The 72,089-nt window shown below is 36.8% G+C and overlaps 2 protein-coding genes and 1 long non-coding RNA gene across 3 annotated transcripts; 1 reads left to right on the top strand and 2 right to left on the bottom strand.

Moving 5' to 3' along the window:
• Positions 1 to 825: 825 nt before the first annotated feature.
• LOC113277668 lies at positions 826 to 4,225 on the bottom strand. The gene is made up of 7 exons (XR_003325036.1): positions 4,106 to 4,225; positions 3,685 to 3,902; positions 2,439 to 2,658; positions 2,172 to 2,305; positions 2,027 to 2,070; positions 1,438 to 1,535; positions 826 to 1,350 (listed from the first exon to the last, which is right to left on the bottom strand). It is a non-coding gene; the product is annotated as an uncharacterized LOC113277668 (long non-coding RNA).
• A 33,073-nt stretch (positions 4,226 to 37,298) lies between these two features.
• On the top strand, positions 37,299 to 42,945 carry LOC113279348. The gene is made up of 4 exons (XM_026528042.1): positions 37,299 to 37,553; positions 37,800 to 38,110; positions 39,282 to 39,653; positions 42,799 to 42,945. The coding sequence occupies exons 2-4, from the start codon at positions 37,802 to 37,804 to the stop codon at positions 42,943 to 42,945; spliced, it is 828 nt and encodes a 275-aa protein (XP_026383827.1). The 5' UTR covers positions 37,299 to 37,553; positions 37,800 to 37,801.
• Positions 42,946 to 66,780: 23,835 nt separating this feature from the next.
• Positions 66,781 to 68,225, bottom strand: LOC113279347 (glycine-rich cell wall structural protein 1-like). The gene is made up of 2 exons (XM_026528041.1): positions 68,171 to 68,225; positions 66,781 to 67,091 (listed from the first exon to the last, which is right to left on the bottom strand). Exons 1-2 carry the CDS (start codon positions 68,223 to 68,225, stop codon positions 66,781 to 66,783), a joined length of 366 nt encoding a protein of 121 aa, XP_026383826.1.
• Between the last annotated feature and the right edge of the window lie 3,864 nt (positions 68,226 to 72,089).

Raw genomic sequence — 72,089 nt, 5'->3', positions numbered from 1 at the left:
GACTTTGACCTTGTAATATTTATTACTCCCACGCTAATTTATATATGTTTGACTTTGATCTAGATATATAAATTATTATAATAAATATAATTTATATATCTAGATTAATGTTATATTTCCATTGAGATTTTCTAGATATTAAATCAACCAAGAGTTGATCGTTAGCACCCAATTGTGCATGATCGTTATTAAGAGCCGTTATTCCCACGCTAATTTTTTCATCAAGAGAATCCAATCTCCCCATAATTTTTTCTTCAAGTAAATTCAATCTCCAAGTAGTTTTTTCTTCTTGTTTTGCTCGTAATGTCCCCCATATACCTGCACAGACAATAACACCCAAAGGAACAAGAAAATTAACAACACCATTACCATTCTCCTTAGCCATAACGCACCCTCCTTTTTTTTTCTCCAAGTATACACTAAACCCTATTTGGATGCTTAATTCGGGCTTCCACCATGCTCTATATTTAAATAGGTAAATATAAAGAGAAACATTCTCTGAAAAGGAAACTGTATTTTCTAATTGGAGTCTAACTAGTATTATGCCCGTGCTTTGCACGGATTTTGCGGTATTTCCTACTAAATTTTACTGTTACTAGTAAAATCGCATGCGCGATGCGAGTGCCGCTCGAACCAAATTCTTCCACGATCAAAAACTTCCCATATAACACCTCATGGTACCCGCTCATACTAAAACCTCACAACTTTGATGAATTTTTCTTTCTATGTTTTGTTTCGTTTCCACAAGAAAACGTTAGGAGAAAACCCCTTACTCCTGAGTTACACTGGTTTGTTATGGACTCTTTTGATGGACCACTTACTGAATATAACTCAAAGTGGAGCGTACAACCTAACTCATAGGATACCGCATCACCATTCTCTCTACAACACGTCCCTCAACCTTGCGAAAAAATAAATAGCACTTCCCCTTTGTTTTCTTTAAGAATTCAACCAAACCAAAGTCAGCAGACTTATCTCAACAATGCCTGCATCAGTAGAAGCCAACATAGACGAACGATACTGTTGCATTATAAATGTCAACAAAATAATCAGGAAAAGGAGATTAAGGTTGAAGATGTACGATAAAGGACATGATTTAGTCAAGTTGTGAGCCATAACTGTTGTCTCATTGAATATTTTAATTTAAACGTGAAATGCATGTTCATGCAATTCTCCAAAGTGATCCTTATAACGCGAAGAACGCTGAGAACATCTCCTCTCTGGAAGGGAAAATCCATGGCAAGAGAATCATTTCCAACATGCCAATCCTTTCTCAACTTTATGTGCGTCTCAAAGAATAAGTCAAAATGATTAAAGAGATCAACCCAATGGCGAGAATCTCTGTGGTGCCTTCATGGAAAACAAAGTGTAATGAGTTTATTTGCTGAAAAAATAAAATCATAATAAAATAAGGAAATACAATACTCAAAATCCCACCTTATCATATTCCTAGGCAAACCCTTCTAGGAATTCCTCTAATTTCTCTTGTGGAACAACAGAGACGCTGTGAACAAATGACTTGATTTTAGGAGAGGCTGCAAACAGACACAAACAAAACTTAGCAATCCTTAATGTAAATCAAAATGCGCGAGTAAAGAAATTAGGTAATCTCTCTGCTCTTTGTAGCTCTAGTAAAACTTCAACCTAAGCTACGTGCGGTTAACTCAATGCTTAGACCTATGTTGCTCTATTTGCACAACTAATATGCATTAGCTTCCTTGTCCTACATGACCTTCGGATGAACTGGAAAATTTATATTTCACTAAGTAATTTCTAAAACTATCGCACTCAGTGAACACGCTGAAGTCAGTAAATTTACAATTGATTCGTTTGGTATATCAAAATTACTAAAGGCCTATCTAAAAACTCCAAAATCCACCCAATGAATGGGCGTTGTTATAATCAAAAATCATATTAATCATCACTGAAGTGATCCATAAAAAGTTCAGTCCCTATAATCTATGACTATACTAATAAGCCAGTCCAACATCTAAAAACCCAAAAGGAATGAGGCAAAACGGAATACCCTTAAAAGTCGTTCCATGAATCCATTGCAAGAATCATATAAAACTGGGAAGACAAAATCCAAATTTAGGTCAAAAAAATATGAGTTAAAAAATTCCCAAAATTAAAGAAGAATAAGATTGTAATTTGATTCGTAATTGACTAACCTGGACTGAAATATGATGTTAGGCCTCAGATTTGTCGTAGCCGTTGTTCTTCTTTGATGGCGGAGGAGTTTCAAAATTCATGGCGGAAGTGGTGGAGGTGTTTCAACGAAAAAGAGTGAAGATAGAGAGAAAACCTGAAAAAATGACTTATCGCCTCAGGAATTTGGATAGGTACCTCACTTAAAATTTTATCTTTGTTGTGAAAGCATAGAAAAAGAAGTAAGAACAGATAATTCAAATGCAAAATTATGCAAGTGCAATATATACCTGGTTTGTCAGTGACATTAACAGCTTGACCATTATCCAGAATAGTTGTCTCCATTTTGTGTTCAGTTATGACACCAAGGGCACAGGACTTGCATCCTTCCTTTCAAGGATGCTATTACCAAGATCACATTCCATTCTGAACTCTTCCAAACAGAACTAAGCCTTTTACTTTTCTAGATGCTGCAACGGACACTTTGAGCTGCTCGAACACCATCACCAGCTGCTTGGAGAAGTTCACAGTAAGTAAAACAATATCAACAGTGAACAATTATTTTCCCCTTTTCATCAAATCGGCTAGTTCCAGTAAATCAAACTGGCTAGTTTTAGTAAATCAAACTTCCAACATTAGTTCCTTACATCCTCCCAGTCGAAAATCTCTTTAAATTGCATTGTCTCTCATACTCTACTGGGGGTGTCAGTTAGCAATGTATGTGACCTAGGTACATACTATCCCATCGACCTTTAGATTAATTTTTAGAATCTTAAAATCAATTTGAATCATTTATCTCAATGCTTGTATAAACATGCATTAAGTTCAGCATTTAAGAACAATAACACCATTGAGGCACAACAAACACAAACTTATAATCTAAGTTTTCCCATTTAAATAGTTCATTTCACATTATAATCCAAGTTGTCTGCTAAAGTAACACCACAGAGGCACAACAAACACAAACTTAAAATCTAAGTTTCCCATTTAAATAGTTCATTCTCATCATCTTTATAACAAATTTTCCCATTTAAATATTCCCTCCGTTCTTTTTTAATAGGCCAGTTTCTATAAATAAAAATTTCAAGAAAATAGGCCGGTTTCCTAATTGGGAAACTCAAATGTTATTTTAATTTTTTGGGACCACTTTTCTCTTAACTTCTTTTGATGACAAGTGTCATGTGGACCACTTCACTTTATTTCTTTTGCTAACAAGTGTCATGGGACCATTTCACTTCACTTCTTTTATTGACAAGTGTCATGAGGACTACTTTCAATGATTAGTTCTATTAATTTCCTTAAATTTCGCTAAAAACAAAACTGGCCTATTAAAAAAGAACGGAGGGAGTAGTTCATTTCACATTACAATCCAAGTTGTCTGCTAAACTAACACCATAGAGGCACAACAAACACAAACTTATAATTTAATACTTTAATCCGATCCACAATCAATAAAGAAAAACTTAAAATACGAAATTTCATCAAACACAAATTTCTAATCTAATACTTTAATCATATCCCATAAGAAAGACTTACCTTCTTGAAATTCTTCACGGTGAAGACTTCACCAAATAGTTGAGAGAATTTCTAGTGAAGTAGTTGTGTACTTGTGTTGGAGAACTGGATCTAGTACCTTATCATTTGGAATCAATTTCCTTTACTTAACCCCCAATTTTCTTCAATGTAAAAAACAACTCTGGAATTCGATAAATAAATCAATCGAACATGGGAGAAAATCGCTTGTTTTCATGGATCTGTATGAAGAAGAAACATTGAAAGAGAGAAAAAAACGAAAATTCAAGTTACAGAGTCACCCTTAGTTACATAGTTCTGATTGAGAAATTAAAAACTGAAAATTGAAAATTGAACATTACAAATTTAGGTCAAAATTATAAATTAAAAATCAGTGATTGGAATTTTCAAAATTAGAAGAGAATAAGATTAAAAATCGACCAACCTGTATTGAAATCTTATGTTAAGCCTCAGATTTTTCGTAGCCTTCGTTCTTGTTTCAATTTGGAGGTGTTTCATAAATTTCTTTCATGGTGGAAGTGGAAGTGTTTCAGATGAAAAGAGAAGTTTCAGAAAAAAAAGAGAAACGTAGAGACGGAAGACGAAAGAGAATGAAATTGGTTTTCTATAGATAGTTCAAGTTACGATTGTACCCTTTGTTGCATGGTTAGTAGGGGAGAAATCAAGGAGGGTAGTTAAGTAAAAAGGGGGGCCACGGTTGAAAAGTCCCCATTTTCTTTATTATAGTAAGATAGGTAAATCTAAAGACTTAAAGGCCTAGACAAATAAAGATCCCACGTTGAACGATGAGGAAACTCTCGCTTCCTATTGGTCGAAATAGGCCTTTTTGAGCTTTATGAAATGAGTGTTTTGGTGAGGACACTTGGTAACGTATGATTGGCTTAAAAACAATAGGAGAAAGATTTAAAAAAGGAAACCAAATTCAATATTTAGGTGAGACACTCGTCAACGTATGTTTGGTTTAAAAATTACAGACTTAAAAGGAAAACCTAACTTACCGTGTTTGGAATTCTATGAAAGTCCAAATTCAATTTGGAAATCGAATAACTACTATACTACGACTCTTTTCTCCAAATTAATATATAAAGTGGGGAAAAAATCCACATATTTTCTGCGAAAATAAAATAAAAATAAAAATAAAATATGCACATGTTTTCCACCCATTTAATACATTTGTCTCGCCACACTAAATCAAAAATAATCGCCACGGGGCGGGGCGAAGCCCCGCGCATACACCAAGTTAAAATAAATAAAATCTGCACATATATATGCTCCACCTATTTAATGTATTTTCCCCGCCACACTAGATCAAAAATACATCGTTACGGGGCGGGACGAATCCCCGCGCTCACCAAATCAAAAATTCGTCGCCAATGGGTAGGGCGAAGCCCTGCGCACGCCAAATCAAAAATGCATTGCCATGGGGTGCGGCAAAACCCTGCGCGCACCAAATTAGAAAAAAAAATATGCCCGATACGTAGCACGGGCACAAATATTGTTTTACTTAAAAGAAAACACGACACCTATAGGTTTACTTAAAGAAACCCCGACACCCATAGAAACTGCAACAACATCTGTAAATTGAATTACTTAGGGACCGTCTGACACGCTTATATGGGAGGTACTTGGAGGGGGTATTGCAGCCAATGGGAGTAGTCAAGGGTTGCATTCAAATGTTGGGTGTTTGGTATGGATCCAGTTACACTACATAGCAACTACATGTAGTTCCTACTACCTCCAACGGGCTACATTCAATTTTCGCCTCTTGAGGTATGCATTGAATACGCCCATGTACTATGGATATGCCCTCCAACTACACTATTGATCAATAATCTTAAGTTAGCTAGTGTCATATTCGAATTTGTCAAGCAGTATAGAATAAATCTATGAAAGCTTCCTATATTCATTGGATGAATCTGGAATCATCCTTGAGATTAGGGCTGTCAACGAACGAAAATCCGTCGGAGTTTGGGAGATCTGATTATGTTACTTTAACGTTTATCGCAAATCCGATATACGATAAAATCCGATGGAATCCAGAACAATCAATATGATTCTGTTATGATAGCTATTAGATATCAGATTTTATGATCCCATTTTTGTGTTAAGATGGTTAAAAACTTAACAATTATTGTTGAAGATTTGATGCCCACAATCTGAAGCTTGTGCTTGTGAATCGAAGATGTTGAATCAGTACGAAATAGGGTTTTGAAATTAGAGAGGAGTTAATGTTGTTGATTATAGTATTAAGGAGGAATTCAAAGTGTTTAGGGTTTGAATTTGTTTCAAGGGTGTTAATTTGAGTAAGCAATACAAAATAGAGTTCTTATGGACGATGTAGGTGAAACTATGAGACTGAATTAGGGTTTTGCTTGAAATCAATTTCAGAGATAAAGATGGTGGACTCTTAGATGAAAAAGATGATACCGATGTTGTTACCAAGTTGGTATATGTACTACTTGAGTTCGTATTCCAGAAATTGAAGAAGATGAATTTGTAGCTCCCTGATTAAAAAGGGATTCATGGTGTAGTTGCCGTGAAGAGGAGAAGAGAGTTAAGAAGAAACTGAAGCAGAGTTAGTATAATGAAGACAAGAGTTAATGGAGAAATTTTATTATCAGATGTCGATACTTAAACCAAACGGATGGGGTCTCATCCGATTCCGTTACGATAATGACGGAAAGTCCATTAAGGAGTCTGGTTCCGAAATCTGCACATATGCTCCACCTATTTAATGTATTTTCCCCGCCACACCAAATCAAAAATACATCACTACGGGGCAGGGCGAAGTCCCCCGCTCACGAAATCAAAAATGCATCACCACCGGGTGGGGCGAAGCCCTGCGCACACCAAATCAAAAATGCATTGCCACGGGGTGCGGCGAAACCCCGCACACACCAACTTAAAAGAAAAAATATCACAAATCTAGTCTTACTTAAAAGAAACACGACACCTATAGGTTTACTTAAAGAAAACACGACACCCATAGAAACTGCAACAACATGTGTAAATTGAATTACTTAGGGACCATTTGACACGCTTAAATGGGAGGTACTTGGAGGGGGTACTGTATCCAACGAGAGTAGTCAAGGGCTGCATTCAAATGTTGGGTGTTTGGCATGGATCCAGTTATACTACATAGCAACTACATGTAGCTCGTACTACCTCCAACGGGCTACATTCAATGTTCACCTCTTGAGGTATGCATTGAGTGCTTTGTCTTACCAAAAAAGATAACTAAAAGGATCAATGATATTCAAAGAGACTTTTGGTGGGGAACAAATTCTAAAGGAATTTACATAAAAGATTTTGACTTCTTATGCAGACCTATAGAATAGGGAGGGTTAGGATTTAAAGAAGCAAATAAGGTTAACCAAGCCATGATCAGTAGAATAGCATGGAGATTAGTTAGCCATCCAAATGATTGATGGGCTAAAATTTTAAAAGGAAAGTATTTCAGAAAAACTGGAGCTTTACTATCCAAGAAGAAATCAAATGCTTATTGGATTTGGAATTGTATTCTACAAGGCATAACACACATCAAAAAATACAGTATATGGGAGGTGGGAGATGGTTCCTCCATAAACATATGGCAAGACAGATGGCTTCCAGCCAGAACTGAAACTTTGGCAATCATTGTCCAAAGGAAAAATACCCACATAACTCTTGTGTTTGAGCTAATAAACTCACACACAAAGAAGTGGAACATTCAGTTACTCAATTCTATCTTTGATAACTCTGTAGTGCAGGAAATTCTTAATATCAATCTATTCACTACAAGATCTGGTCACCTGAGACAAGACAAATTAAGATGGACATTAACTAGAAATGGGGAATTTTCTGTCAAGTCTTTATATGCCAAGCTTCTCAATCCTTCCATTCGGGTTTTAAAATCGTAAAACCTTACATCTGACATGACGTCACTATGATCGCTAGTGCATTTATTGAATCATCCAACATGCCTACGTAAGAATTACCAGGGTACCTTTTTTTTATGCATGTGTCATGTTCCACGTCAGAACCCTTAGTATTGACCAACATCAACTTCGTACATACTAAACCCTAATTATCACGCCACCGTGCCAATGGAAAACCATGCCAGCCACGTCTCCGCGCTAAGGCATGCCGACCATGCCAGCCGCGCCACCGTGCCAATGACAAACCATGGCAGCCACGTCTCTGTGCCAAGGCATGCCGACCATGCTAGCCACGTCTCCGCGCTAAGGCATGCCAACCATGCCAGCCGCACCACCGTGCCAATGGCAAACCATGTCAACCACGTCTCCGCGCCAAGGCATGCCAACCATGCCAGCCGCACCACCGTGTCAATGGAAAACCATTCCAGCCATGTCTCCGCGCCAAGGCATGCCGACCATGCCAGCCACGTCCCCACGCCAAGGCATGCCGACCATGCCAGCCGCACCACCGTGCCAATGGCAAACCATGCCAGTCACGTCTCTGCGCCAATGCATGCCGACCATGCCAGCCGCACCACCGTGCCAATGACAAACCATGCCAGCCACGTCTTTGCGCCAAGGCATGCCAACCATGTCATCCGCACCATCGTGTCAATGGAAAACCATGCCCGCCAGGTCTCCGCGCTAAGGCATGCCGACCATGCCAGCCGCGCCACCGTTCCAATGGCAAACCATGCCATCCACGTCTCCGCGCCGAGGCATGCCTACCATGCCAGCTGCACCACCTTGCCAATTGCAAACCATTCCAGCCACGTCTCTGCCAAGGCATGCCAACCATGCCAGCCGCACCACCGTGCCAATGGAAAACCATGCCAGCCACGTCTCCGCGCTAAGGAATGCCGACCATGCCAGCCGTGCCACCATGCCGATGGCAAACCATGCCAACCACGTCTCCATGCCAAAACAAAGGGTTGCAACAATCAACGACCACCCTTCCATCTGAGATGCAGATCTCATCCGTCCAAGTTCGCCACCCAACGCATGGAAACTTGCGTCCCAAAGCAAAACATAACGGTTTATGCAAACCCTAATTTTGGCCGCGCCTAACACATGCTAAAGCCATGCTCGACGCTGGCTGCCAAAACGAAGGGTTGCAACAATCAACGACCATCCTTCTATCTGAGATGCAGATCTCAACGGTCCAAGTTCTCCACCTAACGCATGGAAACTTGCGGCCCGAAGACAAACATTACGGTTTATGCAATCCCTAATTCTGGCCGCGCCTAACACATGCCAAAGCCATGCACGACGCTAGCTGCCAAAACGAAGGGTTGCAATAATCAACGACCACCCTTCCATCTGAGATGCAGATTTCAGCCGTCCAAGTTCGTCACCTAACGCATGGAAAATTGCGGCCCAAATCCAAACATCACAGTTTATGCAAACCTTAATTTTGGCCGCGCCTAACACATGCCAAAGCCATGCACGACGCTGGCTGCCAAAACGAAGGGTTGCAACAATCAACGGCCACCCTTCCATCTGAGATACATATCTCAACCGTCCAAGTTCGCCACCTAACGCATGGAAACTTGCGGCTCGAAGCCAAATATCACGGTTTATGCGAACCCTAATTTTGGCCGTGCCTAACACATGCCAAAGCCATGCACGACGCTGGCTGCCAAAACGAAGGGTTGCAACAGTCAACGGCCACCCTTCCATCTGAGATGCAGATCTCAACCGTCCAAGTTCGCCACCTAACGCATGGAAACTTGCGGCCCAAAGCCAAACATCACGGTTTATGCAAACCCTAATTTTGGCCGCGCCTAACACATGCCAAAGCCATGCACGACGCTGGCTGCCAAAACGAAGGGTTGCAACAATCAACGGCCACCCTTCCATCTGAGATGCAGATCTCAGCCGTCCAAGTTCGCCACCCAACGCATGGCAACTTGCGGCCCAAATCCAAACATCACGGTTTATGCAAACCCTAATTTTTGTTGCGCCTAACACATGCCAAAGCCATGCACGACGCTGGCTGCCAAAACGAAGGGTTGCGACAATCAAAGGCCACTCTTCCATCTGAGATGCAGATCTCAGCCGTCCAAGTTCTCCACCCAACGCATGGAAACTTGCGGCCCAAAGCCAAACATCACGATTTATGCAAACCCTAATTTTGGCTGCGCCTAACACATTCCAAAGCCATGCACGACGCTGGCTTCCAAAACGAAGGGTTGCAACAATGTAGGGACACCCTTCCATCTGAGATGCAGTTCTCAACCGTCCAAGTTCGCCACCTAACGCATGGAAACTTGCGGCCCGAAGCCAAACATCACGGTTTATGCAAACCCTAATTTCGGCCATGCCTAACACATGCCAAAGCCATGCACGACACTGGTTGCCAAAACGAAGGGTTGTAATAATTAACGGCCACCCTTCCATCTGAGATGCAGACCTCAACCGTCCAAGTTCGCCACCTAACGCATGGAAACTTGCGGCCCAAATCCAAACATCATGGTTTATGCAAACCCTAGTCGCGCCTAACACATGCCAAATCCATGCACGACGCTGGATGCCAAAACGAAGGGTTGCAACAATCAACGGCCACCCTTCCATATGAGATGCAGATCTCAACCGTCCAAGTTCGCCACCCAGCGCATGGAAACTTGCGGCCCAAAGCCAAACATCACGATTTATGCAAACCCTAATTTTGGCCGCGCCTAACACATGCCAAATCCATGCATGACGCTGGCTGCCAAAACGAAGGGTTGCAACAATCAACGACCACCCTTCCATATGAGATGCAGATCTCAGCTGTCCAAGTTCGCCACCAAGCGCATGGAAACTTCCGCCCCAAGGCCAAACATCACGGTTTTACCAAAACCCTAATTTTGGCCGCGCCTAAACTATGCCAAAGCCATGCCGGCACTAAACCATGCCGCTGGTTTCCAAACGAAGGGTTGCAACGATCTACGACTACCCTTCCTCCTGAGATGCAGATCTCATCCGTACAAACCTGCCACCAAATGACTCACGACAATGTCTTGAATACAATAATAACTCTTGGTCACAACACCACCTTAGCTACAATGCTAACTCTCTGGTCTCGACACCAACCTGGCTACGATGCCTACTCTTTGGTCACGACACCAATTTGGCTACAAACGTCAAACCCTTTGGCCACGCCACATGTGGAAACATGCTACACGTTTTCTACGAAAACACTTGATACATCAAAACATGTCAGAATTTGGGGGATGCTCATCAGGGTATTGGTTTGGCGGTTTACAGCGTGCGGCGTACACTACGCCCGTTACAAGAAAGTGTTATAAGAGTGAGGCGGTTAGTAAATACATGGAGTAATGGTGAAACATTTCGTTCATTATGGAAACATCAATTCCAGGCGTTACCCGTTACCGCTTTCTTCCATTTACTCAGCCGTTTCCAATTCTTATGAGACCAGGGTACGTTTTGATGCGACTTGTATAAATAGGTCTCACCTATTTCCACCAAAGAACAAGTTTTGGTCAGGAGCATACAACACTCAGAATTCACTTGTTAGATTTCCCATCTATTAGCTTTCACTTTCTGATACAAGTCAAACAACTACTCTTCCAGAATCAACTATTCCGGTCTCAACACTCTCTTCGCTTCCCTCCCCAAAACCAACCCTTCTCATTCACTTTGTGACCGAAGCAAGTATGGAACGACCATTTCTTGGTTTAGGCCGGATTTGTACAAATTGATCTCTCTAATCTAAAGTAATCCCTTGCAGTACATTGTTTAGGGTTTAGACTCGTTTCTCACCCACAACACACGAAATTACCGAAACCAGCATAAACTGTTTTCACCCTCAAACAATTGGCGACCACAGTGGGAGATTAATCTCTCGGTTACAATATCAATTTCCAATTCCCGATTTCATTCTTCGGCCCAGATTCTAAGATACGAGAAAATACAACAACGAAGTATGTTACTTGATAAAAATGTTCAGACTTAACCAAACACAATATGATTAAATTATCAATTAAATAGGAATTAACGTTTGTGTAGTTTACTTTAATTATAATAAAACAATTATAATGCGGAAATATAAAGTAAATGACACAGCAAGATTTTGTTAACGAGGAAACCGCAAATGCAGAAAAACCCCGGACCTTGTCCAGAATTGAATACTCTCAGGATTAAGCCGCTACAAAAAATTACACCTAACTTCGTATAGTTGAGACCAAGAAACTAAACCTATAGTTTACCTAGTTCCGTCTGTATTTAAACCACCGTTAGTCAATCAAATCAATGAAAACAAAAGATAAACCGCAGTTATCTAGTTTCCCACCAACGGTACACGCTAGAGCTTCTCAATCCCAAAGAAGACTTTAAACTGAGCGGCCGTAAGAGATTTCATCTAATTAGGTTACTCTCCTCTCCGAATAGGCGGCTACACCAGTAACAACAACAAAAGAGGAAGTTTGTTTTTACGAAGGATTAGTTTGCTATAAAGGAAAACTTCAAGTATTTATAGACAAGGAAGTTTGGACACCAAGGAATTTCCAAAACCGAAAATATTCTCAAGATATTCATTAAAGCACAAATTCGGTTTCCATAATTCGTGGAAATGTTCTGTCCTAAAATGATGATCGAAATCTCTGGGAAAATCTAATTAGTAAATGCACATTACTAATTCTTATATTTCCCTACAAAATGAAATTAATAACCTTAATTAAAAGATTCTTAACTTACTTATGTTTCGATCCTGGGATTCTCTTCTCTTATCTATTAAGGAATAACTTTGAATAATTAAAGAAATAAACATTCATAGCACGTGTTCAAAGTATGTCGACATCCTTACTTTGTAAGTTCTCTTTCACACTTATAACCTTGAAACCGATTTGCCACACTTCCAAACAAGTTTAGAATTGGTTCATCTGACTTTCAAGAACTATGCGATTGATCAAACAAACATTCAATCACAATCATGGTTTTAACGGTTCTACCAAAGCAAGTTTCGGTTCTACCTTCCATGTGAGTATTGTGCATAGTCACATTAGCTTTAAAAAATTCGGTTGACTAGGTACTAGGATCGGTTCCCCACATATATATGGTATCTAACTTATATGTGTTGCACATGTCCATAGGATTGGTTCCCCTTTGCCTAAAAACGTGTTGCACATGTCCATAGGATCGGTTCCCCTTTATGCTATAAACCTTGTTGCACCCCATACAAGGATCGGTTCCCCTTTGTGATGTACTTCACCTCTTAATAGGATCAGTTACCTTTCCCATATTTGGTCAGACATAAAATCACAAACCCGATCATACCATCTCAGGTGATTACTTAAGATCGGTTTCACTAATAAAAGTCATACCAATACTGAAAAAGTGGGGGTACAACAACCACACCCAATATTTCGCTTAGCAATCTGTATGGACAAACTCCAATATACTTTCTAGAGAATCAACTAGACAGTCACACTCAATCTAGAGAAAATTATATCGAGGAGTTAATATCTCTCTCACTTGATTTGATCTTTACTCAAGCAAATAAGAATTTGTGAGTCTTTATCAAATACAAGGATAATAAACTTGGATGGTGCCAAAGACCAATATCCAAGGATCAATCAATTTCCAATCAACAAACAAGGTTGGATTTCACAATTGATCGATACAACGCACAACCTGTGATATTTCAATTATATAACAAAATATAATGCGGAATGGAAATAACATAGACACCAAAAAAAATTTTAACGAGGAAACTGCAAATGCAGAAAAACCCCGGGACCTAGTCCAGATTGAACACCACGTTGTATTAAGCCGCTACAGACACTAGCCTACTACAAACTAACGTCGGTCTGGACTGTAGTTGAACCCCAATCAATCTCACACTGATTCAAGGTACAGTTACGCTCCTTACGTCTCTGATCCCAGCAGGATACTACGCACTTGATTCCCTTAGCTGATCTCACCCATAACTAAGAGTTGTTACGACCCAAAGTCGAAAACTTTAAAAAACAAATTTGTATCACACAGAAAAGTCTACAGAATAGATAAATATGTCTCTCACAGATAAACCTACGAGTTTTGTTCCTTCTTTTGATAAATCAAGGTGAACATGAACCAATTGATAACCCGAACTTATATTCCCAAAGAAAAACCTAGTATTATCAATCACCTCACAGCAATCTTAATCGACACGGCGAAACAAGATATTGTGGAATCACAAACGATGAGACGAAGATGTTTGTGATTACTTTTCTATCTTGCCTATCGGAGATAAAGATCTCAAGACAATCGTTACAATTGTACTCAAAACGATAGAATCAGCAAGATCAGATCACACAACTACGAGAAAGTAGTATCGGTTTGGCTTCACAATCCCAATGAAGTCTTTAAGTCGTTAACCTGGTTTTTAAGAAGAAACCAAAGGTTAAAAGAGAATCGACTCTAGATAATACAACTAGTATCACACGGAAGGTGTGGGTATTAGGTTTCCCAGTTGCTAGAGTTCTCCCTTATATAGTCTTTCAAATCAGGGTTTGCAATCAATGTTAGCTTGGTAACAAAGCATTCAATATTCACCGTTAGATGAAAACCTGATTAGATTCAAGCTAATATATTTCAACCGTTAGATCGAAAACTTAGCTTGTTACACACAAATGAAATGTATTATTTTGGGTTTATGTAACCGTACCCAAACATGAACATTTGTTGGTTCAACAGTAGTTAAACAAATGGTTAGCCATATGAGCAATTTCATATCAACCATGTTTTTCTTCACCATAACTAGTTCAAATGACTCAAATGAACTAGTTAGAGAGTTGTTAAATTGCAAGGAAATCTTATGTAACTACACAAGACACAATCGAAGCAAAAACGATGTGATTCACTCGAATCGGTTCATGAACTATATAGCCACGGTTTGCATTTAGCATTCCTTAGTTAATATGAATAAGTTCACAAACAATCGTTTTTAGATATAACCAACTCAAGTTCTCAAACTTAGTTCGCGGACTTAAGTTCCTGGAAGGAGTTCACAAACTCCAGCAGATATTCTCGAGTCGAGAACTTCCGCGACTCACGCCACTATTCCGGTTCACGGACTTATATATATATGTGTTACCACACAATGCTTATATGCATCATTGGTTATATAATCTAAACTCTCATTTCAATTATTAAAACATTCTCAGAGGACGTTATATAGTTGTTATTCACAAACCATTTTTCGTTGGAGCAATTTTCAAAGTGATTGAAACATAACATGACTTTCGCCACTAGGTAAATATGAACTTGGCCAAAGCAAAAGCTTACCAACACATATTTCGATAAATAGATAGGCAAGTTAAACTCGGCTCGAAATAGCAAATATGTATAATCAAAGTCTATATAGCAAAACGACTTTTATCTCAGAATAGGAGATAGAGTAGATAGACTTTTGAGTGACAGATAAGTTCAAGTCTCCACATACCTTTTAGTCGATGGAGATCTACCAGTTCCTTGAGTATTCCTTCGTCTTATATGATGATTGCCATGAAGTTCTTGAGCTCAAATACACTTTTTATCCTAGTCCAAGACTTAGCTATAGTAGACTAGAAATCAAGACTTATAGTTTTGATCACTAACATTGACAAACATGCCTGAGATAGCAACGCATGCGAGTTCGACCGTGCAATGCTCTAACAAATACATAAGTCAGGCCTTTATGAATAGTTCTACCAAGAACACAAACAAGTTGTGAGCGGTTATACTCAATAACACATATTGGTTGTTCATAAGATATGCAATGAATAACAAAACCAATAACACCTGGCAATTTCCTTTTCGGTTCACAAACAAGTTTATGAACTTACTTCCTTAGAACACATGTAAAACATTGTTCCCTAGGTTGAAATCCTCACCTTATACCCATACATAATCAAAATAGGATTCAAATGATTATGGCGGTGTCTTATCTACAAAGTTTAATGGTTAAGCAATAAACCTCGTATTGTATTCCTTAATACTATGTCTATCTAGAGTTTAAATATGCTTCGCAGTTTTGTTTTTCAATATGCACGACTACGTTAGGGAATGAAACAGTTCAAGTCAAATATCACTAACCTCAAGTGAAAGGATGATTTTTGTCGCTGTATCTCCTTGCTTCTTCACATCTTCAAGACTTCACAATACTTGTAATGTCTCATATCCTAATAATTTCAAGCTAACATATACAAAGTTGACTCTAGTACATAATCAAGTGACTCTTCACATGAGTTTTGATTCACTAAAAATGACAACCAAACTTGAGATACCAACGCTTGGTGGGTTCAACCGAGCCATGCTCTAACATTATGTCTAACTAGAGTATAATATCACAGCTTCGCGATTATGCTTTCAATATGCACGACTTGAAAGATATGTTAGGGAATGAAACAGTTCAAGTCAAATATTACTAACCTCAAGTGGAAGGATGATGTCGTCGTTGTAGCTTCTTACTTCTTCACATTCTTCTAGTCTTCACGTAACACTTGTAATGTCTCATATCTTAATACTTTCAAGCTAATCTATACGAAGTTGACTCTAGTAAATAATCAAGCGACTCTTTAAATGAGTTTTGGTTTACTAAAATATGACAACCAATTTTGACATACCAACGCTTGGTGGATTCAACCGAGCTATGCTCTAAACACTTGAGACTTCTCATGGGTTTCAATGCCACACTGAAGGAAACCATCCTGGTGGATCTCATTATGAAGGAATGAATCGCAAGGTTCTAAATCAGTTTTACAAACTGGGGAAACTTTTATAAGTCTGAACCCGTATTTCATGTAGTCGCACATATAGCGGAGTAGCTATATATCAACTTACAGCTTTGTGGTAAGCATATTATGCGCACCATGTAAAAATATGTTCAACTCGTGAACCAGATCGGTAGGCATACTCGTATGCAAACCATTTAGGAACCGTGGTTACGGAACCGGGTTAGTATCCAAACCGGTACACGTACCAAAATAGTTTTGTGTTCCCGAACTCGGTTGTGTATCCAAATCGGTAGTTCTGTGAACTTCGGAACCGGTCATAGTCTTAAGGTTTCCATACCGGTAAGCATACCTAAATAGTTCTGTTAACTCAAGAACTTGGTTTGGCTCGTTAGCTTACAAACCGGCACACGTAGTACTGCGACTGAACCGACTCACGAACGCAATGGTATTTGTACTTTGTACACCTACGAACCATGTCGATTATTTTCGAGTGCAATTAAATTTTTTCTACGAGATAATTAACATTTGATCAATTCTATAAAAGCACTAGACTTATTTGATCACATGATTGTAACTCAAGGTTAATGTATTAAGTGTTCATGAAAATGAGTGTTAAGCTTTTAAGTTCAAATCGGCTAGTTCAGCTAACCACCTTGAACATAGTCTTTATACACGGTTCGGTTACAGTTTCACTTAATCAGAGTGTACATCTTCTTTACGTAAATCAGATTCAAAGATTCATCTAACGGTGGATATTGATTGCTTGGTTCCAAAGCTATCCTAGCTTAAACCTAAAGCAACCCGTGCTTTGAATGTCTATAAAAGGGGAAATTCAAGAAACTGGGATCTTTGAATCCCAACATTACTTTGGTGTGTACTAGTTGTTACTAGAATCATCCTCTTCCTAACCCTTTTAGGGTTTAGCGACTACAAAGACTTCATAGGGATTCATGAATCCCAATATTTCTTTTAGGCAATCTGTATAGACTAACTCCAATATAATTCCAAGAGAATCAACTAGACAGACAAACAATCAAGGAAAATATATCCAAAAGTTATATCTCAATTTCTCAAATCAATTTGCAATCGAACAAATAGAAATCTATGAGCCGGATTAATATGAGAAATAACTTGGATTGTACCAAAGAGCAATATCCAAGCGTCAATCAATTTCAATCAACAACCAAAGGTTGGATCCACCAATTGATTGAACTACGCACAACCTGTGATATTTCAATTATACAGAAAATATAATGCGAAAAAGAAATAACACAGACACCAGAAATTTGTTAACGAGGAAACCGCAAATGCAGAAAAAACCCCGAGACCTAGTCCATATTTGAACACCACACTGTATTAAGCCGCTATAGACTCTAGCCTACTACAAGTTAACTTCGGACTGGAATGTAGTTAAGACATAACCAATCTCACAGTGATTAAGGTACAGTCGCGTTCCTTATGCCTCTGAATCCCAGTAAGACTCTACCGACTTCCCTTAGCTGATATCACCCACAACTAAGAGTTGCTACGACCCAAAGTCGAAGACTTGATAAACAAATTTGTATCACACAGAAAAGTCTATAGGAATAGATAAATATGTCTCCCACTGAAATACCTACGAGTTTTGTTCTGTCTTTTGATAAATCAAGGTGAACAGGAAAAAATTGATACACCGGACTTATATTCCCGAAGAACATCCTAGAATTATCAATCTCCTCACAATAATCTTAACAGTATGGTAGCATCTCAAGATATTGTGGAATCACAAAGAATGAGACGAAGAGCTTTGTGATTACTTTTTATCTTGCCTATAAGAGATTAAATGTCGAGCAAATCTTAGAAAATATAGTACTCAATATGATAGAACAAAGTAAGATCAGAACACGCAACTATAGAGAAAATAGTTGGGTCTGGCTTCAGAATCCCAATGAAGTCTTTAAGTCGTTAACCTATAATGGTTTTAGGAAAAACCTAGGTTAAAGGAGAATCGACTCTAGCCGCAACTAGTATCACACATGAGGAGTGGGGATTAGGTTTCCCAGTTGCTAGAGTTCTCCCTTATATATTGTCTTCAAATAAGGGTTTGCAATAAATGCTACCTTGGTAACAAAACATTCAATATTCACCGTTAGATGAAAACCTGATTAAAGTCAATTGCTAATATCTTTCAACAGTTAGATTGTTTTATCTTGTTACACACAAATGAAATGTGCCTTCATTTGGATATGGGTAACCGTACCTAAACGTGTACACTTGGTTGGCTCAACAATAGTTAACTGAAGTTAGCCATATGAACACTTTCATATCAATCTTGTTCATCTTAATCACAACTAGTTAAAATGATCAAATGAAACTAGTTATAGAGTTGTTCAATTGTTTATATTCTCATAGAAGTATACAAGACACAATTGAGGCAAAATCGGTTTTGATTCACTCGCATCGGTTCATGAACATTATACCCACAATTTGCAAAAATTGCATTCCTTATTATATAAGTGTATTTGTTCATGAGTATGTAAACATACATAACCGATTTTAGAACTTAACCCACTCAGGTATGCAAACGGGTAGGCATACCTAAGTTCCTGGACTTGGTCTTATTCGCCAGTATGCAAACGGGTACGCATACTGTCGTTCATTACCGAACTCAGTTGAATCAGTATGCATACTATAGTTCCCGGAGTTCAACTGTTGAATCGGTACGCATACGGGTATGCATACTAAATTCTCGGACATGGAATACACATGCAACAATTAGCATACGAGTACGCATACTGTGCTATATCCAATCAAAGGTTAATTGTTCTAAACTCCCATTTCAATCATTGAAACATTCTTGGAAGATGAGAATAGCTGTCTCACACAAACTATTAGCTTCAAAGCAATTTTCAAGTGATCAAATGATCAATACGAAACATTCCGAGTCTACATCAAATGACTGTCTCACACAAATCATGTAAGATGTTACCAAGCGATTTTCACATGGTCATCTTTTGACTTTCGTAAAAGAATAAAAGACTTGGTTAAAGCGAAAGCTTACCAACACATATTTCAAGAAATATGTAAGCGAGTTAAAATCAACTCGAAATATAAAATGTGTATAATGTAAAGTCTATATAGCTATACGACTTTTGTATCAATAGGAGATAGAATATAAATATACTTTTGAGTGATAGATGAGTTAAAGTCTCCACATACCTTTTGTTGATAAAGTTCCACAAGCTCCCCTTAGTAGTTATTCGTCTTCAATCGATGAACACCGTGAAGTCTAAAGATCAACTACACGTTTTATCCTAATCCGAGACATAGCTATAAGTGGACTAAAAACCAAGACTTATAGTTTTGACAACTAAACTTGACAAACAAGATTGAGATAGCAACGCTTGCGAGTTCGACCGAGCACTGCTCTAACATATAAGATTAATCTGTGGGAGGCAGATTGGTTCAAAGTCTTCAATTGAGTTGAAGAAACTCTTAGTTGGTGTGATGTCAGCTAAGGGAATCAATTGCGCGGAGTCCTGCTGGGATTCAAGAGGCGTAAGGAGCACGAGTACCTTAATCAGTGGGATACCTTTTGTAGCTTCTCATCCAAATGCTTGATTTCCTTGGTTCTTCAACATTACTCGAAATCTTCGTCACTTCCAAGTACTCCAGTGATTCTGAACGTTTTCAATTCAGCATCATAGTTGTTGAAGATCCGAAGCCATAATAATAAAAAAACAATTGTTCTCAATTATTGTTATACAGTTTCATAGTATTATTACACAGCGTTAAAGTTCAATTGTATCACAACTTTCACAATAATACTACGGTGATATGTATCACCCCCCCTTAGTCAATACTTCATCTCACAATGAAAACCACTCCCCCTTACATAATGATCCGTAAACCATATATATTGTGTAGTGTGAACTACACAATAATTCTCTCCATTTTTTTCAATATAAATTGGAAAAGGTGCGAAAACTAGCGGAATCATAATTAAATTCTCATAGAGATACTTCATGACAAAAAGAGAACATATCAACTTTGTTTTGATGATTTCACATAGTCGAAACTTAGTGTATTCATCAAGGAGTTTATAAATATACAAGAAAACTCCTAGAATATTCCACAGCCGCACTCCCCACAAAGATTTGGCAATTAAGCACAAGTTCAATTAAGAACTCTCCCCCATAAAATGTCATTCCCGAAAGAACAACAAGAGCGACCTTACTTTTGCAAGAAAAGAAGGATTTCTTTGGAAATTAACAAATCACTTAAAACATGAATTTGTATCCAGAAAATTCAATTAAATTAATCAGAAAGGAACCTCAATGATTAATTTAATCGGAAATGCTCAACATAAGAAAACTTACGGAGCCGTACAACACTTTCACATAGAAGTGGATCATGGAAAGATCAATACTGCGGAATATTCAAAGATTCATTCTATTTTTCATCAATATTTGCATAACGATACCATAGACTTAATCTCTACAATTCAAAAGTTGATTCTATTTTCCATCAATATTTGCATAATGACACAATAGACTTAACTTTTGACATATATGGGACAATCATAGTTCACGGACGTAAACACACATATCCATAACATTATTTGCAATATATAAGACCAATAAAGATTAATACTGCAAAATCATCTTGCGAATAAACTTTAGAATTTAAATAAATAAATCTAAAAACACTGCAAGATGAAAATCGTTGGCAATAGCTATGTGTAATAACAATATATGTTATTCCAAACCCTAGTTATCCTTCTTAAAACACAAGAATAAATTCTCATAAGAAGTTTCCTAGACATTGTAGAGATTTTTCAGGGCATCTACTGAGAATTCCTTCTCATTATTGAAGAACTCATTGATTATGGGATCATTTAATTCCTCCAGATCTTCAGAAATATAAATTAACTCACTAAGTTCTCTTTTCAGTTCACACAAGGTGTTCTTTGTCAGAGATAACATTTTTTCATAGTGAGCTAACCTTTACAAAGAGAACATGATTTGAGATTTTAAATCATTTCTTTTACTGATGAAATCCTTCACCATAGCCCTAAAATTATTATCATCTAGGCGAATAGATAAAAAACAGTTAGAGGAAGAACCTTTTTCATCATGTGTAGATTTCTCTTTTTTCTTCCTTGCGGATTGAATTCCTTCACAAAGATACACATTAACTGCTTTTACTACATCTCTTTTTGTGGTACCTCTAGTTACAGGAGCCATGAAACTATATCTTTCAAAGAGAAAGGAGTGAAGGGCATTTTGATCACAAATGAATATAAATGGAGTACCAGATAACTAAACCTACACAAAAACTTTGAAAAAGTCTTCAGGTTCACGATCCATTATCTATTTTTGATAAGAAAATATTCAATTGCAAATCTTAACTTAAATAATCTTTAACTGCCAAGGATAAGAAATTAACAACTATATAAGACTTGAGCAACCTTGATGCAATTCTCATATTCTCAAGTTAATAATGAGGATGCAAACATCACTATAATTAAATAGTGATGGAGTGAGTAGAATGCTCACATCTTGTGTCACCCGGTGACTTATCAAGGTTTGTTGCATAAACAGATTTCTTACCTCGTCCGACTCTAGTTCTCTTAGACTTCTTCTTGTCTTCAGGGGTTCCCTGTTGATTACTCAAAACCAGATTCATCCTTTGCATGTCATTCTGAAGTTTGACAATTTGTTTGTTGTTCCTCTTGAATTTCCAACACTTACTTTGAACATGATTTGCACTTCATAGGTGAATTTTCGTTTTACAGATTTGGCTCATGTTTATCACAACTTTTAATATCTATAGTTCCAGAACCGGCCCGAACAAAAGAATTATTTGTGCTCACAGTCTTGCTTTTGAACCCTAAACCATTTGTGTTTCCAAAAGATTTATGACCGAATAACATTGCTTAAATCTTGTCAGAGCTTCCAGATAACCTTTGCAGGCCACACTTAAGAGTATTAATCTCTTTTTCTTTTAAAGATAGGGTTCTGGTGAATTCATCATTAAGACAGTCAATCACAAGATTTTTCACCTGAAGTGATGATTCAAGTTTCTTCAACTTCATTTTTAGTTGAAGATTTTCTTGGTGAATTTCTTCATTTTCATCCAAGAATCCAAAAATCTCAGTGTCAGACTCGCATTCTGAATCAAAATTTGAGATAGTAGAATTTTCTGCAGAGAATATTGAAATTTCTGTGCAAACTTCGGAAGTATGCGTAATGACCAACTGAATTGTTTTCCTTTGTATTGAATCATCTGAAGCATCAGAGAGAGAGAGTGACAATCCGCATATTTTTTGCTTCTTCTCACAATATCCTTGATCTTTTGTAAAATCAATGACCTTTCAGGATCAATATGATTTGAACAACATTCATCATCCCAAAACAAGTAAGGAAGAGTACTTGTGTTGGTCACAACATTGAACGCGGATGTTCTGGATGTATTCTGATCATGATCAAGAACTCTTAACTTTCCAATGAGTGAGTTTCTGGAAAGAGTATCAAGGTTATTTCCTTCAACGGTGGCATGTTTTTTAGAATCGTATTTGGCTGGGCAACGATCTGAGAATTTTCATCACAATGTCCTTTTCAGGAATAGTCTTATCCAATATAAAAGATGCATTAACAATTTCAGACACTTTGTGATTAAACTCATCAAATGAATCTTCATCAGCCATACGAAGGTTTTCCCAATCAGAATTTAAGTTTTGAAGCCTAGCTTCTTTCTCATCGGAATTTCCTTCGAATACAGTTTCTAAGATATCCCAGGCTTCTTTAGACTTAGTGCACGTAGTCACATGGTGCTGAAGATCTGGGGTAATGGCATCGATGATACCATTTAATCCGTCAGAATTTTGATTAGCAGCGAGAATCTTGGCAGGATCATATACACCAATATCCTTTGCGAAAGTTACATCACCTTCTGTAACAACCGGAGGATCATAGCCATTAACTACACGAACCCATGATTGAAAATCACGTGCTTGAAGAAAGGCACGCATAACAATTTCTACCATAAGTAATTCGAGCCATCAAAGATTGGTGGTACGTTTATAGAGATAGCGTTTCTGTCCATAGAGTCAGATTGCTACAAAAACAGACTTATGTGGTCTTAAACGTGTTTGTCTGCTCTGATACCAATTGAAAAAGTGGGGGTCTAACAACCACACCCAATATTTGACTTAGGAAATCTGTATGGACTAGCTCCAATATAATTCCAAGAGAATCAACTAGACAATCAGACTCAATCATGGAAAATATATCCAAGAGTTGTATCTCAATTTCTCAAATTAATCTACAATCGAACAGATAGAAATCTGTGAGCCGGATTAATATGAGAAATAACTTGGATAGTACCAAAGACCAATATCCAAGCGTCAATCAATTTCAATCAACAACCAAAGGTTGGATTCACCAATTGATTGAACTACGCACAACCTGTGATATTTCAATTATGCAGAAAATATAATGCGGAAAAGAAATAACACAGACACTAGAAGTTTTGTTAACGAGGAAACCGCAAATGCAGATTAACCTCGGGACCTAGTCCATATTTGAACACCACCTTATATTAACCCGCTACAGACTCTAGCCTACTACAAGTTAACTTCGGACTGGAATGTAGTTGAGCCCTAACCAATCTCACACTGATTAAGGTATAGTCGCGTTCTTGACGCCTCTGAATCCCAGCAGGACTCTACGCACTTGATTCCCTTAGTTTATCTCACCCACAACTAAGACTACGACCCAAAGTCGAACACTTGATAAACAAATCTGTCTCACACAGAAAAGTCTATTGAATAGATAAATCTGTCTCTCATAGAAATACATACGAGTTTTTGTTCCGTCTTTTAATAAATCAAGGTAAACAAGAACCAATTGATATATCAGACTTATATTCCCGAAGAACAGCCTAGTAATATCAATCACCTCACAACAATCTTAATCGTATGGTAGCGGAACAAGATATTGTGGAATCACAAAGAATGAGACGAGGAGCTTTGTGATTACTTTTTTATCTTACCTATCGGAGATTAAATCTCAAGCAAATCTTAGAGAAGCTAGTACTCAGTATGATAGAACAAAGTAAGATCAGAACACGCAACTACGGAAAAAATAGTTGGGTCTGGCTTCAGAATCCCAATGAAGTCTTTAAGTCGTTAACCTATAATGGTTTTAGGAAAAACCTAGGTTAAAGGAGAATCGACTCTAGCTGCAAATAGTATACACAGGAGGTGTGGGGATTAGGTTTCCCATTTGCTAAAGTTCTCCCTTATATATATTCTTCAAATCAGGGTTTTCAATCAATGCTACCTTGGTAACAAAGCGTTCAATATTAACTGTTAGGTGAAAACCTGATTAGAGTCAAGCTAATATCTTTCAACCGTTAGATTGCCTTAGCTTGTTACACACAAATAAAATGTGCCTTCACTTAGATATGTGTAACCGTACCTAAATGTGTACACTTGGTTAGCTCAACAATAGTTAACCGAAGTTAGCCATATGAACACTTTCGTATCAACCTTGTTCATCTTAATCGCAACTAGTTTAAATGACTCAAACGAAACTAGTTATAGAGTTCTTCAATTGTTTATATTCTCATAGAAGTATACAAGACACAATTGAAGAAAAATCGGTTTTGATTCAGTCAAATCGATTCATGAACATTATAGCCATGGTTTGCAAAGATTGCATTCCTTATTATATAAATGTATTTTTTCATGAGTACGTAAACATACATAACCGATTTTAGAAGTCAACCCACTTAGGTATGCAAACGCATACCTAAGTTCCTGGACTTGGTCTTGTTCGCCAGTATGCAAACGGGTACATATACTGTCGTTTATGACCGAACTCAGTTGAATCATTATGCATACGGGTATGCATACTATAGTTCTCGGACTTCAACTGTTGAATCAGTACACATACGGGTATGCATACTAAATTCCCGGACTTGGAATACACATGCAACAGTTGGCATACAAGTATGCATACCGTGTTATATCCAATCAAAGTTTAATTTTCTAAACTCCCATTTCAATCATTGAAACATTCTTGGAAGACGAGAATATATGTCTCACAAAAACTATTAGCTTCAAAGCAATTTTAAAGTGATCAAATGATTAATACGAAACATTCCGAGTCTACATCAAATGACTGTTTCACACAAATCATGTAAGATGTTACCAAGCGATTCTCACATGATCATCTTTTGACTTTCGTCAAGAATAAAAGATGAACTTGGTTAAAGTGAAAGCTTACCAACACATATTTCGAGAAATATGTAAGCGAGTTAAACTCAGCTCTAACTATGAAATGTGTACAATGTAAGTCTATATATCTATACAACTTTTGTCTCAATAGAAGATAAAATAGAAATAGACTTCTGAGTGATAGATAAGTTCAAGTCTCCACATACCTTTTGTTGATGAAGTTCCACAAGCTCCCCTTAATAGTTCTTCGTCTTCGATCGATGAACGCCGTGAAGTCTAAAACTCAGCTACACATTCTATCCTAATCCGAGACATGGGTATAAGCAGATTAGAAAGAAAGACTTATGGTTTTGACAACTAAACTTTACAAACAAGATTGAGAGAGCAACGGTTGCGAGTTCGACCGAGCAGTGCTCTAACATATAAGATTAATCTGTGGGAGGCAGATTGGTTCAAAGTCTTCAATTGAGTTGAAGCAACTCTTAGTTGGTGTGATGTCAGCTAAGGGAATCAATTGCGCGGAGTCTTGCTGGGATTCAAGAGGCGTAAATAGCACGAGTACCTTAATCAGTGGGATACCTTTTAAGGATCAACTACATTCCAGTCCGAAGTTAATTGATAGTAGGCTAGTGCCCGTAGAGGCTTAATACAGTTTGGTGTTCAATCTGGACTAGGTCGCAAGGTTTTTCTGCATTTGCGGTTTCCTCGTTAACAAAATTTTTGGTGTTTGTGTTATTTGTTTTTTCGCATTATATTGTTTATCTTTATAATTGAAATATCAAAGGTTATGTGTTAATCAATCATAGTAGATACATCCGACCTAGTTTGTTGGATATAACTTGATTGATTCTTGGACATTGGTCTTTGGTACCGTCCAAGTGATCTCTTTGTGATTAGGTTCACGGATTTGATTTTGTAAATGTTCTAATCGCAAGAGAGAGAAATATATAACTCTAGATATTATTCCTTGATTAAGTTTAACTCTCAGAGTTGTATTGAGTTTGTCCATATAGATTGCCCAAGAAAAAGTTGGTGGTGTATTTTTGTACCCCGACATTTTCAATAGAATCGAGCAACAAACTGAGCTCATATACCTTTCTGAATAACGATTTCTAGTCTATAAAAAAAAGAACCTCATATTTTAAACTTTATGTCATGATTATCCATGCAATTCTTAAACCTTTTCACGAGGGCCACAGTGTCATCACCAAGCTCTCCAAAGGCAGTAAAGGCGAGAACACCAAAACTATAACCATGTTTGGAGCACTTACCTAAATATTTATTGTGTTTACGTTTAGTAGCTTCTGAGATGGCAAGTCGAGGTGTAAAATTGCGGTACCTGCTGTTGGTAAAAGGAGAAACCCCAGTGACGTCAAAACAAACACCACGACCATTTTCCCCCAATTGTAAACCAATATATCTGCTGGCCTCAAGTCGTTGTCTGTGGCGGATAAAAAACCAAGTGGAGCTTCCTTCATTAATGCTACACCTTCTTTTTAGCACATATCAGCAATCAAATCTCAAACTGAGTCATTCCTGAATTTCAAACCCACATCCTTGGCGCAATGTAATGAGTGGTCACTAAAGACGTCCATTGGTCGGCTGCAGCTAGGACAATAACTATCCTCACTGAAAAGGGATATACCCAATCGATAACATAGAATGAACTTGAACTGTCTTGGCGCAATAGCTTGATTGAGCCTCTGGATAGGTATAGGGAGCAAATAATCTTGCGCATGTTTCTCTTTATTACACTGCCAAAGAGCTGAGTCTCTAATGACAATGTGAATTTGTTGGGTATCTCTCTAACCACAACTTTGAAGTAATGTACTTCCAATGAATGCATAGGGTGGGGGCAGCTTCTTCAATGCTGAAATTAGAGGATGATATACCACAAACATTCACGTAATTGTCTAAAGCAAGCAAAAAAACCTTAGTTGAGCCTAGCGTTGTAGATTGACTCAGGATGATATTTTGCAGATGTCGAGTTTGAAAGTATGAAGTAAGAAAACGGTAGTTAATGGTATCTGTCATAGTGTATATGCCGAGACCTCCATCTCTGATAGGCAAAGTGACTATGCTGTTACAGCAACCCAAACCCTACACCATCCATGACTATCATGTGTCTCAAGTATTGTATGAGGTGATGATCGAATTGAGCTTGTGCATGCTGAATAACTGATGTGTTAGTAGTCCTCATGGTAAAGTATATCCTTGAAACTCCGGTGCAGCTCCGTAGAAGCAATAATTAAGCTTGAGGATCATGTAGCTTTCTAACAGACTCCATTAACCCTATAGTTTTGTTTACCCTGCTCATGACTAAGTTGTTGCAGAATTGAGTATCCAAGCTTACTGGGCCACCCAAAATTGACTCCATCAGACGGTCTACTAATGTTAACCGGGAAAACACCATCTGCCAGAATTCAAGGATCGGCAGTAGGACAAAACAGTTTTGTCTTGCTGATGTTAAGATGTAACCCTATATCCTTACCTTCATATTGTATTATTTCAAAGTTTTGGCCACTTGTAAAGTCTCCCGCAATTGTACCGTCATCCAAGTACCAAGCCTGCAAATCGAGCTTGCACTGTGAAGTAATTCGAGCGACAATAGGGTGTAAGGTTAAGGAAAATAGTAAGGGGCCAACGGATCTCCCTGATGCACTCTCTGAGCAGATGAGACAATAAATTCATTATATTTTGCAGGTGTTTTGTAGAAAAATTCTACCCATCTAGAAAAACTAGGACACTTGTTTTTTGTTTCTTTCAAAAGCGTGGTTCTATCAACTAGATTAAAGACATTACTGAAGTCAATGAGAAGCATTGACATGGTATTGTCGCTGCTTTTATGTTCCAAAATCTTATTGACTGAATGAAGAATACCTTCATCCCCGCAAGGGATACCAACACCGAATTGATAATCACCCAAGTATGACGCCATTTCTTTAATGACAGCTGAAACAACTATTTTGGAGCACAATCGTCTCCAAATTGTCCCTACAAAATTTTTCCTGATGCCACCACCTGGTTTCATTAGAGGTGTTAATGGAGCACTAGCCATGTACTCTCCCAATTCAACAGGACGTACCCCTCCAAGCCATAGATTAACCACGCTTTCTATGGAGGAAAACATCTCATCAGAAACAGCCGCAGCAGTGCCACTCAGGGCATCAAGTAGATTCTGATATCTCAATCCATCTCTTGCACATGACGTGCCTTTAGGAAAACTCATATTGCAGTCAATACATATTTAGGATCAATTATAATTGCTGGCACTGCAATGTCTTCCGCAGGAATAATAGGTTCTGCTTGAGTTCAGAGAAAGTGTCTGCATTATTCGAGGATAGTATTCGTATTGCTGCCGTATATTTTCCATAACAAATCTTCTTCTTACAAGCCTTTATGTTGGTTTGTTTTTTCTTCTTTTTGGCATGAAACTTACTCTTCTGAAGCTGATTTTATGTGTCATAGTGACACATCCATTAGGTTCCTTCCATTGCAGTAGAGTTTGACTAATAGCAGCAGTTTGCATCCTTTTATTATTGCCAGATCTCTCCTCACTTGAAGATTTGGGTGTGTACTAATTGACGGTTCAAACTGGAAAAAAACATAAGTTGTATTCAAGCAGAAAAGTATGATTGCTGAAGAATAACTTTATCTAATGCTACCTTGAGAGTGCGGGAGAAACTCAGTCGACATGGTGGTGGGATTGAGGCAATGGTGGTGATACGTTTCTGAAAAACCAAATTCAGTAACTCTAAAGATAAAATATTATCATGGTACTTCTGAGGATACTGTTTCAGCCTGCTCAACAATGGGTTTTGACACACCATAAATGAGAAAATCAACACCAATGCCATTGGATGGCCCTATAGTGATATCACCATGAAGAAGACAAGGTCTTGACCATGCATGTGGATGCATACATTGTATATAAAGCCACGTCTGAAGTTTTTGGAAGGTATCTTCCATGTAACGTAAACATCAGCATTATGTCTGATTCTTTCTCTACAGATTCCCTTCTTAGTTTCTGTAGAACAATGTCTATCATGTAAATGCTTAAGCAAATAATTTCTGGCATAGCCTCTCCCTCTAACCCCATCAAAACACCCATCATGATTTTTAAAAGGATAGTGGAAATACTCTCCCTGTGAACTGGTGTTAGATTTCTTATTTTCTCCAATTGAGAGACAAGTGATCGGTTCTCATTAGGAAAGTTGAGCTCCCTCTTTTTTTGGATCTCCGAGAGAGATGGGAATCATGTGTTAGGATGACGGTTAGATCAACAAAAGTTGTGCTGGTCTAGGTGGATGAGTTTGCTCAAGGAAGCGGGCCTAAATGTGCGGGATCAAAAAATATTTATTGCAAGTAATTCAAAGAAGACCAACACAAGTGAGTTAGTTTCAGCCGTTCATGTCAATCATAGAGCTATGAATTAGATGCCTAGAATAAAATCTTGACCATTGATTTGTTTTATTTTCTACATACATATAAATGAAACCTCCCTCAACTCAACTCAATTTATTTCACTTTGTCTAATGGTGCCTTGAGAGTACGGGTGAAACTCAGTCGATACGGTGGTGGGATTGAGGCAATGGTAGTGATACGTTTCTGAAACATCAAATTCGGTAACTCTAAAGATAAAACATTATCTGGTACTTATGTGGATACTGTTTCAGCCTGCTCAATAATGGGTTTTGACACACCATAAATGAGAAAACCAACACCAATGCCATTGGATATCCCTAAAGTGATATCACCATGAAGACGAAAAAGTCTTGAGCATGTACGTGGATGCATACATTGTATGTATACAAAGCCACATCTGAAGTTTTTGCAAGGTATCTTCCAATGCAGCGTAAACATCTGCGTAATGTCTGATTCTTTTTCTGCAGATCTCCTTTTTAGTTTCTGTAGCACAACGTCTATCATGCAAGTGTTTAAGCAAATAATTTCCGGCATAACGTCTCCCTCTAACCCCCATCAAAACACCCATCATGATTTTTAAAAGGACAATGAAAATACTCTCCCTGTGAACTGGTATTAAATTTCTTGTTTTCTCCAATTGAGAGACAGGTGATCGGTTCCCATTAGGAAGGTTGAACTCCCTCTTTTTTGCAATCTCTGAGAGAGATGTGAATCATGGGTTGGGATGACGGTTAGATCAGTAACAGCTGTGCTGGTCTAGGTGGATGAGTTTGCTTGCTGAGGGAAGCGGGCCTAAATGTGCGGATCAAAAAAGAATTGTTGTGAGTAATTCAAAGAAGACCAACACAAGTGAGTTAGTTTCAGCCGTTCATGCCAATCATAGAGCTATGAACTAGATGCCTAGAAATAAAATCTTGACCATTGATTTGTTTTGTTTTCTACATATATAAATGAAACCTCCCTCAACTCAACTCAACTCAACTCAATCTATTTCACTTTGAACACAAATGTTCTTCCTTTCGAATTCTATCACTCTAATAACAAATTCTCGCTTATAGCTTTTCGGGTCAGCAAAGATGAGAAAGCCAAAGAAAAGACGCTGGTTATATCTTATGATCACTACAAATACAGGAGAGACGGAATTTGTCACTGTATTTTCAGTCGCCGTTCTTGTTTCTTGAAGCAAGTATTCTTTTTCCCCTCTCTCGCTACCCAAAATCTGAATTTTCGTCTTTCCAGTTACTCTAAGTCTCTAATTACCGATCCTCCTCCTCACCATGATTTAGTTATTTTCTGTTCTTCTTTTGATTATTGTTGATTTTTAAATTCAAAATGATGATTTAGGTATCTTGAATTAAAAATTCCGATTTTTGATTTCGTAGTTGGTTACTTTTTTAGGGTTTAGGTATCAGCATTATGTTAATTACTTTAATTTCTAAGTTCGATTTTTGTTTAGGTTATGTGATCGATTCTGTTTGATTTGTTATTTTTAGGGTTTCGGAAACAAATCCCAGTACAAAGTCCGTTATTTTTAGGGTTTTATCATGGGTATCTTGATTTGTTATATCGAAATAATCATGATTTTTTGGTTTTTTTTACTGCATGTTTTTTGATTTGTTAATCATGAATTTCTTTGTTTTTCATCCATAATAGACCAGACAATGCAGAAATTCTCAACCATTGATCCAGAAATTCTCCAGTCTTTACAATATAACCCCAACTGCCAGGAGGATTTGTTTCTTACCAATCACTAAGCCCACTACTGCAAAACCTTTGATCATCTCTGGAAGCTTTAAGAAAGAAACTGTGTCTGTTGTGTTGAAAGAAGTTCAAAAAGCTGTTCTCAATGACCCTACCTGGCAAGAAGTAAAGAAGTCTGTGCTCACTAATTCATCTTTGCAGGTTGCTGCATTCAAGTCTATTGGACGATTTCTAGAATGGGTAACTTCGATATCCCCCTTATTATATACATTTTTATGGTTATAAAACCACAGTTAAATCTTGATCAATGTCATATGGTTATTTGAACAGTCATCTCCAAAGATCCAAGGCGTTTTCTCAATGTTTGCTTTCTGGAAGGAAAAAGATATACAGTTTGTCCAGAAAAATGATTTGATCGTTTTTCAAAGCCAAGGCGCAGAGGTTTTTGGGGTGGTCACGCAGATTGGAGACAATGCAGGGAAGACGTCAATTGTTGACACACAATGTGGCTATGTGCGTTTTGGTACAAAAACCGAATTTGACAAAAGTTTAATTTACAACCTTACTTACAGGAATGGTTCCGATGATGTTTTATGGAGCATCAGGACTACAGTGGAAGTCTGTGACCTGGATAAGCTGGAGATTCTGGTTGGTTGTCTTAAAGCAATGGTTAATACATATTGGTTGGTAAAGGATAATTCAGCTCACAACCGTGTCATAGTGGACACTTATGTTCCACGACCAAATGTGTCTTCTTCTTTCTTGGTGAAAACACGTAGTCAGTAGAACATTCTAGGTTTCAATTACTTAGCTTAATACTTTATGTTGTATTTTTTTGTCCTTTTTATTTATTTATGCAGATAACCGTGACTGCATATGTCAAGTTTTCAATGCTGGAAGATCCGCCAATCACTAGTTACGAGGACGTGAATGGGATTTTTACTGCGAAGATTCAAGCTTTTGTGCACGAACAGTGGAAGCGTTTATTTTGATATGCTCTTGATAAGTGGCCCAATTACTAAAACGGAGTTGTTCTCTCTCTGTTGCTTTGTAACACTTGTGCTGAAATAGATTGTTTGTAGAGGCTTTTTTCTGACATCTCTCTGACTTCAAAGATGAGCAAGCAGTAATCTTAGGCTTCTCATTTTCACACTTTCGATGTTTTTTCTTAGACAGCTATATAGGTAGCTGGTCAATGACCATTTATTGGATATTTTAGCATCAATTTTTCCTTGTGAGAGTTCTCCTTGACTCTTCATCATTGGTTGTAGCCTTGGTTGCTCTTGCTGGTCTGTAAATTTACTGTTGTTCTCATAAACACTGTCGAATAAATAAAATTGTCTATTTTTTTACCATCACTAATACTGGTTGTTTTTGTTATCTATCTTCTGGATCATTTTCCATGTTATGCATATTTCATTTTCCCCTGTTTATATTATGCTGGTTGCACCAAATGTTTATATCCAGGTGGTATGAATTCGGAATTTCAGACAATCTGATTTGTTTTGATATGCTCTCGGAGAAATAATTGTCAATGGGAGCTTGTCATTCCATACTACTCAAATGGCAGTCCTTTTGACACGAATGATCAGAAGCTTTGAGAAAACGGTATGTATGTCAATTGTTAGTTGTGTTATCCGTTTTGCTGATTAATTATGATTGCAATTTTTTTGAAAAGGCATCTGATAAGGGGACTGTTTTTTTTTTTTAAAAAAATCTCTGCCAGTATGCATTACTTCTGTGTTACTTGCAATAATGTCAAGATATGCTTGATCCAGATGTCCCTGCATTGAATCCATCGTATGCTAAAACTTGATCAGTCTTAGATTACATTCATCAATACAATGCATATATATACGAAGTAAGGTGTTGGCGGAGAGTAAAGAAACTTTATCTTGTTCTGAGTTTCCCTTTGTCCATGTTGTAGGTAACTAAGGATGCAATTCAAGGTTGTGAAGCTGGGAAAACAGTAGTTTTTTGTGTTCTGGATGCATCTATCAGTACTGATCAAGAGCGGTTCTTCTTAGGCCAGCCACAAAGCAGAGGCTTTTTAAAGTCATGCTTGACAGACATTAGCAATATGTCCTCTCAGGTATGTCCCTTCCTCCATAAAATTCACTACCTTTCCGTTTTGATGGTATGCTGGCTTGTACATATAGCAATATAATATAAAAAATTGTCATGGTTAGACAGAATCAAAACTAGAAAGTTCCATGAAAATAACTTTTGTAATGTATGGATTTGAAGGTGCATCAATTTAACTTATTGGCACAGCTACCTACCATGCATGTTGACCAGAGGATCCATTACAAGTAGATGGGCTTTAAGCTCAAACAACAAATTATAACATATGGAATCGTTGTAGTGTGTTAACTTACAGAATCCCTGACCACAGGGCATAATTTGTAATAGAGTTAAATGAAACCCAATAAACCCTTACTTACTCTTTAACCACAGCTACAAAGGACTAAGGAGTGAACATTCTAATTTGCCTGATGATTTAGTGCTGCGACTCGAATTCTTGTTTCATACCATCTGTTCTGTTTCAGTGACAAGTGATGAAGGCTTATGAAAGATGGTTTTTCGTTTCATGGAGATTAAAGAAATGAGCCAAATGCTCTTATACCTACTAGGATTCCTCTTGAATAGCTAGATTAATGTTAGCCTACTCGAATTGAGTTGTCACTGTATTTCCTGATAACTAGGTTTCTTTCTTTTGTTCAGTTGATTTGGTGCATGTGCTATAAAATAATTTGCCATCTAAGCTTTTATTCCATTGTATACTGTTTAGTTTCGTAATGTCTTTTCATTTTTAATATCATCATTTAGTGTGTTTCACATTTCTTGGGTTGTGTGCAGCGACGATCTACTTTTGAAGCTTAACCTGCTATGCTGTTGAGGATTAATCACAGTTATGGAAGCCTGGTGCCAAGTTTTTGTTTTCTACGGGTGCCATTGAACATATTGCTTCATGCAAGATGATGGGTTTGCCATTAAAGGTATAAATGCTCACTAGTTTATCTTATTCTATGTGTTCATAAGAATGTGTGTTTCCAGGGAGGCTTCAGTCGGTTTGAAGCTAAAGGTGGTCGAAGCTAAAGGTGGCAGAGATGTACTACGAAACAAAAAAGTACTACCACAGTAACAACTTGGGTAAATGTAGCTGTCAAATGGTTCTAGTGATCAAAAGATGAATTGGATCCATCCTTACCTCTACTAAAGGATGGATCCACTTCCTGAGCAAGAACATTCTGAGTTACGAATAATTATGCTTAAACACAGCCTCTCGTGGATAATTTAGAGGCCCAAACTTGTAAAACATTTCAGAGAGATTCAAGTAAGTACAGCCAGGTGTGGATGATAGTAACGCTCCCTCCCAAACTTATAAAACATTTCATATATGTTGTGCTTCACAAATTTGCTACTTCAGGTACACAAGTTTTATACAACCTGTGAGTCGTGACAGCATCAAAGTTATACAACGATGTAAGTTTAAAGTTCCATTATACCATGTTTAGTTGCAATGTAGTAGACCTTAGAACTCAGTCAAGGTTATTTGCAGGTGAAGTTACAGAAGGACCTTGTGCACTTCGAAACTGCTTATGTAGTCAAGTTGCACAGTTGGCAAGGCTCGCACCTTCACAACCTGTAAGTTTCAGATTCTGCTATTAAAATATGGCGCCTTGCATTACCCTTCATGTTCTGAATTTATTTCACCATATTATTTCCAAGACAGCAATTCCCTTGAATTTTCGTTTTCTGTTGCCGATCTTTCCTTTTTTTTTCTTTAGCAAAATCTTTTACCTTGCTTTTATCATTTGTATCTTACAGGTGTACTCTCTAAACTGGTCCTTGGTTAAGCACTTACTTGCCATATAGATGATTGGACACTCTTCCTTGTTTGTACCAGGTATTTACATTTACTCATCATCAATGTTACTTTCTAGGCTTGCAATAATCTTGAATAAATGCACAGGGGTTCTTTGGGTGCATTCAGTAATTTGGAAAACTTAATACGGCTGGCCAATAACCTGTAAAATGTTTCGTACCAAAATTACTTGCGATATTGGCAAGTAAAGGCTAATGATAGGCAGTTAGTGTTGTTTTGACTTTGCAAAACTCATAATACCTTTCAAACTGACCCGAAATGCAAACATGTTAAATTTTAATATGCTTCTCCATTTCACAGAATTTGCTGGTTACTTTGATGCAACAGTTTACAAAGATGTTCATCTTAGTAATGCAACCCCAAACATGTTCAATATGTATGATATAATCCGTACTTGCTTTACATGCACAGAATAATAGTTGCGCAAACAGTTCAACTCATCAACTGTGTTTTTATGTCATTATCTTTCTCAGGAGAAAGTTAGAATTTTCAAATTTCATTTTTGCACAACCTTACATCCGTCTTTTTTGTGTTTTCTTTCTCCTGTTGGTGAATCAGGTTTGCTATATTTTCCCATTGAGGAAACCCGTATGTATAAAACCAAGGTCTCCTTTAGAAGTTCACTTTTTGCGGTGCTCTGGGTCTACAAAGGTAAAGTGTTTTACCACAACAGGTGTTCAGAGTTTTGTTTTCAGTTGCTTTTGGACAGCCACTTCTTCTGATGGAACTTATCCAAAGCCTGGGCAACATGTGTACTCCTGTCTTAATACATGATAGACACATATTTATGTCTTTACTAGTTTCAGTAATGTACTTTTGTACTAATTTGGTTAATCGATATGTTTTATCGAAATACCTGGAAGATCTACTAATATCAGATGCTGCACATATTTGACTGCCTAAGGCTTGATTCTAAAGGATATGGAATTATAATTGTTCCTCCATTGTGCAAATATTCTAGATTAGCTGACTAAAGGATACTGAATTGTTCCTCCATTTTGCAAATATGATGATGTTTTTTCTTTTTAATCAGAATATGATGATGTTGGTTTCATAAACAACACCGATTCCGTAGGGGCAGAATCATGAGATTCGTGTTTGTATGACAGACCCTCAACATATATAGTTAGTACATGGAACATCATAATGAATCTACAGATGTAACTATTTATACCTAGTTTTGATTTTTTTTTTGATCTTTTTTTGTTGATAGAATCGGTTCATGTAAATGTCTACCGATTATATGTTAAAAAAATGCCCAATTTGCTGTGTACTTCCTAACTTGGAATCGGATTGCATGAGTGCTTATATAAACCGATTCTTTTTGTGCATTGTTTGTGCGTATATCGTGCTCACCGATTCTTACAATCGGGTAGTAAGTAATATGCACCTATTCTTGGTGGTTTTCGGGAATCAGAACATCAACCTATAATCAGTTTACTAGTGCATAAACATCCACCGATTCTGGATTGATTTTTGTCAAAAAAAAATAAAATCTTTTTCATGTTTTGACAATGAATTAACGTTAGCTAATCTCGAGATTAACTTGATTAAACATCTGGTAATCACCCGAAACTAATTAACCAGAGATAATTTAGTCATTAAAGAAAATGGTTAGCTAAGGGGTTTTTCATTTTACTTATAGACCCAAACCAGCCAGGACAAGAAAAGCCTGAATTTATCTTTATTCCACCAGAGTCTCTATACGGTCCAGTTGATCTAAAACAGAGTTGATTCTAGAACTAAATTGCTCTGTAGGCTGTAGCTCTTATAATTCCTCCCATAGTAGGGTATACACACCCTATCACCCACTCCCTAACCCATTCTGAAAGGGCATCGCGTAGTTCTTGCTGAAACTGGAATTCGGCCGTTAAAACAAAATCCTTGGTTCTCTGTAACACCGGCAACAAAAACCCAGATATAAATAGTTTGTTCTTCTCCTTTTCGTACTCAGACGCATTCCCTCAAAGCGAAAAAGAGTGAGTTTTTGTTTCTTTTTTTATGGAAGAATCTAGTCTTGCACTAGGTCTTTTATATAGAAGAATGTTATGTTCTGTTCGATTTATGGGTTTGAGTTTTTCTGTTTGGTTTTTGTTACTGAAATCTTAAATTGATCGTGCTTTAGGGATTTTAGTGTTCTTTTGATTGTGTTTTATTGTTTGATTTTGGGGGTTTTGTTATTGATCTAGAATTAGGTTTTTTTAATTGTTTCTATGTCGTTACAGATATGCAGACTGCTAAATTATTAAACTTTACTCCAACATTTCTTCCTAGTAGTATAATTAAGAAACCCCAAACTTACTGCACCAACTACACCAACAACAAGCCCTTCCAAATTACTAATTTTCCTAAGATATGCATCACCAACGACAAGAGCTTCCAAATCTCATCCTGTATGAAGGATGCAGGTTCGAATTCGGGTTTGAAGGCATCACCTGTATTGAAGGATGTATCAAACTCTATATTAACAATTGAGAAGAAGTTGCAGTTGTATGTTTCTTCTGCTTTTGAGGCAATTTTCTCAGCTGTTAAAGAGGTAAGTCCTTCTCTTCTTTAATAGTTTATGGAATTCCCAAAAACTCTTTGATATTGGTTAGAGACTTTTAAAAGGTCATTCGAATGCTCATGTTATTGGATAGAGATTTATAATTTTAAGAGATTTTGAGTGACTTTTATATGAAAATAGGCATGAGAAAAGTCTCTCTGATATTTTGGGGGACTTAGAATGTTGGAATTGTTCTTCTTTTCTATGCAGGTGTTTTTCTTATGATGCAGCTTTATCATTCATTTGAGGCAGATGATTTGTCAAGCTATGTTGTATTAAACTCAAACGAATCTTGTCATTTGTACATACAATTGATATATCCTTTTGACATACTATGATGATTAGTCAAGCTATGTTGTATTATACTCGAAAGAATCTTGTCATTGTACATACGTTATAAGTCAATTTGTACATAAATTGACATACTAGTCATCCATCATACATTACCTATAACTGGCTTGTGAAAAATTTGATGGAAACATATCACTAAAAAATTACCTTTAAATTGGGGCTGATAGTGTGAGATAGTGAGCGTAACCATGTTAACAGATCCTCCACCATGTTATTAGAACAAAAAAACAACAACATGATTTTTGTATATAACCAGCTCTTAATAAAATCCAAATTGGGATTGTTACTTATATACCAGGTGATTAGAACTTTCTTTACCATCCATTAATAAAGTACATAAATTGTTTCAGCTGGTGTTTTGGTATCTGAATGTCCATGTGATTTTACAGAACAACATTATAAAACACTAGCTATATGCATGAAAACATGCTACGTCATATGGATCGTAATATCTTTGTTAGTCTTAGTAAAATGGAGCTCGATGAATTTATAGTGTTGATGACTACTTTATTAGGAAATTTGTGTATCTATGAAATTTACATTTTTGTAGTTTGATACGATGAAAACTTATATTTTGTGTCTCTAGAAGTAATCTATAGGATTTCACCTGATTAGCCTCTACAAGTCATTATGATTTACCAAAGAGAGTCTACAAAAATCTCTGGATTTTGAAAAAATCTTCTGAAATCTCTTGTATTCAATGGCTACCAAAATCTCAATAGATCTCTTACTTCCTACCATATGCGCTAATGATTCTTTTTTTCTTTGATTGTTGGTGTTTCCATTTGTGATTAAATTGGATTCATCCCAGAAAAGTTCATTGGCGTTGGCAAAATCATTCGAAATAGAGAATGATCTAATAAAGTTTGAGCACAATGGGAGGGAGATTGTTGGAGTTGTTCGTGATGTGATTCATCATGTGGGGGATTTAATGGAAACTACTCTACAATGTGAACATGGTTTAGAGAAATTTAAAATCAGTATATTTGACGTCGTCAATCTCACCTACGGCTATTATGAGGGGAAAGAGAGAATGTGGGGGATTCATACCACAGTAGAGTGCAAAGATGGTGATGTGGAGAAGATGGTGGAGGAGATAAAAGATATCCTAAATGCTCACGATGATGTGAAATGCAATTCTAAGTTGGTTACGATGGATTCACTTTGTCCTAAGAATAATAAGGTATGAATTATTTGAAGTTCTTAGGGTTGTTGTGAATTGTTCTGTTATGCTCTGAAAGGGGTGTCCGGGTCAGGCTGGGCTTGATATCGGAATATCCATGAAATCCATCTTGCATGGGCAGGATGGGGAATACCTTTAATATGATGTCCATTACCCACCCACGGCCCATTACTGACCAGACTAGTCCAGGCTGGTCAGGACATATTTTAAGTGTTTTTAGAGGTCAATAATATTAGTGAAAACTACAGACAGACCCATTTTACAGATTCTTCCCACTGTGAAACTCATGCTCAAAAAAACACAGGCGCGCACCCATTTTCTACGACAAAATATCTCCCAAACCCATAATTTCTGAAATTATGTTTCAGTCTTTTTTCTTCTTCTTCTCCGATTCGTATCTCCCTACTGTTTTCGTCTCATTTCTTCATTGGAGCTTCAATTCACGGGTAAATCTCAACATCTTCGTATTTGGGGGTTGAAAAGGGATCTAAGCATCATTTTGAGCTTCTGCGGTTGAGCTGAAATGGAGACATCAAGGATTGATTGAAGCAACGATGACGAGAATGGATCTGTGGTGTTTGGGGGTTGAATTTCAAGCCAATTGCTTCAATTCTCTCAACAACAACGATTGAATTTGGGTGTGATTGCTTGTGGATTGATTGCAGGTGGTATAATTTGGGGTCTGTTGATTGAAGAACTGGCGTTGTTCGATGATTTGACTTAGGGTTTCTTCCATTGATTCATGGCTATATACGAGAAGTTTAAGCAACAGATTTTGGGGATTTTTGAAGTTAACTGAAACGGGTTATATATGGAGTTGTTGGATAAATGAAATGGATCTGTTGGGGTTCAGTGTGGTGCTCGATTGAGAGAGAAATTATGAAGGTAATGGTGGTGTTTGCAGGTCAAATTGGTGTTGATTTCCGTCGAGTGTTCTCTGGATATAGACAGAGTTTGGTGGAGTTTTTGTTATGCCAGAAAACCAGCTGAAATAGATGCCACTGTTGCTGTCAACTGGGGTTTTGCTGTGGCCTGAAATTGGAGGTTTGTATTTGAAAAATCAACAGTACCTGGCAGAAACTAAAATGGGATTCTGGGGAATTCTGGTTTTGAACTGAAATTGGGGGTCTTTGGTTAATTGAATCGATTCCGTGGAGACGGGTCCTTACCCATTTTTGTTCTTGATTAAATAATGGTTGTCGACTTGTCGGGCAGAATTGCAGACACAAATGGAGAAGACTCGAGCTTCAAAGCCACTGGTGGTTGTGCTAGACAGATCTTTAGACGTTGTGAACACGGGGAGTTGAAAAAGATGGTGTCTGTCCTTCTCTACTACATTGCTGATGGAGACTGGAGTGAGCAACGAAGAGAGACTTCGGCATTTCTGTGCTTCAGAGACCAAGTCGAAGATGCAATGAAGCTGTAGCGACTCGATGGGTGATTGCAGGCAGCAGTGGTCTACAACAACAGCAACAACACAGATTTGCGGAGGATTTTTGGATGTGGATTAAAACTGGGTTCAATTGAGAAGTGGAGGAATGTGATGATATGAGTGCTACATCAAAATGTCTATGTTGTTAGCTATAGATTGTATGGATGAGTTGTGAAGAAGGTTTAATTGCAGATGATGGTGTAAATACATGAAAGAAGATGATGGTGTAAATACATGATTTTGACCAAGAGCCCCCGAATAACTGAAAGATAATGGTTTGCGTGGGAGTTAATGAAACATGAAAGAAGATGATGATGTGGTTATGACTGCATAACATGTCATTCAGTCGAGAAACTGTCTGCATAACATGTTATGCATTTGTGAAAATGGATGCATAACCTGTTATGCATCTACAAAATTTGTTGCATAACTTGTTATGCAGTCCAGAAAACCTGCATAACATGTTATGCAGGTTTAATTGCAGATGATGGTGTAAATACATGAAAGAAGATGATGGTGTAAATACATGATTTTGACCAAGAGCACCTGAATAACTGAAAGATAATGGTTTGCGTGGGAGTTAATGAAACATGAAAGAAGATGATGATGTGGTTATGACTGCATAACATGTCATTCAGTCGAGAAACTGTCTGCATAACATGTTATGCAGACATTCGTGAAAATGGATGCATAACCTGTTATGCATCTACAAAATTTGTTGCATAACTTGTTATGCAGTCCAGAAAACCTGCATAACCTGTTATGCGTCAGAAAATATGGCTACATAATGCATTATGCATCGAGAAAATAGATGCATAACCTGATAAGCATCCGTAAATATGGATGCATACTGCATTATGCATCAATTTTTTATATGTACGGCTAAAATCAACCAAAACAATGGCTACATAACTTGTTATAGATGCATAACTTTGTTATGCAGATACATAACTTGTTATGCAGTCGAAAAAATGGTTGCATAATTCGTTATGCGTCTGCAGAATGTGTTATGCATCGTTTTTGGTGACTGCATAATGGTTAAGTATCAAGTTTTCAAAAAATTTCCCTAAAATGAGGATCACTTCCGATTTTTTCGTTAAAAACAAAAATTTGATATTCTTGTTTATACTCGTTGCATAGCTCTTTTAAAAAGATTTCCAACGATATAAAATTTGTAAAATTCTAAGGCGCGGATTTTTAGATATGTTATGTCCAAGTTGCGCTGCCAATTATACCCCTGAAAAAGATAATATGCATAACGAGTTATGACTGAAAAGATAGTATGCATAACCAGTTATGTATTGATTCATATAATTATGGGTGTCACGGTATACAAAATTAATTGTGGGCTTGAGAACGAGAATATTATTTTTTTTGGGTTTCCCGCTAATTTCCCCTTAATATTAGCACATGATAAATCTAAATTATTCACTATACATTCCTGCTATCAATCTGTTAATAATATTATTTTATATTTTATAAATAAAAACATGTAACCATAAACTCGTCTATATCAGAACTATACAGTCGAACATTAACAGATACTATCAGGCAGTCTAAATTTTTTAATAATCGTGCTGGCAAGGTAAGCCCGTGACAGATTGTTGGGCATCCATGAGGTCTCTCCAACCCAGGCAGAATATAGCAAGCCATAGGCCATCTGGTACTTTGTACAGCCTTACGATCCGAATAAACTTTGTTCTCTATTTACATATTATAGTGATGAGTTTTGTTACATGCTCCAAATTGAGGAGTCCTCCCTATGTGCACTACATGGAAGTAAGGAGAAAAGTGCTCTCAGAGATGGATGAAATCCAAAGGAAACATGGAAGTAAGGAGGAAAGTGTTGTTGGAAATTGAAGAGATTCTAAGCAAATGGAGTACAGTGAATGGGTCAATAACTGATGAATATGTATATGGCTCTTATAATAATAACCCACTAATGAACTACTTAATAGTTTTTTGTTTTTGATAGGAAAAAGAATTTCATTAATTCAGAGAAGAGTTACATCTGTGAAGTGAGAAAGTCTGGGGTATAACCAAACCACCCCAAACCGTTCACCATTGACTCAAGAAGTTCTACAATGTATAGCGGCAACATCAACCATTTTTGTGAAACTTCCATTTAGAAATTCAAATCTAATAAAAGAAAATGAACTTGTGATTGACTTGCAATCATCTAGAATGGAGTTGTTAAACCAACATATCTGGTTATGATTATTTAGGTAACCTAAAACTAATTTTGCATCACTAATGAGACATATTTTCTAGTCCTTTCTCCCTTTCCCATAAAACAACTTCTAGCACTGCCAAACTTTCAACTGCTTCTCCTGGTCACACATGGGATGGTTTTGCACCCAAAATAGTTCCTTACATTTGATCAAACCAATACCTGAGAAGTTAGTATTTGTATCATAAGATGCATCAGAATAAACAATAATGCGGTCCATAGGTAAATTGTTGGTTGCAAAAGCAAAATCTAAACCAACTGAAATTGCCAAACATACTAATAAAACTAAAACTAATCAAATAATGATCAGTATCTAACACTAATTGCGTTTCAATCCTGACAGTAGAATTATGATTGGGTGCTTCATCCTGAAAGATAAATGAGCATCTATCCCTCAAGATACACCAGGCTATTATAAACACACTAACAACTTTATCTCTTAGAGTGGCATTATTTAACCACTTAGAGATCCAATCCGTCATACTAATATTCATGGAAGAATCCTGTAAAATTTCATCTCTATAAGGATTAAGAGACCAAACAGCTTGAGCAAAAGGACGGTGAAGAATAATATGTTCAACAGACTCATAAGTATTTAGGTTGCACATATCACAGTGTCTATCATGATCATAATAAAATATAAAAACATTAGTTTAGAAGGCAAGATTCCTTCATGACATTTTCATACAAACAATTGAACTTTAGGGAGGATTTTCAACTTCCACAAAGATCTATAAGTTGGGTTTATATAGTTATGATTTTGCATGTGATTGTGTTGACCATAAATTGCTTTATAAGCAGACTTCACAAAGAATTGGCAATTCTTAGTGTATCGCCAAATGAGCCTATTTTGACATGTAATTGGTATCCTAGTTCTAAGGATAGCTTGAGCATTACAAGGAGTGAAAAATGCATTGATTAAATCGGGTTACCAGCTCTTAGCATCACGATCAGACATGGTATAATTAGGATTAGGGGCAGAAACATGTAAAGGGTAAACATGATTCTGGATCCAGTTATCTCTGAAAGCAAGGACATTCTGACCATTCAAAATTTCAAAATGAGAGTGTTTAAAAATGAAATCAAGCCCTGATCAAATGCTCTTCCGACCCATGAAGAGTCTTGCTTTTCATTATGATCAAAAACACGACCATGTTTGAAATATTTGCATCTAAGAATTTTGGCAAATAACTCATTATTAGGATGCACCAATTTCCATGTTGTTTTACATAACAAATATAGGTTAACATGTTTTAGGTTTTTAAGACCAAGACCACCTTGAAGTTTGTGTGTACACACTTTGTTCCAATTGGTAGGATAAAAGCCACCAGGTCTAGTTTCCCCCCACCAGAAATCCCTTTACGAGTTCTCCATTTTTTGGAGAATGTTATCTAGAGTGGTGAAGGTATTCAAGTGATAAATAGGTGAGGCTTCTAACGCATGCTGAACCAGAATAAGTATACCAGCTTGGTTCATCAGTTTACCTTGCTATATAGCTACTCTCTTATCAAATTTTCATTCAAATAGTTGAATGAGTCAGAATGAGACCTTGTAATGAAAAGAGGAATACCTAAATGCTTTTCATTAAGGCCAATCTTCTTGACATTAAGAGACCTAATAAGGGAAACAAACAAATCTAGATGAACATTTTTGCTGAAAAAATAGCTCGATTTTTGCATACTTATGACCTGACCAGAATAGAGGCTGAAGTCACGAATAAGATTCATGAGGATATCAACTTCTTTGTGAGAGGCTTCAACAAAAATCAGGCAGTCATCCGCAAAAAGCAGATGACTAATACTAGGGGATTCTTTAATTACCTTTATGAATAAGATGAGAGTTTTCAGCATGGATTACGTACTTCGAGAAAGCTTTGATACAAAGTATAAACACATAAGGAGACAAGGGATCTCCTCGTCTCAAGCCCCTAGTAGGTTTATATGACTTGCATGGAGAACCATTTAGCGATACAGAGATACTACAAATTGAAAAATTAAGTCATACCAATGTTCCGAAAAACCAAAGGATCTAAGAATATCTAACATAAATGACCATTCAAACCTGGCAAAGGCCTTAGACATGTCAAGTTTAAGGCCCATGACCCAACCCCCCCCCCCCCCCCCCCCCCAGTTATCAAGTTTAAGGCCCATGACCATTCAAACCTGTCAAAGGCCTTAGACATGAAGAGTCTTGCTTTTCATTATGATCAAAAACACGACCATGTTTGAAATATTTGCATCTAAGAATTTTGGCAAATAACTGATTATTTGGATGCACTAATTTCCATGTTGTTTTACATAACAGATATATGTTAACATGTTTTAGGTTTTTAAAACCAAGACCACCTTGAAGTTTGTGTGTACACACTTTGTTCCAATTGGTAGGGTAAAAGCCACCAGGTCTAGTTTCCCTCCACCAGAAATCCCTTTGCGAGTTCTCCATTTTTTGGAGAATGTTATCTGGAGTGGTGAAGGTATTCATGTGATAAATAGGTGAGGCTTCTAACGCATGCTGAACCAGAATAAGTATACCAACTTGGTTCATCAGTTTACCTTGCTATGTAGCTACTTTCTTATCAAATTTTCATTCAAATAGTTGAATGAGTCAGAATGAGACCTTGTAATGAAAAGAGGAATACCTAAATGCTTTTCATTAAGGCCAATCTTCTTGACATTAAGAGACCTAATGAGGGAAACAGACAAACCTGGATGAACATTTTTGCTGAAAAAATAGCTCGATTTTTGCATACTTATGACCTGACCAGAATAGAGGTTGAAGTAACGTATAAGATTCATGAGGATATCAGCTTCTTTGTGAGAGGCTTCAACAAAAATCAGGCAGTCATCCGCAAAAAGTAGATGACTAATACTAGGGGCTTCTTTAATTACCTTTATACCATGAATAAGATGAGAGTTTTCAGCATGGATTACGTACTTCGAGAAATCTTTGATACAAAATATAAACACATAAGGAGACAAGGGATCTCCTCGTCTCAAGCCCCTAGTAGGTTTATATGACTTGCATGGAGAACCATTTAGCGATACAAAGATACTACAAATTGAAAAATTAAGTCATACCAATGTTCCGAAAAACCAAAGGATCTAAGAATATCTAACATAAATGACCATTCAAACCTGTTAAAGGCCTTAAACATGTCAAGTTTAAGGCCCATGACCCCCCCCCCCCCCCCCCCCCCCCCACCCCACCCCAAGTTATCCTTTTTATTTTTCATGGTATGCACCAGCTCACAGGAAATAATAACATTATCCTGAATATTCCTCTGGGAAACATAAGCTGACTGGAAAGGACTTATTATCTTACCCAAGAGTGGCTTCATACTATTTACAATAATCTTAGAGATTATTTTGTAATTAGAATTACAGAAAGATATAGGTATGAAATCAGTGAGGGTAGGTAGGTTATTAGTCTTGGGAATTAGGGAAAGAAAATTATGATTCATTTCTTTTAAAAAATGTTTGGAATTGAAAAAATTTTGAACAATTTTCCGAACATCAGATATTAAAAGATCAATATTTTCTTTATAAAACCCAAGTGGAAAACCATCCAGCCCTGGAATAGTCCAGGATTTCATTTGGTTTATGGTATCCCAAATCTCTTGCTGAGTAATAGGTCTAAGTAAATTACTATTGTCAGCTTCATATATGCAGGGGTCAATACTGAAAAAGCAGTGGTCTAACAACCACACCCGATATTTCGCTTAGCAATCTGTATGGAATAACTCCAATATACTTTCAAGAGAATCAACTAGACAGTCAGACTTAATCTTAAGAAAAGTATTTCAAAGAGTTATATCTCAATTCCTCAATTCAATCTGTAATCAAACAAGTAGGAATTTACGAGCCCGATTGAATATAAGAAATAACTTGGACGGTATCAAAAACCAATATCCAAGTGTCAATCAATTTAATCAACAACCAAAGGTTGGATTCAAAATTGATTGAACTTACGCACAACCTGTGATATTTCAATATATAAACAAATATAATGCGGAAAAGAAATAACACAGACACCAGAAGTTTTGTTAACGAGGAAACCGCAAATGCAGAAAAACCCCAGGACCTAGTCCAGATTTGAACAACACACTGTATTAAGCCGCTACAGACACTAGCCTACTCCAAGTTAACTTCGGACTGGAATGTAGTTGATCCCTAACCAATCTCACACTGATCAAGCTACAGTTGCACTCCTTATGTCTCTGAATCCCAGAAAGATTCTACGTACTTGATTCCCTTAGCTGATCTCACCCACAACTAAGAGTTGCTACCACCCAAAGTCGAACACTTGATAAACCAATCTGTCTCACACAGAAAGTCTATTCAATAAATAAATCTGTATCCCACAGATAAACCTATGAGTTTTGTTCCGTCTTTTGATAAATCAAGGTGAACAGGAACCAATTGATATATCAGACTTATATTCCCGAAGAACATCCTAGAAATATCAATCACCTCACAATAATCTTAATCATATGGTACCGAAACAAGATATTGTGGAATCACAAACGATGAGACGAAGGTGTTTGTGACTACTTTTTATCTTTCCTACTAGAGATTAAATCTCGAGCAAATCTTAGAGAAGATAGTACTCAATCACGATAGAAAACAGCAAGATCAGAACACGCAACTACAGAAAAAAATAGTTGGGTCTGGCTTCACAATCCCAATGAAGTCTTCAAGTCGTTAACCTACATGGTTTTGGAAAAACCTAAGGTTAAAGGAGAATCGACTCTAGTCGCAACTAGTATCACACAGGAGGTGTGGGGATTAGGTTTCCCAGTTGCTAGAGTTCTCCTTTATATAGTCTTCAAATCAGGGTTTGCAATCAATGTTACCTTGGTAACAAGGCATTCAATATCCACCTTTAGATGAAAACCATATTAGGCTCAAGCTAATATCTTTCAACCGTTAGATCGAACTTGGCTTGTTACACACAATTGAAAAGGGACTTCATTTAGATATGGGTAACCGTACCTAAACGTGTACACCTTTGTTGGCTCAACAATAGTTAACCGAAGTTAGCCATATGGACACTTTCATATCAACCTGATTCATGTTAACCATAACTAGTTCAAATGACTCAAATGAAATTAGTTCTAGAGTTGTTCAATTGTTTATATTCTCATAGAAGTATACAAGACAGAATTGAAGCAAAATCGATTTTGATTCACTCGAATCAAGTCATGAAAATTATAGCCACGGTTATTACATTCCTTATTATATAAATGTATTAGTTCATGAACAAACCGATTTTAATACTTAACTTACTCAAGTATGCACACGGGTACACATACCTAAGTAGCCGGACTAAGTTTGGGTTCGCCAGTATGCCAACGGATACGCATATCGCTAAATATAAACAAACTCAGCAGAAAATTCCGGAACTTGAACTTACGCCAGTATGCATACCGGTATGCATACTATGGTTCCCGGAGTTTCACTAACCAACCAGTATGCGTACGGGTATGCATCCTATGGTTCCAAGACTTCGATCACACATATGAAAGTACGCATACTGTGCTTATAATCCAATCATGGTTAAGTGTTCTAAACTTGTATTTCAATCATTGAAACATTCTCTGAAAAGACGAGGGTACCCAAATATACCTCAATCTAAAACTTTTCCACCTATAAGTCCTTTCTCCGAAAGTGATTGTCTATGGATTGAGTCGAGACAATACAACTAATCGGTTCACACTTCATGTGATCGTCTATGGATACGAGATCGAGACAATACGACAACAAGATAACTTGTGTGATTGACTATGGATACAAGATCGAGACAATACAATAACGAAGTAGGTTTACTTGATAAAAGGTTCAGACTTAGGCAAACACAATAGGATTGCTATCAAGTAAATAGGAATTAACGTTTGTGTATTTTACTTCTAATTATAATAAAACAATTATATCTGCGGAAATAGAAAAGTAAAAGACACAACAAGATTTTGTTAACGAGGAAACCGCAAATGCAGAAAAATCCTGGGACCTTGTCCAGAATTGAAGACTCTCAGGATTAAGCCGCTATACAAAATCTAAACCAACTTCGTATAGTTGAGACCAAGCAACTAAACCTATAGTTCACCTAGTTCCTTCTGTATCCCTGCGCCTCCAACTTGCAGTAAGTCACGCGCTTGGAACAATTCCTTTGGTTCGTATTCCAAACAGTAAAGGAACAACAAATTTGTTCGGTAACAACTCTTTTCAATCAAGTGATATGAGTTTGAGAAAAGGCTCTTCCGTTTATCCCAATAAACTCATTTTTCATGTCCTTAGATCTATCCAATAACAACTACCAAAGTAATTGTCAAGATTTTGCAATCAATACTTTGGATCACAAAGAATTGTATTGATGCCGATCTAATCGACTAATCAATCCAATATATTACAAAGATAAACCGATTATAGTTGGATCCCTTTCCATCCGAAACAAGTATTGTGCACACCAAAGATTATGAACCCAAATCAGAAATCTTCTTCATCTTCAAATCTTCTTAGATCTTCAATAAACACCTGCACACAATCAACTTGAATCTCTTGTAATCAATCACACACATAACGGAGTCTGTTAACAATGTATTATCACAAGACGTCTTTAGATCTACAAACAGTCTAAAGATCCCCGTCGAAACTTCGATCTAGTTTGAGTGAATCTTATATCAGAAGAGAAGATTCTCAAGAATAAACAAACTAGGTGCAATCAAAGTTCAACAACCGTTAGTCAATCAAATCAATCGAAAACTAATAAGAAACTGAAATTATCTAGTTTCCCACCAACGGTACTCGTAGAGCTTCCCAATCCCAAAGAAGTCTTTAAAACGAGCGGTCATAAGAGATTTTGCCTAATTAGGTTACTTTCTTCTCCGAATAGACGGCTCCACCAGTAACAACACAACTAGGTAGTTTTGCTGGCTATGGGGATTAGTTTGCTTGAAATGCAAACTTCAATATTTATAGACCAATGAAGTTTGGACACCAAGGAATTTCCAAAACCAAAAATATTTTCAAGATATGCAATATATTTCCGAATTCGGTTTCCATAATTCTTGGAAATGCTTTTTCCAAATATTGACCGAAATCTCAGTAGAAAATCTCCAACTAGTAAATGCACATTACTAATTTTTATTTTCTAAAGATATGCATTTTCATTGCTGGAAATTAAAAGCATATAAAACTAAAAACCTTAATTAAAAGATTCTCAATTTATTTCGATCCGGGATTCTCCTTTAGCTATTAAGGAATATATTTGAACAATAAAAGATAAGAGTTACTGCACATGTTCAAAGTATGTCGACATCTTTAATTGGTAAATCCCTTTTCATATTTACCATCTTGGAACCGATTTTCCACACTTCCAAACAAGTTTAAAATTGGTTCATCTGACTTCCAAGAACTATGTGATTGATTATCCTATCAAATCACCAATCATGGGTTTCACGGTTCTACCTCCATGTGGGTACTAGAATTAGTCATGCTAGTTACCAAAACTTGGTTGACTAGGTACTAGGATCGGTTCCCACATATATATGGTATCTAACTTATATTTGTTGCACATGTTCATAGGATCGGTTCCCCAATTACTAAAAACTTGTCGCACCTCTTACAAGGATCGATTCCCCTTTTGTGATCGGTTGCACCTCTTACTAGGATCGGTTCCCCGATGTCTAGAGTTGGTCATACCAATTACAGCAAATCGATCATACAATCTCAGGTGATTACTTAAGATCGGTTTCACTAATAAAAGTCATACCAATACAAAAGTCAGGCCTTGTGAATAGTTTTACCAAGATACATAAACAAGTTATGAGCGGTTATACTAAACACACATATTGGTAATACAAATATTTACAATGAATAACAATACCAATAAGCCTAGCGATTTCCCTTTCGATTCATAAAGAAAGTTTATGAATTGTACTTCCTTTAAACTAATGTAAAACATTGTTTCCTAGGACGAAATCTTCACCCACACCCATAAATAATCACAATAACATTCATACGATTATGTCGATGTCTTATATACGAAGTTCAAAAGATAGACGTTATACTTCGTATTGTAATTCCTTAATACTATGTATAACTAGAGTATAATAATTCACAGCTTCGCAGTTATGTTTTCAAAATGCACGACTTGAAACATACGTTAGGGAATGAAATAGTTCCAGTCAAATATTACTAACCTCAAGTGGAAGGATGATGTCGTCATTGTAGCTCCTTACTTCTTCACATTCTTCAAGTCTTCACGTAATACTTGTAATGTCTCATATCCTAATACTTTCGAGCTAACCTATACGAAGTTGACTTTAATAAATAATCAAGCTACTCTTTAAATGAGTTTTGGTTCACTAATATATGACAACCAAACTTGACATACCAACGCTTGGTGGGTTCAACCGAGATATGCTCTAACATTCTCGGAAGACGACAATAGCTGTCTCACACAAACTATTAGCTTCAAAGCAACTTTCAAGTGATCGTATGATCAATACGAAACATTCCGAGTCTACATCAAATGACTGTCTCACATAAATCATGTAAGATGTTACCAGGTGATTTTCACATGATCATCTTTTGACTTTCGTCAAGAATATAAGATGAACTTGGTTAAAGCGAAAGCTTACCAACACATATTTTGAGAAATATGTAAGCGAGTTAAACACAGCTCAAAATATCAAATGTGCATAATTGAAGTCTATATAGCTATACGAATTTTGTCTCAAATAGGAGATAGAGTAGATAGACTTTTGAGTGATAGATGAGTTCAAGTCTCCACGTACCTTTTGTTGATGAAGTTCCACAAGCTCGCCTTAGTAGTTCTCCGTCTTCAATCGATGAACGCCATGAAGTCGAATGCCCAAATACATTTTATATCCTAATCCGAGACTTAGCTATAAGTAGATTAAAAATCAAGACTTATATTTTTGGCAACTAAACTTGACAAACAAGCTTGAGATAGCAACACTTACGAGTTCAACCGAGCAGTGCTCTAACAATCTCCCCCTTTGTCAATTTTAGTGACAAAACTATCAATACATATGGATTACAAAATAAATAAACCTTGTAGCTTCTCATCCAAATGCTTGATCTCCTTGGTTCTTCAATATTACTGGAAATCTTCGTCACTTCCAAGTAATCCAATGATTCTGAACGTGTTCAACTTAGCATTATAGTTGTTGAAGATCCGTAGCCATAACAATGAGAAAATAGTAGTTCTCAATCATTTTTATACAGTGTCATAGTATTATTACACAACATCAAAGTCCAGTTGTATCACAACTTTGACAACAATACTATAGTGATATGTATCCCTCCCCCTTAGTCAATACTTCATCTCACATGAAAACCGCTCCCCCTTGCATAATGATCCGTAACCCATATGTATTTGTAGTGTGAACTACACATTAATTCCCCATTTTTGTCAATTTAAATTGGCAAAGGTACGAAAACTAGTGGGATCCTAATGAAATTTCCATAGAGATACTTCATGATCAAAAGAGAACATATCAACTTTGTTTCGATGATTTCACATAGCCGAAGCTAGTGTATTCATCAAGGAGTTTATAAAGATACAAGAAAACTCATACAATATTCCACAGCCGCACTCCACACAAAGATTTGGAAATGAAGCACAAGTTCAATTAAGAACTCTCCCCCATAAAATGTCATTCCCGAAAGAACAACAAGAGCGACCTTACTTTCACAAGAAAAGAAGGGATTTCTTTGGACATTAACAAATCTCATGAAACATGAATTTATATCCAAAATAATCAATTAAATTAACCACAAGAGAACCCATGATTAATTTAATCGGAAATGATCACATAAGAGAACTTACGGAGCCGCACAGTATTTACACAAAAATGTGGATCAGGGAAAGACCAATACTGCGGAATATTCAAAGATTCATTCTATTTTTCATCCATATTTGCATAGAGACATATAATAGACTTAATCTTTGTAGACAAAAGTACATCCTATCTTCCATCAATATTTGCATAATGACGTAACAGGCTTAACTTTTGTTTGTCAAAAGTTCACTCAATCTTTTATCAATATTTGCATAATGACATGCGAAAGACTTACCTTTTGACATATGTGGGATAATCATAGTTCACGGACGCATACACACATATCCCATAACAAGTTGCAATATATGAAACCATAAAGATTAATACTGCAAAATCATTTTCCAAATAAACTTTAGAATTTAAATAAATAAATCTAAAAACATTGCAAGATGAAAAATCGTTGGCAATAGCTATGTGTACTCACAATAATGGCTATTCCAAACCTCGGTTATCCTTCTTAAAACACAAGAACAAATTCTCATAAGAAGTTTCCTAGATATTGTAGAGTTTTCTTAGAGCATCTACCGAGAATTCCTTCTCATTATTGAAAACCCCATTGATTATGGGATCGTTCAATTCCTTCAGATCTTCAGAAATATCAGTTAACTCACTAAGTTCTCTTTTTAGTCAACACAAGGTGTTCTTTGTCAGAGGCAACATACGTTCCTAGTGAGCTATGTTTTCTAAAGACAAAATGATTTGATATTTTAAATCATTTCTTTTGTTGATGAAATCCTTCACCATACCTCTAAATTTATTATCAAAATGACAAACAGACAAGAGGCAGTTAGAGGGATCTCTCCTTGTTCTTCCTTGAGGAACTGATTCCTTCACAAAGATACACATTAACCGCTTTAACTACATCCCTTTTTGTGGTACCTCAAGTTACAGGAGCCATGAAACTGTATCTTTCAAAGAAAAGAGAAGTGAAGGGAATTTTGATCACAAATGAATATAAATAGACCTATGGACAACCAAACGCTAGAAGAACTTTGAACAAGTATTTTACGGTTCATGATCCATTATCTATTTTAACAAGAAGATATTTTCTTAATATAAATAAAATAAGAAATTAATACAAAACTTGAGCAACCTTGATGCAATCCTCATTTTTTCAAGTTAAAGATGAGGATGCAGACAACACTAGTATTAGATAATAATGGAGTGAGCAGAATGCTCACATCTTTTATCACATAGTGACATATCAAGGTTTGTTATATAAATAGACTTCTTACCTCATCTGAATCTGGTTCTTTTGGATTTCTTCTTGTCTTCAGGAGTACCCTATTGATTACCCATGGCAAGATTCATTCTTTGCAGTTGAAGTTTGGCAATCCTTTTGTTATTTCTCTTGAACTTCCAACACTTATTTTTGACATGATTTGCATTTCCACAAAACGAAAAAATCAAAGAAGATTTATTTTCTTGTTTATTAGCCTCATGTTTATCAACAGTCATCATTAATTAATCCAAAACTGGCTGGTACAAATGAGTTGTTTGTGCTCACAATTTTTCTTTTGAACCCTAAACCATTTGTGTTTCCAAAAGACTTCTGACCGAATAACATTGCTGAGAATTTGTCAGAACTTCCAGACAACCTTTGCAGGTCACACTTAAGGGTATTTATCTCTTTTTCCTTCAGAGACATGGTCATGGTGAATGCATCATTAAGACAATCTATCTCAAGATTTTTCACCTGAAGTGATGATTCAAGTTTTTCCAACGAAGCCTTTAGTTGGAGATTTTCTTGGTGAAATTCTTCACACTTATCCAAGAATTCAAAAATCTCAGTGTCAGACTCAAACTCTGAATCAGAATTTGTGTAGGAAGAAGTTTCTGCTGCGATAGCAGAAAGTCCACTGCACACATCAGAAGTATGCAAGATTTTGACAACCTGGGATGATTTTTATTATATTAAATCATCTGAAGCATTAACCAGAGAGAGACCTTTATCACTTCTTTTGCTTCTTCTTACAATATCCTTGATCTTTTGTATAATCAGTGATCTATCAAAATCAAATAGGAACAACATTCATCAGCCCAAGACAAGTTAGAAGATTCGCTTGTGTTGGTCACAACATTGAACGCGAATGTTCTGACTGTGTTTTGATCAAGATCAAAAATTTTTAACTTTCCAACAAGAGTATTTCTGGAAAGCGTATCAAGGTTACTTCCTTCAACGATGGCATGTTTCTTAGAATCGTATCTAGATGGCAATGATCTGAGATTTTCATCACAGTGTCCTTTTCAGGAATAGTCTTACCCAACGCAAAAAATGCATTAACAATTTCAGACACTTTGTGATTAAACTCATCAAATGAATCTTCACCTGCCATACGAAGGTTTCCCTATCAGAATTTAGGTTTTGAAGCCTAGCTTCTTTTTTATAGGTATTCCCTTCAAATGCGGTTTCTAAGATATCCTAAGCATCTTTAGACCGAGTGCACATAGTCACATGGTGCTGAAGATCTGGGGTAATGGCATAGATGATTGCATTCAATCCTTGAGAATTTTGCTTTGCAGCAAGAATCTCGACAACATCATAATGACTGATATCCTTTGGAACAATTACACCGACTACTGTAACAACCGGAGGAAAATATTCATTAACAACATAAACCCATGATTGAAAATCACACGCTTGAAGAAAGGCACGCATAACAATTTTCCACCATAGGTAATTCGAACCATCGAAGACTGGCGGTACGTTTATAGAGATAACACTAATGTCCATAGAGTCAGATTGCTACAAACACAGACTTATAAGGTCTTAAACGTGTTTGCCTGCTTTGATACCAATTGGAAAAGCGAGGGTCTAACAACCACACCCAATATTTCGCTTAGCAATCTGTATGGACTAACTCCAATATACCTTCAAGAGAATCAACTAGACATTCATACTTAATCTTAAGAAAAGTATATCAATGAGTTACATCTCAATTTCTCAATTCAATCTGCAATCAAACAAATAGGAATTTTGCGAGCCCGATTGAATATAAGAAATAACTTAAATGGTATCAAAAACAAATATCCAAGTGTCAATCAATTTAATCAACAACCAAAGGTTGGATTCACAATTGATTGAATTTACGCGCAACCTGTGATATTTCAATTATATAAACAAATATAATGCGGAAAAGAAATACCACAGACACAAAAATTTTTGTTAACGAGGAAACCACAAATGCAGAAAAACCCCGGGACCTAGTCCAGATTTGAACACCACACTGTATTAAGCAGCTACATACACTAGCCTACTCCAAGTTAACTTCAGACTGGAATGTAGTTGAGCCCTAACCAATCTCACACTGATCAAGGTACAGTTGCGCTCCTTGCGTCTATGAATCCCAACAGGACTCTACGCACTTGATTCCCTTATCTGATCTCACCCACAACTAAGAGTTGCTACAACCCAAAGTCGGAGACTTGATAAACCAATCTGTCTCACACAGAAAAGTTTTTTCAATAGATAAATCTGTCTCCCACAGATAAACCTATGAGTTTTGTTATGTATTTTGACAAATCAAGGTGAACAGGAACCAATTGATATACGGACTTATATTCCCTAAGAACAGCCTAGAAATATCAATCACCTCATAATAATCTTAATAATATGGTAGCGAAACAAGATATTGTGGAATCACAAACGATGAGACGAAGATGTTTGTGACTACTTTTTATCTTGCCTATCGGAAATTAAATCTCGAGCAAATCTTAGAGAACATAGTACTCAATCACGATAGAAAACATCAAGATCAGAACACGCAACTACAGAGAAAATAGTTGGGTCTGGCTTCACAATCCCAATGAAGTCTTCAAGTCGTTAACCTACAGGGTTTTGGAAAAACCTAAGGTTAAAGGGGAATCGACTCTAGTCGCAACTAGTATCACACAGGAGGTGTGAGTATTAGGTTTCCCAGTTGCTAGAGTTGTCCTTTATATAATCTTCAAATCAGGGTTTGCAATCAATGTTACCTTGGTAACAAGGCATTCAATATCCACCTTTAGATGAAAACCATATTAGGCTCAAGCTAATATCTTTCAACCGTTAGATCGAACTTGGCTTGTTACACACAATTGAAAAGGGACTTCATTTAGATATGGGTAACCGTACCTAAACGTGTACACCTTTGTTGGCTCAACAATAGTTAACCGAAGTTAGCCATATGGACACTTTTATATCAACCTCATTCATGTTAACCATAACTAGTTCAAATGACTCAAATGAAACTAGTTCTAGAGTTGTTCAATTGTTTATATTCTCATAGAAGTATACAAGACACAATTGAAGCAAAATCGATTTAGATTCACTCGAATCAAGTCATGAACATTATATCCACTGTTTGCAAAAGATTGCGTTCCTTATTGTATAAATATATTAGTTCATGAACAAGCCGATTCAGAACTTAACTTACTTAAGTATGCATACAGGTACGCATACCTAAGTAACCGGACTAAGTTTGGGTTCGCCAGAATGGGAACGGGTACCCATACCACTAAATATAAACCAAAATCAGCAGAAAATTCCGGAACTTGAACTTACGCCCGTACGCATACCTGTATGCATACTATAGTTCCCGGACTTTCATTAACCAACCAGTACGCATACGAGTATGCATACTATGGTTCCCGGACTTGGATTACACATATGCAAGTATGCGTACTGTGCTTATAACCCAATCATGGTTAAGTATTCTAAACTCTTATTTCAATCATTGAAACATTCTCGGAAGATGACAATATTTGTCTCACACAAACTATTAGCTTCAAAGCAATTTTCAAGTGATCGAATGATCGATACGAAACATTCCAAGTCTACATCAAATGACTGTCTCACACAAATCATGTAAGATGTTACCAGGTGATTTTCACATGATCATCTTTTGACTTTTGTCAAGAATATAAGATGAACTTAGTTAAAGCGAAAGCTTACCAACACATATTTCGAGAAATATGTAAGCGAGTTAAACTCAGCTCGAAATATCAAATGTTCATAATTGAAGCCTATATATCTATACGACTTTTGTCTCAAATAAGAGATAAAGTAGATAAACTTTTGAGTGATAGATGAGTTCAAGTCTCCACACACCTTTTGTTGATGAAATTCCACAAGCTCCCCTTAGTAGTTCTTCGTCTTCAATCGATGAACGTGAAGTCTAATGCTCAACTACACTTTCTATCCTAATCCGAGACTTAGCTATATGTAGACCAGAAATCAAGACTTATAGTTTGGCAACTAAACTTGACAAACACGCTTGAGATAGCAACGCTTGCGAGTTCGACTGAGCAGTGCTCTAACAGATACAATTGAGAAACTCATTGTTCTTATAGGGATTTGTTTTGGTACCTATAGAACTAAAATGAGTAACCATTAGATTCTCAATATTATCTCCATCATTGATCCATTGGTCATTATCTATCTTTAAAGCACTAATATGATTATAATGCTTCTTTCTATTGACAGAGTTTTGGTAGTAACCAGTATTTCTATCAAAAGATTTGAAAAACTCTTGTGTAGAGTTTTGGGTATAAGATTCCTCTTGATTTTTTTTCCAGTGATCTGTCCCCACGTAGCCACTGCGGTTATCTAACAGTGTGGGATTTTCTACATGCATTGTTGCGGTGATCCAACAACAACTTCCCGGGAGGTCGCCCATCCATGGATTGCTCCCTCACGAGCACGCTTAACTGCAGAGTTTTCTGCCAACTCTGGAGCCAATTGTGCTGAAAAGGCCTCGGTGTTAGGAAAGGACATGCCATTACCTATATTCCATTCCATTGGAGAACCACTGCCGAAATCGGGGTATTACAATACCACCACCTTAAATTGGAGTCGTCCTCGGCTCCGGAATATATTTTCAAGCCCACATCTTTGACATTTATTTGTAATGACCCAACCCTCCACCGATATTGTCCCCACTTAGCCACTGCGGTTATCTGCCAGTTTGGGGTTTTCAACAAGCATTGTTGCGGTCATCCAGCAGCAATGCCTGTGGATTAGTATAACTTGTTTAGTATAGCCTGTGGATTAGTATAACTTGTTTAGTATAACCTGTGGATTTTTCATCCAACAACAATGCCTTGTTCAACTTGTTTGATGTTCTCCAAGTTTTGATTAGTTTAAGGTAAACTATTCAGATCATGGAGCTCCCCATTTAGAGTTTTAACTTTTTGGTATATATTACCTAAATGATGGATATTCCATATGGTGAGGAGGAGAATTTCTGACATATTTAGAGTATACATTTTTAATTACATCTCTAACATATGGGTCCTTAATCCAGCATTTGAAATATCTATATGGCTTACTACCCTGAGAATACATGGAAGAGATCTCCAGGATAATGGGCATATGGTCACTACCTATGCTGTCAATATGGACTACTTTTGCAAGCCCATAGTGTTGCAGCCAGAGACCATTACCCAAAGCCCTATCAATTCTAGCACAAATAAGATTATCTTCACTTTGTCTATTATTCCAAGTATATTGAGTACCAATATATCCTAGATCAGATTAGTCAGCATTATCAATAACTTGCTGAATGATTGGAAATTCAATAGAAGTGGGAGTTGTGAAAGTCGATCTTTCATGGGCATGCATAGTAATATTGAGGTCTCCTATGATAACCCATAATTTTGAAAACCCTGGAAATTAAAATTGAAGAGTGATTATAGAAGAATACCATGTTTGTAGTTCCATCTTGTGCTTAATTATTGAGATTTCCAAGAGCATGTGGATCTAAAGCCCTGTCATTAAGGCTGCACAGGAACCGAACCGGAACCGATAAACCGCACCAGAACCGGAAAAAACCGAAATCGGACTGGAACCAATAAAGGAGGTACATGGAACGGGACTGGATTTCAGAACCGGTTGAATAGGGGCACAAGTACCGGTTCTAAAGCTATTACTGGCAGTACTGGTACCCCAAAACCGGTTGATCCTATCCCATGCTAAATCTTAATCCTATTCGTCCATTTTAGGTGTTTAATTTTATACCGTCTCTTTAATTATTATTTATCATCGTGAACATCTCACCAAAACAAACTCCATTTTTCTTTCTTTCTTCTCTGGAATTCCATTTCCCATGTTGCGGCGCCAACAAATCTAAACCTAATTTTACAGATTTCATCAAACAATTCTTATGCATCACATCTAGACCTACCTATCATCTATTTAACCAAATAAAATTGCAATTCCCACAAAAGATGTCCAATAACTAAGATTAGAAATTCAAAAGAGCATTTTTTAATACTGTATTAGTGGAACAATGATCAATGATAAGAAGCAAAAGTTACCAACAATCAATGATAAGATGCAAAAGTTACCAACAATCTATGGAATACATGAATCAACAATCTGTGTAGTGTGTACTGAGATGATGAAAATCGATGGCAGGGGTGATGGTGGAGAAGCTGTGACTTTTCACAGAGGACGATTGGGTTTCATCTAGCCCAAAATTTATGTAATATCTTGAATTCTTCTTTCGGTAGAAGTGATTTTCATTTGAAAAAATTGAATCCCGGTGTGTATTGTTCTGCTACAGGGAGTCTTGGTCGTTGGATTAAGTGTTTGGTTTTGGTTGAGAAGAGATCTGATGGTGCTGGTGGATATAGTTTTGTTGAAAATGGGTTGAATTTGGAGTTGATAAAGAAGCTCCTGCAACTCTGTGTTTTTTAGATCCACTTTTTTTTTATCAATTTTAAAACATTTTTGTAACAGGTAAAAATCCGGTACCGGTCTTGTACCGTACCGGTCTTACAGGTACAGGTACAATTCCAGGTACATGTACAAGTCCTCAAAATGAGGTACCTGTCAACTCCAGGTACATGTACCGAGTTCATAAGAAACCCGGACCATACCGACCCATGTGCAACCTTACTTGTCATGCATCTCTACATCACCCTCACCATTCTGATTTGCAATAGATCTCATAAATTCAGATTGATTCAACTCAGTGGGTATCAAAGGCATGGTTTCAGAAGGTTGAAAGATTGGGTTAATATGAGTGAGATTGGGTTGATTTGGAACAACAGTCTCCAAATCATCAGCTTGAGGGTCCATATCTGTCAATCTCTTCCAGTTGCTAGACTCTTCTCCTTTTAAAGATTCATTAGGCCCACACGATGAAGATAAGACTCGATTCTTATTAAGGCACATGTCTTCTTCTGTTAGGGCAATCATGAGTGCATGACCGTCCGGGTGATTTTGGCACCAGTCATAAAATTCCTCTGAGTTATAGGCCACCAATTTTAGTCAGTTTGAAACTTCTTCACAAGTTAAGTTATTATGATCCACCACAAAGCATTCCTTACAGATTTTACAGGGCTATTTTTCAAAATGATACTTATCCCAGTGATTTTGTTAGATCTAATACTAGCAGTATATAACCATCCTCCTTTCTTTAATGGTTTGTTAAGATCCACTTCAACCTATATGGTGATAAGTTTAATACCACATGGTCGACAATTTTCTGGTTACATTGATATATTTTCCCCTATATCCTTACATATATTATTAATGACTTGAACATTAAGGTGCTCTAGTGGAAGAGATGGCTCACATAATAAGCAAACTAGATTTATCAAAGTTCAACACACCGTTAATCAATCAAATCAATAATCGAAAACTAAATAACAATACAACTTAGTTTCCCACCAACAGTATTACTAGAAGATTTTTGAGCCCAAAAAAGTTTTTAAACGAAGCGCACGTAAGAGATTTCACCTAATTAGGATATTCTCCTCTTCGGTGAGTATTAGGAGAATACATCTAGTGGGCTTCCCCACACAACCGTTAAGGTCCGTGTATTCTGGGATAAGTTTGTAGGAAAAACAAACTTCACTATTTATACTGACCAAGATAGTTTCAACATCAAGAAATTACCAAATCCGAAAATACAAAAGATATGCAATAAATGTCTATTTTCGGTTTTGTAATATTCCAATTGTTGTCCAATTAATATACTAAAATCTCTCTTGGAACACCACTCAATATTGGCTAGCATATAAAACATACTTTACTACCATAACAATCAGAAATGTGCTAATCCACTAGGATATGAATGGCACATAAATTTCGAATATCAAAAAAGATATTATAGATTTCGGTTTGGGATCCTACCTTGAGTATCGAGAAAAATCTTGAACATCAAGTAATAAGAGTTTAGTATATGCTAAAAATATTATGTCGACATTATGAACTTTCCATATTAAACAAACCATATTTCTAATCAAACCCTAAGTTATAGCTGAAACCGAAAAACATCATATTTGGTTAAACACTATGTATCGGTCCATCTAGAGATCATTATGAAAGGATCGGTCCTGCTAAACATCCTTGGGACCAGTCATGGAAGAAATCCTTGTTTAACAGATTGCTCCTACCAGAGATCCTAGGGATGAGTCATATTAGAGATCCTTGTTTAAGAGATCGGTCCTACCAGAGATCCTAGGGATCGGTCATAGTAGAGATCCTTGTTTAAGGGATCGGTTCTCGAATAGATCCCTTGATTCCTTTCAACTATGAAACAAGTTTCACCAGTCTAGTTTCTTAAACTCATGTAATTGAACATAGTTTTATATGGAATCAACCGAAAATTAAACACACTAACTAGTAACGAATTACCAAATAGTGTTATGTCGAATTTAGAAGTTCAAAAGATAAACGTTATACTTCGTAATTCAATATACCAAAGTTTGTATCAAAAAACTAGTATATGTGTTAGGGCATTGCTCGGTTGAACCCACTAGCGTTGGTATGCCAAAATGCATTCTTGATTTAGCATACTTTCGGACTAGATTAAGTCTAAGAAGTTGAATCGAAGCTATCCTTAAAGGATGAAGATTGAAGACTACAAGAAGACATCAACAAGTACTTCATCAACAAAAGTATGTGATTGATTTCATTTGGACTCTTGTTCAATTCTACCTTTCTAATCTATCGAGATATATGCTCACTCTGTGGAACAATTTCTATGACGGTAAATGTACATTTATGTATATATACTTGAGGTTATTTGATTCATGACTTTGGTGACAATAACCTTTATCCCTATAGAGGATCTCATGTTATAGTGAATGAGCTTACGAATTCAACGAGCCAAGAATCACTCAATTCCGAGTTATAACAATGAAGTTATGAGTGATTTGTTAAGTAACAATTATAAATGTTGCTGTAATTGTTACAGTTCGTTAGTAGGAAACAATCCATGGACTGTTTTTAACGGTTCACGGACTTGGGCCCAATTACGTGACTAAAAGGCATTTTTGGTCAAGTTGGTGATGTTTCCTTATCTAGGCAAGATGGTTATTACTCCAAACATCTTTGATTACCATATTAAAGTGTTTGTGATTCCTTCCTAATTTAATATGTGATTTATTCACATAAATACAATTTTGCTAAAGTAATTATTTATTTAATTATTTTGGGAAGAGTTGTAACTTAGGAAAGACTCCCATAATTAGGAGAGTCTTGAAAAAGGAAAATATCTATGCTTAGATTTCAAGCTACCTTTCACTATAAATAAAGGGTTCGTGAGTGCTACACGTTTTCATCCCCTTTGAAAAATTGGTGTAAAGCTCATAAGGTTGTTTTCCATGTCTTTAGTTCTTCGTGAACAAAAGTGAGATAAAAGTCTTTGTATTGGGGATCACAAAGCCGAGTTGGATTAATCTTCGTGATTGATTATACAACTTGTAATCTAGGTTTTTCACCTCTTGTCTATTCTAAGATTTTCTATTCTGATATAAAACCATTCAAGAGTTGTTGATCATAAATCCTAGGTTTTGATAGATCAGTTTCCGATCGTATACCAACACTTGTTAGTCGAAATAGGAAGCTAGAAAGAAAACTTCAATGAAGGTATCTCGTAAAAATCCTTAAGAAGTTTTAAACAAGATATCTCTAGATTTATTCTAGTTGTTCTTGTTGTAGGATTATTAGGATTTTCTTAACTTGGAAATTGATCTTTGGAATCGCCCAAGTTCACTTACGAAAATCAGGTTCACGGACTCCTTGTGTGTACGTATACTGATTGTAAGTTAAAACCCTAATCTGCAAGTTTGTTTTGATATTACTTTTACCTAGTAATTGTTTTTATCAAAATAAATACAAGATTTCCAAAACCTTGATTTACATCTAAAGGGAAATCAAATCGGTGTTTTGTGCAAACAAAAATCGAATCGTAGAAATTGTGTTGTTGTATCTTCTAAAGAGAGCCTTGGGTTCTGCTAGAAAGATTTACGAGAAGAATTCCTAAAGACAATCGGTGTTGTGCTAGGAGTTCTATTTGTGTTGAAGGAGTGATTACATCTAGTCCGAATAGGTAGTAGGAATTAGGTGTAACAACTTATAATCAGTGTATGTTTATTCTGGACTAGGTCCGGGAGTTTTTCTGCATTTGCGGTTTCCTCGTTAACAAAATTTCTGGTGTATGTGTTATTTCTTTTCCGCATTATATTGTTTATCTTTATAATTGAAATATCACAGCTTGTGCGTTAATCAATCATCATTGATAAATCCGACCTTGTTTGTTGGATAGGATTTTGATTGATCTTGGATATTGGTCTTTGGTACCGTCAAGTATTTCTCACATCAATCAGGCTCATAGATTTCTATCTGTTTGATTTGCTGATTGATTTGAGAAAAATAGATAAACTCTTTATTATTATTCTTTGATTGATTTTTTACTCTCGGAATATTATTAAGGTTTAGTTCATACAGATTGCCAAACGAAATATTGGGTGTGGTTGTTAGACCCCGCTTTCAATATGCTTCTTTGACACTTTGACCATAATGGAATGATCAAGTAACTAATACTAGAGATGCGTAGATATACTTTGTATGTTATGTTTTTAATCTAAACAACTTGAAGGAAACGTAGATATAAATGAAACAAGTCAAGTATGTATTACTAACCTCGAACATAAGGATGATGTGTTCGTTGATGTTGATATGTCTTCAGGTTCTTCAGGGTAACACGAGTTGTCTCAACATTTCTAATAATCCTAGTCTAATTAACGAAGCTGAATCTAGGAAACTAATCAAGCAACTTCGAGTTTTGAAGCTAAAATATGACAACCAAATTCGACATACCAACGCTTGGTGGGTTCAACCAAGCAATGCTCTAACAATCCCTAAAGATGATTTTTGAAAGAAAAAAAATCTATTCTCTAATCCATACTCCTACATTTGGTAAATTTGGAAAGGAAGAAACCAAAGGATGTTTAAGGAGAAAACGATAAGTTCGTACCAAATATGTATAAACGCCTGAGCTTTACTTTTCACTTGGGCCTTAATTTCCAACGCTAGTTTGATATTTTATCAGCATATATAATTTTCTACGATGTAATATTTCTTTAGAATGTAATTTCTTTTTGATTTTTGTTGCTTCTTATTTCTTGTAAAAGGCTTTGGATCCCCCGTCCCCTGTTTTTCTGTCTCTTCCTGTCACAATCAATCAGGGTTTTACACATGTTTTTACTCTAAAAATACAAAAATAATTTTTAACGGCGTTTAATATTACCCGGGATATCTTCATCGTTCTCACTTCTCATGATGCAAAGTTAATTGAATTTTTTGTTCATATAGTTGATACAATAACTGTCCAGTAGATATATGATAAATTTCCATAACTGATTAACATAAAATCCCATGTCAAAATAAATCCAGAAAAATAGTTAATTCGATAGATTATCAATTATATTTTTGCTTCTAATTTAATAACTCTACAATGCGCAATTAATGGTAGATTTTAGGAACCTAATCTTTTTGGGTAGTAATCTTAGGGTGGTGATTTTAGTTTTGGATATGAAAACTCTCACCCTCTCTTTCCGTATTGAGTTTTTTTTAATTATAATCCATTTTTATTTTTTCATAATTAATCAAATTTAAGTCCTAATTATATCTCTACTAATTTTTTTCTTCTTCCGCCTCTTTTGGATTCGTCGTTCTTTAAACTTTAATAGGTCTTCAATGAGCATAAATTTCTCTAGAATCGGCCATTACCAGAGTTTGTATATCTGATTAAGTTTTTTTTTTGTTTTTTTTTTTGTTATCTCAAAACATTGAGATTATTATATAAAAACTTTTTAGTTGAGATCTTTGAAATATGTTATTGAAATTTATCAGAGAGATCAAACAAAAATTCTTCTATAGACGAAGAGCCAAAGATAGAAGAACAAAGACAGAAAATATCAATGTTTTAATGAATAACAATGTTAGTTTCATGAAAATTTGACGTTAATTACTAATAAAACAGTATAGCGAAAAATAGATGGTGTAATCTGATTGGTTAGGATAGGAAGAGACAGGAAAACAGGGGACAGGTGATCCGGAGCCCTTGTAAGAGGTCCTCCCATATATTTGGACTTTTTTCTAATAAATCACACCTTTATTAAAAAAAATCTCATGAATTCTGATTTTTTTTTTCCAGTTTGGACCTCTCTTTCTCATCTCGTATCCATGTCACAACACATTCTCTCGAATAAGGATGCACAACGGGTAGGGTGGGTAGGATATGGCCTATACACCACCACCGCCATGACCTCCAGCTACACCACCACCAGCACCATGATCTCCAGTTACACCACGACCAGCAAGTCAATCCACGTTTGGTGATCCAGAAGATGAACAAACTTCAGAAATTGAAGGAGGAGAAGGAGTCGAAGATATGGGTGCTGCTGTTGGTGTTCCTCTTCCTCTTCCCCAAACACAAATACCACCACCACCACCACGATCTCCAGTTTCACCAACACGATCTCCAGTTTCACCGCCTCCAAGACCTCCAGTTACACCACCACCACGACCTCCAGTTACACCACCAACACGACCGCCAACATTTCCACCACCCCGACCACGACCTCCAGTTTCACCACCACGACCACGACCTCCAGTGACACTACCACCCCGACCTCCAGCATCACCAACGCGACCACAAATTCCACGACCACAAATTCCACAACTTTAGCTTTCTTAGCCAACAACTAACAAGCATTGCAGCTCTTCATATTGACCTTCTTCTTCAATCATCATCTACGATGATGGAATAAGTACTAAGATCACCAAATAAATCTGCATACAAGTAATATCACAACAAGTTGAGTAAAGAGAGAAACAAAAAGAGTTTTAGAGTACTAGTTGAATGGCCATAATGGTTTTTGATTAATCAATTCAAAGTGTGACACTATAGAGATATATAAAGACAACTCCATAAAACAGACGGCCAAAAAGAATGTAGGAGAAAAGCAAAAGGCAGTGAAGAAGTAGTGGTGGTGGTAGTCACTGGGATTTGGATCTGCATACTCAGTCAGATGTATCCATATCTATAGAATGCCAATCCAACAACATGTCAACAACGATCTTGAATAATGAATGTATATATCTTTAGGTATTTATTTAGACTACTATGTATAAAGTTACTGGTAGCTTATACGGTGTAAGAACTCTCAAAGATATATTCGCAGTCCTGTCTGTTGGTGACAGGCTCTGGACATTTGAGTGAGACTTGTTAGTTTTGCGCTGGTATTTGCCATATCTTGTAACAGAATGTAAGAAACTCTGATAAATATGATTTCGATTAAGAGTCAGGAATCAGGTGATCATTCTACTTCATCAGTTCTTTGGTGATTTTTCTACTGAGGTTTTCATCCTTTCAGGTTCAGGTGCACATGCCATATTTGATGGTGTTACGGGGCAGCCACATGGGGGCTTGATGAAGTTGGGTCTTAAGGTTTAGCAAGATGACCACTATATAACCTGACCACTTTCCTTCATTCCAAGGACTCCAAGTCTGAGACACTATTTTCAAATTATAAGAAGCTAACAATTCATGTCACAGTTGATAGTTATAATACTTACATGAAGTAGAAATATAATAGTTATACTATAATCATCATTTATACGACATATAATAGTTATACTATATTCTAAGAAACTGAAAACAACAGAGACTTGACAAATGTAGGAGAATAAATGTAGGAAATTCGTGTACCTGACTCTAAGACGTCATCCTCCTTATCTTCAGCTCCAAATGTAGATGGATCCATATCAATCGGTGTCCTTAACCAGTTTTGTAGGAGAATCAATGCTTCCACAGTTCGGGGTTTTAAAGAACTTCGGAAATGACCAAGTATTCGCTTTCCAGTACTGAAAGCAGATTCACTTGCAACTGAAGAGACGGGAATAGCAAGTATATCTCTTGCTATAAGTGATAGAATATCAAATCTTGCAGCATTGCTTTTCCACCAAGTCAGTATATCAAACTTCGAACCATTTTTGTTGTCTTTTGTTGGTGAGTAAATCTGTTCCGATAAGTATCTTTCCACCTATGATTTGTCAACATCCTCCGTTATAGATAACTGGGTTTTACGTTCTTCTCTATGGGCCTTATGTCTTCTCTTTCTATGTGACGTAGAACTAGAACTACAACTCACTTGACTAGGACTACCACCAGTATCACCTACGGACTCTGACGAGGCTAACACACTTCCTACACCTATATATTCTGCCTTATAAGCTGTGAATAATTCATTAAAATCCTCTTTCACTACATCTAACCAATTGCTTACCAATCTTTGTTTCATCCAAGGATTATCATGCACAATCAGGTCTTCTAGTATTACTTCTAATGGTAAACATATTATTCTTTTGTGTAACTTCCAGTGGTCATCGATGAAGTGGGCAGTAACTACCATGTAGTTGTAGTTCTGAATGGATGTCCATGTATCGGTTGTGAGACAAACTCTAACCTTATTCGACTTGAAATAGTTCACCAAATTGGCTTTTTCACTCAAAAACAGTCCACAGATATCACGATAGACGGTCATCCGCGATGGAATTTTGAACCTCGGCTCAAGATATCTACAAAATGCTATAAATCCTTCTACTTCAACCATTCGGAAAGACTGTTCATCTGTGATAATGAAATTTATCAAGGCTCTCCTACATCCATCTTGACATAACGTAACCCCAACTGTTTGCTGCTGATCTCCCAGATTGCTAGGCTGACCGAGAGAGTCCAACTGCGCAGCTTCTAGTGACTCCAAATACTTCCGACACTTGGTCAAATGCCAGTTCAAATTTGATGTGCCATACTTCTTACCACCAGCCCTATATTTACCACCTTCACAGTAGTTACATTTCCCCCATTTAATACCAGCTTCATCAACACTCTTTTGGAAATGCTCCCACACCGAAGATGTTCTGTTCCGCTTCATACTTTCCCTGACCTCAGGTTGAGAAGATGGTGGAGGTGGAGGTGACGGAGATATAACAACCCTGACCCTTTGTTGCACGGATTGAGATGCATCTTGAGAGGGAATAGGAGGTCTCGTTGACATCAATTCTGTAATCTCAACCATGCTTCCTCACTAGAAAGAACAAGTGATATGAATAGAAAGCAAAAAAAGTTAACAGGCTTCAAAGGGTCCTAATAACAGCACTGAAATCTAGAGAACAACACTGAAATCTAGAATTAGACAGTAGTTATATCCGTCTGTTGGTTAAGATACCCTTGGAGAATTAGAGGGTTCTATTGGTAGCGATGATAGTGCTATTCTGCGTTGTATTGACTTGGAATAAGGAATTTGAGACTCATGTATAGATCTTTATTGGGAAAGTGGCATTCGAGATATTCTGCAGACATACAAGCATTGTGGAGACAAGTTATTTGCGAGAAAACATATATACTGGACTCCAGTGTCAACTGTCTATTTAAACTACAAAACAAATCTCTCCTTTTCTCACCCACCTAGCAAAGGTCTTAAATGTACTCACTCACCTGACATGATGCTAATGTTCAATCAAACCAATGATTTTCATTAATACTACTATTGCTGTGAGCAGAATCTAAAGCTAATTCAATTGCTTTAGATAAACCTTTAAAGACATGGGTGTCACATAATCAAAATCTCACTGAAATTGTTTGAAATATTGATAATCTAAACATTTAAAGACATGGGTTTTAGATAGAAATCATGAAGAGACAATTTATCAATCAATTTACATATGACCACAGATTTTAAATCCCATTCAATTGCCTTTTCCCATCTCCTAACAGAATCGCATTGAAACTCGTCATTCATGAGGAACAAACTAAATTTCTATGAGAAATTTCATCAATCAGTTAACATGCATGTCAATTTTTCACGATGGCAATCATATTACTCAACTGATTTCAACTAATTTCTTCAAATACAAATAAAATCACCAAGCAATACAACATATAAAAGAAAAACTCATTCAAATTATTAAAAAAATTATTCAAATTTTCACCTGAAAATTAGTTTGGATTTCAAATTAGGAGGAAGAACCACTCTCTAAACCCTTCATTAGCTTTCCAAACTCAGATTCCTCATATCCAGCAACATGCATGAAACCTTATGATTTTTCAATCAATTTAACACAAAAAAAATGAAACAAAATGAACTTTGAAGTTAGATCTTACCTTGAATCAACCTATTAAAAAGTTCTAAACGAGATCTGTTAACAGATTTGAAGTTCTAAACGAGATGTGAGAGGTACTGGTAAATCAGAGGTACTGGTTTTATGTTTCTTCCGTTCTCAAAAACTCCCCTGGCCAGTTCTTCTTTTGCATTGTGGATTCACAAGAATAGGGTTTTTCTTTTCATGATCTTCTCTTCTCTAGATTTTTTCTTAGCAATGAATTCAGTTCTGGGAGTTTCTCTGCAGAGATAAAACGAAAACTGAATCCAGTTTTTAGTTTTTTAGTTTTTAGTGTTGTAGGAAAATATAAAGCAACGGCAGAGATCAATAGTTGAAAGATCAACGGCAGAGATTAAACGAGAACCAACGGCGGAGATCAATAGTATAAACAGGCGGGTAGGCGGGTAGGGTATGATAATTTCGAGCTTTACCCGCCACCCTACCCATCTAGCGGCGGTTAAGAAATTTTTTACCCGCCACCCTACTCGCCAAATAGTGGATAGGGTAGGATACGGTTAAAAAACTGGCGAGTAGGGTAGGATTGGCGGGTATGGGTAGGGTATGTGCACCCCTACTCGATCTTGTCCAAGAATAGTTTTCATTTATCCCACTTTAATTTTAGTGATGAAAACGTTGTTAGAGCTGTTGAAAGGTTTCCGATAAAAAGAATATATAGATTTTTATCGGAATACCCTTTGTTAAATATTTACTTAATTGGCTATTCCATTTTAGATTACTTTCATCTTTCAAATACTTAGTATAAGTAGAAATGGTGACTCATAATATTTGGTCATTATGGCATGACAATCGAAAAGGTGGACAATGAACTAACAAAGTCGTATGGAGATATTCAAATGCATGGTTGTCAAATAGATTCCTACCTTTATAACTCAGCCTAGCTACTACATATCCCCATAATATTCAAAATTGAAGCTAAAACTAGAAAGGCAGATAGAAATTAGTGTTGTGTGTAGATATGATATGTTAGAGCATTCACAGTGGGCGAGTATAACTAAAAATTTGGGCTGAGTTTGTAACGCAGTGGGACGGAGTAAAGATCATATCCCAAATCAAGACCAAATCCCAGACCATATTTGGTCGAGACCAAATCCCAAATCCTAATATAGTCGGGCGTAAATTTGAATTACGCTTGTTGGTGGGCGTAAATTTAAAGTACGTTTGTTAACGAACGTAAATTTGGTATCCGTTTGTTAGACAGGCGTAATTAAATTTTACGTTTGAGACGGGCGTAACTGAAATGTACGTTTCATGGGACGTGAAGGAAAAATCCGCCCGAAGCCAGGCGTTGATTTAAACTCCGTCCCACTCAGGCGTACACCAAAACTCCGTCACAGTCAGGCGTACACCAAAACTCCGTCCCACCCAGACGGACATAGATTTTACGCCCATTCATTTTGTATTACGCCTGACCATAATCAGACGGACATTTGTACAACAAAACTTTT

This window comes from Papaver somniferum, chromosome 5, assembly GCF_003573695.1.
Source record: "Papaver somniferum cultivar HN1 chromosome 5, ASM357369v1, whole genome shotgun sequence".
NCBI classification, from domain to species: Eukaryota; Viridiplantae; Streptophyta; class Magnoliopsida; order Ranunculales; family Papaveraceae; genus Papaver; species Papaver somniferum.
The sequence above is the reverse complement of the archived record's forward strand: the minus strand, read 5'-3'. Positions and strand labels throughout refer to the sequence as shown.

Excerpts from the sequence above, each read along its gene's own strand:
- LOC113279348 (XM_026528042.1), top strand. The coding sequence starts at position 37,802 with ATGCAGACTGCTAAATTATTAAACTTTACTCCAACATTTCTTCCTAGT. Across the intron at positions 38,111-39,281 it reads TTTTCTCAGCTGTTAAAGAG|AAAAGTTCATTGGCGTTGGC; the intron begins GTAAGTCCTTCT and ends GATTCATCCCAG. Across the intron at positions 39,654-42,798 it reads TTTGTCCTAAGAATAATAAG|ATTATAGTGATGAGTTTTGT; the intron begins GTATGAATTATT and ends CTCTATTTACAT.
- LOC113279347 (XM_026528041.1), bottom strand. The coding sequence starts at position 68,225 with ATGGATCCATCTACATTTGGAGCTGAAGATAAGGAGGATGACGTCTTA. Across the intron at positions 67,092-68,170 it reads GGATGACGTCTTAGAGTCAG|GTCGGGGTGGTAGTGTCACT; the intron begins GTACACGAATTT and ends GTGATGCTGGAG.